This window comes from Spermophilus citellus (assembly GCF_964194105.1).
Source record: "Spermophilus citellus genome assembly, chromosome: 10".
Taxonomy (NCBI): Eukaryota; Metazoa; Chordata; class Mammalia; order Rodentia; family Sciuridae; genus Spermophilus; species Spermophilus citellus.
This window is the reverse complement of record NC_138197.1, coordinates 1731623-1802844: the sequence shown is the minus strand read 5'-3', so window position 1 is coordinate 1802844 and position 71222 is coordinate 1731623. Positions and strand designations below refer to the sequence as shown.

Genomic DNA, 71222 nt, shown 5'->3' with positions numbered 1-71222 from the left:
AACATGCCATCTGGTGTTCACATCCAACTTTTTAAAACAAGCAAAATGCTCTGAAGTATGCCTCACCACTTCTTGGTCTTCTCTCCATTTCAATAAATAGTCACATTATAAGTTTTTCACATTTGTTTTGTTTTGTTTTGTTTGCTTGGCTTTTTTTTTTGGTACCAGGGATTGAACCCAGGGGGTGCTTAATCACTAAGCCACATCCCCAACCCTTTTTAGTTTTTATTTTGAGAAAGGATCTTGCTAAGTTGCCTAGGGCCTCAACAAGTTGCTCAGGCTGGGTTTGAACTTGCAATCCTCCTGTCTCAGCCTCCAAAGTCACTGGGATTACAAGCATGAGCCACTACACCCAGCTTCCCACTGGTTTTACTTCCTGATCATCAAATTTGTTTTGGGGGATTTTATGCTCTTTAAAACTCAACTCTTTCAAAGCCTGTAGTGCTTTCTGAAGGAAACCATCTCCAGATTCTCACTAAGCAGGGTGCATGTTGAAGGAAATGTAGAACGTCGAAAAGCCATCAGACACATCCTCAAAAGACAGGTATTTAAGAAGGTTAAATGAAGCTGATCCCCTCCTGTTTCTCATGGGAGGGTTGTGAAGTAGTCATGATGTGTTTGTACAGTGGGATTCTCTTTCTCCTGCACCTTCTAGCAGCATGTCTGCTTCAAGCTCACTGAACACTGCATCTGTCTAGCTTGCAAAATGTGAAATCCATGCTTCAGAGCATCGATGGGCTCAGTAGTGGAGAAGAGAGTTATGGGGTGGAGGAGAGAGTGATGTGGCTTCCAGGTATGTATCCAAGTCCATTTCTTGGAAGAAAACAAAATTATTTCTATTTTAGTAAGTGTCACAAGTAGGCTTTTATTTTCAGAATGAGAGAGAGAGAGAGGGAGAGAGAGAGAGAGAGAGAGAGAGAGAGAACAGAACATTTATTTCCCAAACTGGGAAGTACACAGTATGTAGACTATTTTCTTACTTTAGAGTCCTTGGAATATTATTTCTAGAAAACCATATGCAAAGATTGTTTTCGATTAAAGAGTGGTTGATGGTTTCTTCTTCTACATATGCTATATTTCTCTTGCTGATTGATGGCAATGGAATAATTCCAGGGTGAATATGATATAAGGCTAAGAGATCAACATTATTTTCTTGGTGAATTGATTACTTTCTCTGAATTTATAGTTCCTACCAGCACTGCAAATTAATATGGTTGATGCACTTAGTTATTCTGATTGTGTTTTACATTTAAATTCAGGCAGCTTAGACATTAAAATATTGTATGTTTATAACTCATAATCAGATGGTAGGTCCTGTGAACAAGAGGAGGGATTTGTATCATGTCTCAATAGAAAGTGTTTTTTAAATAGTTGTGTATCATTATGTTGGATACTAGATTCTGTATCATAAAATATTTGTCTGGGCATCTATTGCTCATTAGATCAGAATGCATTTAATTTTAACATGTGACTTTAGGTTGACATCTAGCACAATGAATATATGCACAAATAGCATATTCTATATTAAACATAGTATATACATATATAAACAATAAATTTTATATGTATATATGTAAAATTACTATATGGGTTTAATGTGGTTTAAAAATTATGTTCATGTATGTGTAATAATTTAACATACGAGGAAAGCTTTCATTTTTTTTCAGATATACATCCTTCCTATTTTCAAGTTAACCAGGAGAGAGAAAATATATTGTAAATGTTGAATTTTTTTTTTTCTCCTTTGACAGAGGAACAAGAATTGTTACTTTGTGTTATGGTTTAGATATAAGGTATCCTCCCAAAGCAAATGTGTGGGGCAATGCAAAAAGTTTAGAGATGAAATGATTAGCCTTAACCGAACCAATGAATTAATCCTCTGATAGGGATTAAGTGGGACAATCGCATGGCTGGAGGAGGTGGTTCATTGGGGGTGTGACTTTGGGGTTTGTATATTGTCCCTGGTGAGCAGAGCTCTCTGCTTCCTGGTGAACATGTTCTGAGCTGCTTTCCTGCTCTAAACCCTCCCACCATGATGTTATACCTCATCTCTGACCAAGAGCAATGGAGCCAGCTGTCTATGGACTGAAACCTCTGAAACTGTGAGCACCAAATACATTTTTGCTTCTCTAAAATTGTTTGTGTCAGTTCTTTTGGTCACAGCAGCAATAAAAAGCTGAATAAAATACCTTGCAAGTCATAACTTCATATCCTATATGCCCAAATACAGATTTTTAGAACTAAGACTTTTGAAATGACCTACTTTAACCTCCCGAGATTCCAGGTGAATAAACAAAACCCCAAACCCCAGGGACACCCAGTGGGTCAGGACATACCCATTTGTATCACTGGCAGTCTGGTTGAGCTCTGTGCTGTTTCTACTTTGTTATGTTTTGTAAATGATATAACCACCTGCAAATCAGAATCACAATTCCTATAATTAGTGGCTACTTTTCCTATGGATATCTTCAAGATTTTCCTAAAGGCAACTAAAATCATCAGCAATTTATTAGGTCCTACATTTTTAAAGTTAATTTATTTATTTTAATTAGGTAGATATGACAGCAGAATGCATTTGGATTCATAGTACATAATTGAAGCACAACTTTCCATTTCTCTGGTTGTACATGATGTAGCATCTCACCATATGTACAGTCATACATGTCACTAGGGTAATGATGTCCAGCTCATTCCACCATCAGGGACAACATTCAGCCTTTGCTTTTTTGGGGATTAATTTACTTCACTTAGCATGATATTCTCCAACTCCATTCATTTACCTGCAAATGCCATAATTTTATTCTCTTTTAATGCTGTGTAATATTCCATTGTGTATATACACCAGAGTTTTTTTATTCATTCATCTACTGAAGGACATTTAGGTTGCTACCACAGTTTAACTATTGTAAATTGAGCTTCTATAAACATTGATGTGGCTCTGTTACTATAATATGCTGATTTTAAGTCCTTTGGGTATAGCCCAAGGAGTGGGATAACTGGGTCAAATGGCGGTTCCATCTCAAGTTTTCTAAGAATCTTCATACTGCTTTCCATATTGGTTGCACCAATTTGCAGTCTCATCAGCAATGTATGAGTGTGCTTTTTTTCCTCACATCCTCACCAACATTTATTGCTGTCTGTATTTTTGCTAGCTGCCATCCTGACTGGCATGAGATAAAAATCTTAGAGTAGTTTTGATTTGCATTTCTCTAATTGCTAGTGATGAGGAACATTTTTTTCATATATTTGTCGATTGATTGTACATCTTCTGAGAAGTGCCTCTTCAGGTCCTTGGCCCATTTATTGATTGGGTTATTTTTTTTTTAATTTTTATTTTTTCGTGCTTAGCTTTTTGAATTCTTTATATATCCTAGAGATTAGTGCTCTATCTGATGTGTGAATGGTAAAGATTTGCTCCCAAGATATAGGCTCTCTATTCACCTCACATATTGTTTCTTTTGATGAGAAGAAACTTTTTAGTTTGAGTAAGTCCCATTTATTGATTCTTGATTTTAATTCTTGTGCCAAAGGAGTTTTATTAAGAAAGTTGGGGCTTAATCCCACATGATGGAGATTAGGGCCTACTTTTTCTTCCATTAAATGCAGGGTTGTTGGTTCTTTTTTTAAATCCTATTTGTCACTCTATGTCTTTTAATTGATGAGTTTAAGTCATTCAGGGTTATTATTGAAATATGATTTGTATTCCTGGACATTTTGGTTTATTTTTGGTTTTTAACTCAACTTGTTTCTCCTTGATTTGCCTTTCCTTTAGTGTAGTTCTTCTGTTTGCTGATATTCATTGTTGTTTTTCATTTCCTTCTCCTGGAATATTTTGCTGAGGATGTTCTGTAGTGCAGGCTTTCTAGTTGTAAATTCTTTTAACTTTTGCTTATCATGAAAGGTTTTTATTTCATCATCAAACCTGAAGCTTAATTTTGCTGGATATAAGATTCTTGGTTGGCATCCATTTTCTTTCAGAGCTTGGTATATGTTGTTCTAGGTTTTCTGGCTTTGGGGGTCTGGGTTGAAAAATATGCTGAAATGTGAATTAATCTCCCCTTATATGTGACCTGATTTCTCTCTTTTGTAGGCTTTAAGATTCTATCCTTATTTTGTAAGCTAGGCATTTTCATTATAATGTGTGTTGGTGCAATTTTGTTGTAATTTTGTACATTTGGGGTCCCAGCCTCTTGTATTTGATTTTCCAATTCATTCTTTATATTTGGGAAATTTTCTGATGTTTCATTAAAGAGATTGTGCATTCCTTTGATTTGAATCTATGTGCCTTCCTTTATCCCAATAATTCTTAAATTTAGTCTTTTGATGTTAGCCCATAATTCTTGCATGTTCTGCTCATGGTTTCTTACCATCTTCACTGTGTGGTCAACTTCAATTTCAAGATTGTATATTTTGTGTTCATTATCTGAAATTTTGTTTTCTGAATGATCTAGTCTGTTGGTGATGCTTTCTGTTGCAGTTTTATTTGTTTTATTGTTTTCTTCATTTCAAGGATTTCTGATTTTTTTTTTCAGAGTCTCTGTCTCTTTCTTGAAGTAACCTTTTACCACCTGTATTTGCTCTCTTATCTCTTTGTTGGTGTGATCAATGGTTGCCTGTATTTTCTCTTATCTCCTTATTGGAGTGATCAATTTTTGCCTGTATTTGCTCATTTAAGTTTTTCTTTAATTAAAAGATCATTTTAATTATGTACATTCTTAACTCCTTCTCTGACATTTCATCAACTTTGCTGTCCATGGATTCTGTTAGTGTAGTATCCTGGGCACTTTATTCCCTTGTTTTTTCATATTGTCTATGTGTCTTCCTTTCTTGAAGGGTAGATGTGAGGTATTACAATTTCTACTCTAAAAATCTTATAGTGTCTGTGCAGATTATATGTACCTCACCTTGGTGTTGGGTTTCCAGACCCTGCTTTTGTCCTGTGATGAATGCTACTGCAACTAAAGGTGGTGGTGGCAATAATGGAGGTAACTGGAGATAGCACTGGGGGTGTCCCAAGATGGATGCAACCACTTTCAGAGATGGTGCTGAAAGGGTGGGCCTTACAATGGCTTTGGGCTGTCTGTTTCCAGATGTAGCCGTCTGTTGTCACAGATGTAGGCTACTGCTTGGGGAGGGCTATGGCAATTTGGGCTGCAGTATCTCAATATGGTGGTGGGATAGGCCAGGGCTCCCAGGTGGACCAGGGGTTGGTGTTGGACCTAACGTGGACCTGGGGTCCTGCATGATGGGGGCACAGTCCTAGGACTGGAACTGGGATCCAGAGTGGGTCCGCTGGTTGGCCGAGGTGGTCCTGGGCCCAGGTTCTACATTTTTCTTCCTATATTGAATCCTCATTCAAAAGCAAAGGAAGATATCATTATGACTATAGAGTATCATTATTTTGAAAAAATAGTGAAAATAATATGTTTGCCTTGGATCTATGAGTACAGTTTTGTACACATTTTGGATCAAACATATCTTTTCTTAATGTTGATCATCAAAATTGTGAGAAATAAAGTTCCACACTAACACTCACTATTGCATGGTAAAAACTCTTTTCCCAGGGCTGATGACAGGGCACATTAGTGCCCAGAAGCTGTCCTATTAGATGAAATCTGGATGTTATCCTGGGCATCTTGAATACATTCAGGGTTTATTAAAGATATAATTTATTCTGTTTTTTTTAATGGGTGTGAAGAAATGTCCTTTAACTTTAAGGTAATTGATGTCATCCGAGTAAATGTAACTGTATTAGAAATGAGAAACTGATTCATTGGCAACTTTATTAATATAGCAACTTCAGGCTGGAATTTATTGCTTTCATATGACCTTGTTTTATACCAAAAAACATAGGAACAGCTAGATACTATGTATGCATTTTTCTTAAATTGTTGATTAGCTGCTTTTAAAATGATTTGTGTCATCATTCTCCAAAGCTGAAAGGCTAATTGCATAGCACAAAACTGGCTCCTTGAACATCATCTTATGCATATGAGTAAGTGGAAATATCCACTGGTTTTCAAAATTGTAAGCAGCAGTTATAAATCTGTGTGGAGCTTGTCATCTGATATATTATTTTGTGTTTACCTTTCAGGATTTTATATTTCTCAGACTGTACAAAAGTTCAGTAGAAACTAGTTTTAACAAAATAAGTCACTTATGCTACTTGTTACCCATTGCTACTTGTAAGTAGTCATGTATTATTGCTTTAGTCATTTTTTTTCCAGAAGCACCAGACTCTCTTGTCATGCAAAGGAATAATTTTAATCCAACTTATGTCTTTTTCCCCCTAACATGCATCTCCAAAGAACAAGATATATTCTTAAAAATACAAGAACACTCATGTTCACTTTTTTGTCTCCCTTCTGATTTTTAACTTCTGTCTCCCTGTATTCCCTGTGCCCTGTGTAACTCAGAGATCATGCAGTTTGAATAAAGCTGAATGTTATATTTTTGTTCTCTGTCACTTTGTCACCCTCAGCAGTGCCAGTCCTGTGGATTGGTGGGTCTTCATTTCCTAAATTTCTGTCTCTTCTGTCATTGGCCTTTGGTAGATTTAGGGAAACAAAAGAGGAGGGGTGAAGGGTTTTCCTTGAAGAACTCTGAGAGCTAGTCTGGCTTTAGACTCAGAAAATGTCTCGCTGGGAGCATTGCTCTCTGGGTTCCAAGGTCATGGTTTGGTAAAAGGTGCTGCACTGGCTCTTTCTAGTGCTGGAAGCCATCAGGGGATCTGTCTCCTCACTCTGTTGGCCTGAAATAAGCAGAAGCTGTGCATAGGAGTGGCAGCAATGGAGAAGCTACCATTTACAGTTTTCTGTGTCCTCTGGTTAATCAGATTGTAGCTTTCAAAGATGGCACATTATTTTCACAACTGATTACAATCTCCAGGAAAATGTTCTATGTTATTCTGACATTCTCCAAGGAGAGAAAAATAGGCATGCAATGATAATTTTAATAATTACTACAGGAGCAAAGGGTTTAAAAGTGTATAGGGTACTTGAGTACACTATTGCAAGGCCCTCTGCAATAAACCTCTATGATTAAATGGTAGATTATGAAATGGATATTTTTATCTCCAAATTACCATAACCAGTAAGCAGGGGGTTCAGAACCTAAATTTTCAACTTGACGCCTGGGATGCTACTCTCTCCTTTGTAAAATGTGAATCACATTGGTTGCGAAGGATTTATGCAGTACAATTATTGGATTGTCTTTTTTTTGTATGATGTTGAAAGGTTATATTTAGTGAAAGGGTGTCTTAACAAGTTTCATTTATTTCTTTGTAGTTCTGCATTTTATTTCATTTGAATTTCTGTGTTTTGGATGTTAAAATGTTAACATCTTGTATAGCACAAGTTGTGCCAGGTTTTATAGGTCATCTCAGCTTTGGTTGGAGTTAATCTTACTGTTGCTATGCAAAAATCTATAATAAGATCCCATCTGCTTTTATAATTGCTGAAGAAAAGTACATTATTGGTATCATTTGGATAAAGTGGAATTCAAATAAAATTGTCTTGCTGAAATTATTACTTTCACATTTTGCTTTTTATATTCTATGAATACTCAATATATCTAGCATGCACTGTGCTTATGAATTTGTATTTAATATCTTTAACAGAAAACTAGATCAATTGTATCAAAACCTCTTTTTCTTTTTTCAGTAAAATTGAGACTTATCATGGATAGAAAGAGGAACAAAACCCTGTGATAGTACCGGTGGAGCATGCAAACTCTTTGGTCATTCCTCTGTAGCTTTGGGATACTAGGAGTAAAGATAAGCTGAAAAAACAGAACTCATGAGCTTTTTACCAAAGACAACAACACATATCTCTTGTTCATTTGCTTTTAGAATATAATACACTGATGGGAGAATTCTTCAATCACTGGAAAGCTGATTTTGACTGCTGTATGATATTCACGATCTCTCTCATGTAACTTAAACTTTAAAGTTGTTTTACATTGCTAACATGACCTCAGTTCAACAATTTGAAGAACCACATTATGTCCATTTGGAGCTGAATTGATATTGGATCATCTCCCTTTTCCTGACTGGGATCCTGTTGCTGGTTTGTAGTTGGCAATGGAAGAGAGAGGAAGATTTTCTCTTCGTCCAGGTAAGTTTTGAAGAAGCTTAAAGCATAAATCTCATACAATTAGCATGCAGGCATATGTTAAAAATCTGTGCAACTTAGGAAAACATCAGCAGGATGATCAAATTGTTTTAAGGGCACCTGAGGAAGAACAGGTGTGGTCACTCAGGAAAACAAAGCTGAATTAAGTTCCTAAGTGGCTGTTGACTGAGAACTGTAACCCTAAGGGTTACATTTTCTCCTGGACAGAAACCTGTAAGTTAGAAACTCCAGAGTTTGAGCCTCATCAGTAGAGAGAGTAAGTCCAGTAGTGATCCATCCTCCCTGGGGTAAACCTGTTAGACCATGTTCCAGTGTGACACTGGAATTCATCCTTTTCTCCTGTTATCTAAATTTTGATCTTTTTGTTGTTGTTGTTTTTCCCCTAGCATATATTTTCCAGGCTTTGTATTTATTCCTCTTCTTTTGCCCCTGAAGGCTGAGGAAAAAAGAGGAAGTGGGCAGGAAAGCTTTTACTTGATGAGTAATGTCAAAAGCTGGCCTTGTACTCTGTGGCTTGGTGCTTGTTCAAGGTGGACTTCTCTGAATGGTGCTTCAGTGGATTTCTAGGGGCCCCTGCTCTGTGGATATGGCTGGTCTTCCCCTGATATGAGGGCTGCGTTTTGCTCTTGTTTATTATCTTGGTGCTCCGGTGTTTCAGACGTCTCCTCTACCTGGTGACTATGTTGAGGAGTGAGTGCCTTATGACATGGCCGTCCCCAGGGTGGTCCTCTTCAGCAGTTTCTATGGCTCCGTGATGGCTTTCTCTTCTGTAGGGCCCACATCTGTTAACAGGAAACCCTCATGTGCTCTGTGCTTACAAACTCTGGGAGAACTGCCCAGTCCCAATAGAGAAGCAACATATTGTATCAGCCACCAAAGAGGCAGGATCCTCAGCCCCTCTCTCCTGCTCACTAAGCCTCCTAGGTGGGATGCAAACATGGGCCCACTGGGTGGCTTCAATGGAACATGTGGTCCCTCTGTACCTCTTCCTTCTTGAGTTGTTTTAAAAAGGGAAGAGTCTTCCAGTCCTTCTCATTGGAGAGAAGATTGTTCCTGGAGCATCCCTTTCACTGCAGAAATTTTTCTTATGAATTCTCTCACAAAATTCTCCCATGTCTCTTATTTTTCTCCATTTAGAGCTTTTTCTCCTTGCTTATCCCTTTCCTCCGTGTTGATATAAGTAAAACATGATTTAAAACGGATATTCTATTAAGTGCCTTTCAACATTTATTTTAAATGTATCATTTTTTGGTCTGACATCAATTCATCCTAATGTCTCAGATAAAACTTCCACTGTAACAGCCCGTGATTTCTGCTCAGGTGACATGAGGTGACTGAGAGGCACTACCCTGCAGGCACGCTATACTCCAGTTTTTCCCAGAATGACTTTATCTGCTTATTTTTGGAGAACTATCAGTAACATACCAAAAATGAGGGCAGCTGTCTTGGGCCTTAAGTGTGGAGACAGGTGGGTGATGGGCAGGAGGAATGCAGGAGTCAGAGAAAGCCCAGGGCGGTGAGTAGCTGTGGAACGTCCTGTTCCATTTCCTGATCTAAAAGACACGTGAAATCAACTTTGATGCCTGCTCTCTCTTCCTTCCACGCACACGCCCTTTGTGTCTCTTCTGATTATAGGCATTCTCGGTATTTGGACTTACTATCACAGAATAAAACATTCAGAGGGGAGAATTTAGGGTGCTGTACTTCAGCAGCCTGTGGATTTCTTTCCATAATACCTTAGTTGAAGAGAGGAACTGTATCTTGCTTATTATTTTCCCTGAGCCCCTAACAGCTTGCCTCATGTACAACCAGTAAGCCTTCAGTGAATGAATGATTGAGACAGAGAGGGAGGCATACAGACGGAGATTTCCCCAGCTCCTGCTTTCTAGAAAGGGTTTTGTCTCCTTGTTTATCCCTTTTAGAAGAGTTGGGGTGGAGAAAGAGAAAACTACACTTAACATTTGTTTGTAACAATCTTTCTTCTGTTAAAGTGGTTCCTCTTTCATCTGTGCCCTGTGAATGCATGTGTGGGAGGAAGTTATAAAATTATTTGTAAAAATATTGACAGATAATTCATTGTACGAATATATATATATATATATATATATATATATATATATATTCATAAATATATATTCTTTATTTAGAGCTATGCGTCATCATATCATGTGCCATATTCGTGCTTAGAATTCATTTATTCAATTGAAAAAGATGACGTCTAACTTTTATTATCCCAGACATGGGTGGCTTGCTTTTTTTGTTTGAGAGAATAATCCTTCCTTCTTGTCTTTGCTTTAGTATCCAAAATAAGCTTTCGAAGATGCCCCCTTCCCTTTTTTTCATTTTTCTATTTTCTGTAATAAATGCCAAAAAAATCCCCCAGGTTTTTAAACAGGGGTAGGCACTGTTATCCCTCTTCCTATTTTCTTCTCTTCCAGTGATTAGAGTTTACTGTTCTACAGCTCTTCAATAGGATTTTCCTGGAAATGGAGTTACATGTAAAAGTATTAACTTATGGCATTATGTACAGCATCAGGAAGGATAAAATATTATGAAGAGAGAGAAGCTGCATTATTTTGTTCAATAGGATTGGTGCAATAAATAGTCCTTAAAGAACATGCTTCAGTTATACTTGGTGCATTCTTTCTAAATTTGCCATGAAATGTATTTTACTGATAAGAGTCTGCGTTGTGATCCATTTTTCTAAAAGGCTGGTTAAGAGAGCCACACTATAAGACACTTCTACAGAGTCTCACGGTACTTCACTGAACGTAAGAATTTCCATTCTGATACTGGTGGGAACAAAATACATATCTTACCAGCTCATGTTTTATGGCTCTCCTTCTCACTTGGAACATGAAATACTGAGCCTTACACATCAACACTTTATGTACATTTATGTCTCAACAACATAGCTGCTTGTTTTCAGTAGGATACATAAACAAACGTAAAACTTTTCTAAGAAAATATTATGAAAAATTTTTGAAAAATATATCAATGAAAAAAAATCATTGCAGCCCTCAAAAAATGGGACTTTTGCTTTTCTTTTAGACAGGAGAGATCAAATGGAACTGTTTATTGTTAGATATATATCTCTTTCTGACTCTAGCACAGATTTTCCAAAGAGAAGTCAGGTATGAATTTTTACCAGACTAGGATTAAATTCTTGACTTCAAATGGAAGGTCTCTTCCCCACAGTGGCTCTCAAAGTACTCACCTGGAAAATGGGGTTCAATTAGGTTCCACCTGCTCTGATCTCTGCTTATAAGGCTGAGGACAATGTCAACAGGCCAGGAAGGGCTGTGCTGCCCTGATCTTCCCTCTTGGTGACTTTGTTATATCTATGAAGAGATCTAGCTATCCTTTGATGAAGTTGGCGATGGTCTCTCTTCATAAACATGCTCTTAGAATGGTGGCTGAGAAAGTCCTAGAGATCACAGTGAGAAACAGACCCAGAACTCAGCATCTATTGATTGGAGCTTTCTTTGGATTTCCATACATTCTGGAAAAAAGCAATGTTTTAACTGGTTTTACAGCCTTGGCCATCTGAGGAGTCCTAAATAAGGTCCTGTGGACCACGAGATTTTTTTTTTATTACCACATATAGAGATTTGAGGTGGTTTGACTTGTGCATCTCCATTTTGAGGGTTATTTATTGAAACTAACTCTCCCAAGTGATATTCACAACCAACCTCTCAGTGGTTTCTCTCACACTCTTAACAATACAAAAAACACTAGAGCAACTAAACTTGGTAGTGTTGCATTGAGAAATTTCCTGAAGAGTTTGTTTTGTTTCTGTACTGGAGATGGAACCCAGGGGTCTTATACAAGCTAGGGAAGTGCTTTACTAGTGATCCACACACCAAATCCCTGAGATTTTTATGCATATGAAATCAGGAATAGAGATCTTAAAATGAACAACCCAAAATGTAAATGCACTTTGAAGTAAGAAAAAATGTAGTATTTACTCTTTAGAAATTATAAGGAAAAAAATAGAAAAGTGTTATGGTATGTTTGGATGTGAGTACGTTTGTGGTATGGATATGGTATGTTTGGATGTATAGCATCCCTCAAAATATTCCATTAACACAGGAATATTCAAAGGGGAAAATGATTAGATTGTGAGAGCTGTAACTTCATCAGTCCATTCTAGTTTGATGGACTGATTGGGTGCCATAGCAGGCAGGTCAGGTGTGGCTGGAGGAGGTGGATAAAAGGAGGTGTGAACTGCAGGGGTGCATCAACCCTGTGGCCCCTCCCCTCACTATCTTGGCTTCTCTATCCCACCATGAGATGAGCAGCTTTCCTTTGCTGGGTCCCTCCTCCAAGATGTGCCACCTCACTTTGGGCCATACCAATGGAGTCAGCCATCTATGGACCGAGACTCAAATAAATTTTTTCTGTTTCAGTTGTTCTTTGGGGAGTTTTGGTCACAGTGATGCAGAAGCTGACTAAAACAAGAAGCATTCTAGGTCATGGTTTCATTGTGTTGAGGTTGATTTACATACTTGAAAAAAATGTTCACAAACCTTATATTTCTAACCTGTTCTCTCTATATTTGGACATTGATTTTGGAGTGTGTGTGTGTGTGTGTAAAGTAGATTTCTAATAGTGAACACCCCAATTCATAACATCACAAGTATAGAAGATAAGAATTTTATTTACACTGCTTTGAATGGTGCCTATTGCTCTCTGAAAAAATTACTCTCAAATACAAAATCAACATAAAGAAAATGGGACTGATAAGAAAATGGGATTCATCATATCTAAAATAGATTACAGGTCAACTATAAATAGATTCCACAAAAATTATAAATATGATAGAGATAATAAGGAATGATAGAAATGTTAATATAAAGAAATCATCATGGGGGCTGGGGATGTGGCTCAAGCGGTAGCGCGCTCGCCTGGCATGCGTGCGGCCCGGGTTTGATCCTCAGCACCACATACCAACAAAGATGTTGTGTCCGCCGAGAACTAAAAAATAAAAAAATAAAAAATAAATATTAAAAATTCTCTCTCTCTCTCTCTCTCTCTCTCTCTCTCTCTCTCTCTCTCTCTCTCTCTCTCTAAAAAAAAAAAAGAAATCATCATGGATCAAAGATAAAGTTACTAAGTATAATGCTGGCTCTGACTAGAAAGTGGTTCTGTTATGATTGCTTGGATCTGACCTGATTTGAGCTTCCCATTATTTTTCTGTTTGGCCAATTTCCAGCAGTCTTGGAGAAGCAACTCAAGAGAAGTAAATTCTATTATATCATGGTTGGAAAGGTGCCCAGTAAGTAACAAGCTTTTTGATACAGAGGCCCCACATCCTCATATATGCTAAAGAATCAGCTTCTCTCCGTTTTGTGTTTTGTCTTGGCCCTAATCCCAAACTTCATGAAAATATAAATTCTGCTATTAATTGAAATACAAAATTCAAAACCATATTTGCTTCCACAAATATCACCATAATTTTAAACTGCTAAGATATCAACTTATTATTTTTTACCTTTCACTCTTCTTTGTCTAATGCTATCTAGTTATTATCCTAAACAGTAAAATATGTATTTTTAAATTTTATTTGAATGATACCTGAGTTATATATAATTTATTCTACAAAACACAATCAAACTTCTTTGTAAGCTTCCATTTTTGTGAGAAATATATAGTTGATCCTATTAATGACAATTTTTTAACTTTTCACTGAATATTTTGGCAGAATTATTTTTATAGATATTGCTAATAGGAAAAAGTACTGATCTATGGAAATAAGTATTAAGGTTCCTCAAAAGACTAGAAATGGAAACAACTATATTATCCAGTATTTATAGTAAAGAATTAACATCATCATGCTACAGAAATACATGCCCACCCATGTTTATTGTAGCATGATTCACAGTAGCCAAACTATGGAACCAGCTTAGGTGTCTATCAAAAGATGAATGGATTAATAAAATGGAACACACATGCACATACACACATATATTTAGACATAAGGAAGAATGAAATTATGTCATTTGCTGGAAAGTGGATGGAAATTGAGAATATTACATTAAGAGAAATAAACCAAATTCAGAAAGTCAAGGAAACTAGAGAATAAAAAGGAAAAGAAAGGTGGGGGGATCTCATAAAAATCAAAGGGAGATCAGTAGATAAGAGAAAAGGGACGAGAAGGAGATAGGAGAGGAGGGAAAGAAGAAATACTGGGGAATGATAGTGGCCAAATTAAATTGTTTTCTTCTTTGCATGTATAGGTAATGAATCCCAACACAACTATAATGCACTGATAAAAAATATGAAGCAAAAGGAAAAGAATGCCTTTTAAATCACCAAATTATAAATCCTTAACACATGGAATTGTGGGAAATAATTTGAGTCTGTCATCTCATTTGATACTTGAGTGATAGGTCTAATGCTTTTAAAATAAATATGTGTGTACATCATATATAATATGTTTGATAAATTTTGTGTATACATAATACACATGCTAACAGTGTTTCTATGCTGTTATAAATGCTAAACTTCTGGCTTTACTTGCACATTTCAAGTAGAACATAATTTAGATACAATTTTGTATTAATTGTGTTGCATTTCTTTATAAAATGTTAGAAAGAGTATATTGGATATAGTCTTATGATGTGATAATATGCAGTCTGGAGTCCTAAAGGAAAAAAAAAACCAAAAACCTCCATGGAGAAACTGGGTAGTAACTCTATTTGAGGAAAGTATGGTTAAAATGGTTAAATACTTAAGAAAGGAAAACATTCAGAAGATCTCACAGTTTCACGTCAGTTCTGCTCTTTTTGCTCTAGTTTATCTACTTTCTAGTGGCAATTTCATAAATTATTTTTTTAAAGGCGTCACTTCTCAACTTTTTTATGTGTGTGATGAGTTTATTTTATTTTATTTATTTATTTTTTACATTTGAATTAGATGGAATATAATTTCTCATTTTTCTGAGTATACAGGTTGCAGAATCACATTGGTCATGCAGTCACATATATACACACAGTAATAATAATGTCTGTTTCATTCAACTTTTCTTACGCAACAACTATAGAAAATGATAATGCTGTCACTGTCATGTGGAGAAGAAGGTTCATGGACAGAGGTCCCTGTTTTACCTGGGCTGAGGACACCTGTGTTCCTCCACTGCTATAACCCATTCCTGGCATGCTGACTGGAAGCCCTGCTTTAGGGATTATTACCAGGACTGACTCCATTTAAGGTTTTTACAAGTGACCAAGAAGATGAAGTGCCCAGTAAAATCTTCAAGTTCACAGATGACATTGAGCTTCTCTAGGTAATTAAATGTCACACTGATAAGGACAAACTGCAGACAAAAATCTCTTGCTGGTATGTGAGGTCAGGACACAGAAGATGAACAGCACTATGTGAATGTAAGGAGGACTAACATGAATTTTATTTATATGGTAATGATTCTTGAGCACCATTGATGATACAGAGAAACATTTGAGAGTCATTATTATCTTTTTTTTTTTTTTTTTTTTTTTTTCAATATTTGTTTAAAGAGAGAGGAGAGAGAGAGAGAGAGAGAGAGAGAGAGAGAGAGAGAGAATTTTTAATATTTATTTTTTAGTTCTCGGCAGACACAACATCTCCGTTGGTATGTGGTGCTGAGGATCGAACCCGGGCCGCACGCATGCCAGGCGAGCGTGCTACCGCTTGAGCCACATCCCCAGCCCTCATTATTATCTTATTATCCAAATGAGCTCCACCTGAAGTCCATGTGACAAATAGCTATCAAAATGTCAATTTTATAGGTTATTTTGATTAATTCTCAAAAACATTTTTGTGGTATAATTTATAATGTCTATTACAAATGAAGAAACCGAGGTGAAGTGGATTATTTACTCTAGCATCAAGGAATAGGAGTCTGCAATTTGTTCTGATTTCTGGCCCCCAAAATAGAATTAAAAACTGTTGAGAAATGGATTATTGAATAACGACTTGAGAATTGGAATGAACTGAGAAGTAGAATAGATTTCTATAAGAACATATCCTCTAGACAGGAGAAATTTTTGATCTAGAAAATAATTTGAATATTACATATAATATGGCTTGAGTAAAATTCTAAAAGTCTAGATTTAGTTAGCATAGATTCGATTTTAAAATGACAATATTCATTTGCTAGGCTGCCATCACAAATTATCATGAGCTGAGTGGCTTATGACTTAAACAATAGAAATTGTATTGTCTCTTAGTTCTGAAAGTGGAAATTCATAATCATGGTGTCAGCAAGGTGGTTCCTTCTGAAGACTGTGGGTTGTAGATGGAATCTTCCATCTTTGGGTTGTAGATGGAATCTTCCCCTCTGTCTCTTTGTACAGTCTTCCCCCTATGCATTGCCTGTCTGTGTCTGAATTTCCCATTTTTATAAGAAGTCCAGTCATAATGGATTAGATCTCACTCTCATGACTTCACTTTAATTAATTACATCTGCAGTGACCCCATTTCTAAATAAGGTCGTGCAAAGATGATGGGGGTTAGGACTTCAACATATGGATTCTGAAGGAGCGAAATGGAATCCATAACAAATAGCCTAGAAGCACAGTACAGTAAGTGATACATTTACAATTGATATTGCTCTGAATCAGAGCAAGACCTGAAGAGTCTGTATGCTGGGGAACACAAAGCATTGAGAGAGCATTAAGGCAATTAAGAGCTGTGGGTGTTGGCAGGAGGAGACTGTGGCAGCACTGTAGCATCACCATGTTGCAGAGTTGTAGATAACCACAGAGGTCACGACCCAGCAGCATCTGCAGAACGATTTATTCTCCTTGCCCAGCAACTACACAACCAATTGATTTGATTATTAGCGCATTATTGTTATGATTTATTTATTTGCATTTACTACATTACAGAAAAAGATCAAATCCCAGATATTTAAAAATGTGGCTTATTCCAAAGCTCCAATAATCTCAAATTTTTAAAATATGCAATAGCTTGGCTTTCTCTTTGAGATTGAAAACGAAAGCAAAGAGACTTTAGACAAGTTTGTGTTTGATATGTTAACAGTGATACTGGATTTTAAAATGAATCTCAGCTATACTTCTCCATGAAATTGGAGAAACACTTCAATTAAATTTTATTTTGATTCAGGGTACATTCAGCCCCATATCACAATGACACATATACATGTCACAATGTCCTGAGAGATGTTTTAAGGTATATAACATAATAAGGAAATTGCAGTTAATCTTTCCTCTGTGTAAGTAAGACATGAAGTGATGTAGACAAATGAGAACACATTTTCATCTGTTTGTCATTGTGCCCATCCTCTAGAGGCAGTGTCTTCAGTCAGAATTGACTCTCAACTTAGTGACTCTCATGATTTCCTGTGTCTAGGACTGACTGCATCATTCCCACATGGTGAAGGTTATTGTTCATGGATCTATGGTTTTTAAAATGTCTCTGCAATTATTTTCAGTTTATACTGACTCTCTGAGTCCATAGAAGAATAGATTTTCTTCCCTCAGTCTCAAGTCTCTTAATATGTTTCTGGATTGCTCCCTGGCAGGAGGTTGATTGACAGCTTTGGCAATGCCAGTGTTCACCAGGCAAATATGACCAGCAGCAGAGAGCTGATATTATGTGTATACACAACTAGTACTTACTGTTGAGCTGTAAATGCCCTTGGGCTTCTTGTCAAGGACTGGCCTAAATTGACTTTGGTTTTTTTAGAGCAGGGAGAACATTGAAATTATGAATACCAGTTTGCAATGCCCTGTGAAACGAGACTGATGACTTGAGTCCACTCACTGAATGGGACTTGAATTGGCCTACAATCCCTGGATCCAGGTATGTGAGAAATAGAAGAATGCTGTGGTCAAGGAGTGATAGTGAAGACCATCACCAAGCATCATCTGCAAGTTAAGGAGGTGGGAGATTTTCCCTTTGAGAATTTGAAGAAGGAAACAAAAGGAGAATCGTTGAGTTATTTTTTAGAAAAACATGGCAATATTTGTATCTTTGTTATTTTTTAAAACATGATTAATTTTATAACATAATATTGGAAGATAGAAAGTATAAAACCGATGACCAATATACACAGTATCCAAACACAACTAGTTAAGAGTTTGATCCATTTCTTTCCAGGCTTTAAGCGTATATGTGTTTGTAATTCTACCTCTGGTAATCGGATCAAATCATCTAATTATTTTAAAATTGTGATTTTTTAAATTGCCTTTCTAGTATTTTCCTGTGTCAACTGTGTATACATAATCATCTCTGTCTATTCTCTGAATGCTGATGTTTCCTGATGTCCTATCTTTGACCATCTTCTTTTTTTCAATTTCCGTAACCACCTAGGTCTTTCTCAATTCTCCATCAGAACAGTTATGACCTGAACATGGACAGTTGATAAGTCTTTATCTCCAGACTTGCCTTTTATCTTGTGTTCCAGACTCATACACATGATTATTAACAATTCAATTTTTCATTTAATTAATCAACTAATTGACAGTGTATCAGTTAATTCATTAAATATTGGTACATATTAGGTAGTATAATGAGTACTGAGGGCTTAACCTGGAAAATAGTTTTAGATTTGAAGGAAAATAATGAGAAATGAAGCAGGAGTTGGAAAGGCATAAAAAGTCTACATTTTATTTAGGCTTTGTTTATTTATTCCAAGACTACATTATGTGCCTCTGTTACATACATTCCTCTAGCACTCATTGTAGTTGTGTTTAATTGTTATTGTAGTAATTATTCTATTGGTGGCTATGTGTGTCAGCTTTTTGTCACTATAATGAAATGCCTGAGGCAATTAGTTTGTAAAGAGAGAAAAGGTTATTTTGGCTTATAGCTTGAGAGCCTCCAGTCCATGATTAAGTGGCCCCATTTCTTTGGGCCTTTGGCAAGGCAGTATACATGGTGGGAATATGTGGGAGAGCAGACCACTCACCTCCTGAACCAGAAAGCAAAGGGAAAAGATGGAGACTAACAGGGTCCCAAAATTCCTCTAGAGGGTATTCTCTCAATGACCTAGGACCTCTCATAAGGCTTTATCTCCTAAAGATTCCAGCATCTTCCAATAGCACCATCCTGGGGATTAAGCCTTTAATATACACATTTTGGGGGGCACTCGACCAAACCAAGCACTGTCTGAATTGGTCTTCTTTTGCTTCTTTGACAAACTACCATACATTTAGTGACTCTGAGCAATGCAACATTATTATCTCCCAGTTCTGCAGATAAAAATTTCAACACAAATCCTCTACTGAGATCAAGGTGCCAGCTGAGAACATTCCTTCTAGCAGGAGTAGGAGCAAAGCCACTTACTGGTTTACAGCTTCTGGAGGCTTCTCACTCCTCCCCTTGGCTCATGGCCTCCCTCCTCTGTGTTCCAAGCCAGCAGCAACAGCTGCCATGTCTTATCTGTCTTTCTTCTGATTGCAGGGGGCCCATCCAGAAAACCTGGAATAATCTCCTTACTTTAAGGTCAAGTGATGGCAATCATGTTTACATCTGCTCCCTCAAGGCCCACTTGCCACATAAGGTTCTGGAGGAGTAGGATGTGGACAACTTTGAGAAGTCATTATTCCATTTACCTTTCCCAAAACTTTAGTTTCACTAAAGAGCACTATGTCCACTCTTCCCCTCTTTCCTAGATATAGAAGCTTAGTTTTATTCCATGTGACAACTGCCCAGCTAGTAAAATTCAAATTCCCTCTTACTGTAGTACAGAGGTATCATGTAGCACTGGCCTAGCCATGATTACAAGAGGAAGTCTGAGTATTTCTTGCAGATATTTTGTTTTCATGGTAAGAAGGGTCACCCCTCTCTTTCTGTGGCCCTACTTAAACCTAGGGTAAGAATATCTTGGGATGGAGGAAGGTGGGAGTGAATACACCAACACAGAAGTACAGAAGGGCCTTGGTCACTGATGGCATTGTTTGATTATCCCATTGAACCAGTGGAAGGCTTGCCTTTTCTGGTCTTCTTGGGAAAAAAAACATTCAGAACATGCTGAAGCCATTAGTGAAGGAATTTTAGATACTTGGAACCAAATGTCATCTTGCTTAAAAGCCAAGAGGAGAGTAGACACGTTTTTACCTAGTTTGTCCCTGTTCTTCTAACATCCTAAGCAGAGCAGACATACCTTGGGAACCCAATACGTATCTGTGAAACTTCTCTTGAGATTTCCCCTTTGGATCTGCATTTGCAGCATAAATTGATATTAACTGGTTTAAGAAAGGAGAGTGAGCGAGTTATCCAGAACATCGAGTGCTTGTCCGTGTCCTACAGTGGCCTTGAGCTTGTGGTAATTAGGGAACTAATGGAAATTGATGTGACTGAAATAACTAGGGCAGGGGAGAAGGTTGCTAGACACAGGCAGATCTGCTGGGAGTGAGGTTGTATCGGATCACCAAAGGGCAGGTTAAGATGTTTTACACCTAAACTCATTGATCAGCAACTGACAGACTTTATTGGGGTTATTCTATTTTTTTTGTTTTTGAAAGCTCTTCTCTTACAGGCTGCTATATGAATAGAGGAGGGAAAGTACTTTGAATAAGATTAAGAAGGTATGGAAATTATCAAAATCAGAGAGAATGAGAGCCAGAGGTGGTTTGGTGATCCTGGAAATGGAGATCAATGGATGAATAGAGAGACATTAGGTGGTAAGGTTGATAGGACCCACGTATGCCTGGGTGTAGGGTGGGGGACGATAAGGTTCTGGCAGTGTGTGTACTGGCATCTGTGACACCACAGTCTTGCATTGTCCTGCTCAAGGTGTCAGAATTATTTTTTGATAATTTACTATGTACCAAGTTATCAAATGTAAGACTGTGACATAAAACTATGAATGCTTCAGAGCCCAGGATGAGGGACAAGTGACTACAGAGAAAGCTTCCCAGATACAGGGTTTAACTGGGAACCAGGGTGGCAAAAGGCTTTGTAATTCACTTAATGGAATTTATTCTTTCTTATTTTCTGCTTATTGGGAACTAGCAGCTGCTGTAGAGTTGGACTTCACCTAATTCACGGTTTTGCACAAACAGCACTTGTTTGATCGTGTGCATAGGGAATTCATTTATTTTTGTTAATTTATCAAATGTTTATTGAGTACCTGCTGTTGCTAGACACTGTTCTGAGTGCTGGGGATTCAGTAGAAGTTAAGGCTCTCATGACGGTGATGTGTCTGTTGAAGAAGGATGATCACCAAATACCTGAAAAATAGACCGATTAACTTCCAATTTGTGCATGTATAGAATCACCCAACAGCTCAAGACAGCTTCTTGTCCTAAAGAGTCAATCAGCATATCATAGTGTGACACTCACAGATCTGTCTTCCTTCATTTCTTCCTTCTGTCTGTGCTTTGGATGGAACCCATGGCCTGGCGCATAATAGACAAGCACTCCACTGCAGAGCTACACACCCAACCCTAAGAACCTGTTTCTAAAAAGTGATGCCAGTCCTTGAGCCATGCCTTGAGTAGCTCTGGACTAAGCTAAGCTATGGAGAAAGTACAGTCCCACTTATCCATGGTTTTAATATGTATGTTTAGTTGTGGTCTGAAAATATCAAAATAGAAAATTCCAGAATAAACAACTTATAAGTTCTAAATTATATGCTGTTTTGATGATTGTGATGAAATCTGTCACACTTTGTTCAATGTACCCATCCTGTATATGTTACCTGCTCGGTAGTTACTTGGTATCCATCTTGGTTATCAGGTTAACTTTTTTTTTTTAATGGGGGGGCTCTCACTGTGTTGCCCAGGTTGGCATCTCATTCCTGGGCTGAAGCAATCCTCCTGCCTCAGCCTCCCAAGTATCTGGCTACAGGCGTGAGCCACTGCACCCAGTTGTCAGTGACTCTTGTATTTTACTTAATCATGGTCTCAAAGTACCAGAATGGTGATGCTGGCTGTTTAGATACGCCAAGGAAAGCTATGGGTGCGTCCTACAAGTGAAGAGGTGAGACTTCATCCAGGTATATGTGTACAGGAAAAAACAGTATAGGGTTTGGTACTGTGTTTGGTTTCAGGTGTCCACTGGGTGTCTTGAAATGGTCCACTGTGACTACTGTCAAGTGACAATGTGGTAGTTTTGGATGGATACAGATTGGGTGGTCAGGGAAGGCCACTCGTGAGAGGTGCCCTTTGGGAAGGGGCAGCTCTAAGGGACGAGCGAAGCCTTCAGACAGGATGCCATGTGGTGGGTGTAGGAGTGGAAGAGCAGCCAGGGGCTCTAGAGGGGCCACTGGGAGACGGGCCTGAGAAAGGATGGGCCGGGGTGGTGCTCTGCGGCCTTGTGGGTTGCAGTGGTGACCGCGGTCTCCTGGCCACGGTGGGGCTTTGTTGGTGACTTGCTAAAGCACTTTGCATCACGGGGCGTAAGCATGTTCTGTGTGTCTCATCTCCCTGGGTCTGGAATGACCCAGTTGGCTTTTTGTCTTGGTGACAGACCTGGCACCCACTCAGTGCTCAGCAGGTGGATGAAAAGCTGGACTGCAGTAGCCCTGAGCCCAGGCCACCTCGGGAACCCTGTGCTACACCTTAGGAAGACCTACCTCCTCGTGGGCCCAGGAGGGCACCCTCGTCGTCTTCCGAAAGTAACCAGTAGCTCTTTGGTTCCCAGGTGGCTCTGTGGTTGGCACAGCTCAGGTGGTGGCAGCCCCAGCCACATTCTTGAACTGGGTCCGCCTGCAGGTCAGGGCACCACTTCCTTTTCCTTGGTCAGGTTTTCATGGTGTTGGCTGGGAGGGTCTCCCACAGGCTTCGGATTCAGATGCTGAATCCCTGGGAACAAGTGGACGCCGAGCGGGTCAAGTTCATGATGTAGTGCCTCTGCCCTCTTCCTTCTACCCAGCAATTGGAGAAAGTGATAGTGAAACAATCTAATAGCAGTTTTTTATTTACTCTTCTAAGGAAAAGGACTTCGTATTTCTAAGTGGGGAAGGAGCCAACCTCCTGCAGTGTGGTGACGGCTGGTGGCTTCATTTGTCTGTTCTGCAGGAAGTTTCTGAACCCTTTACTGTGCCTGGCCTTGTCTGGGTGCTGATGTGCAGAGATGCCCTACAGGGGTCTGACTGGGGAGGGACATGTAACTAAAGTCACCATGGATATGGGGGTGGGGGACAGAGACGATGCAGCCCCTATTTCACTTTTTACTCTCTTGCTGTAGTCTGTGCTGATGCTGTAACAAAATACCTGAGACCAGATAATTTATAAAAAATAGAAGTTTAGGGCTGGGGGTGTATCAGTGGTAAAGCATATGCTTAGCATGCACAGGGCCTGGGTTCCAGCCCCAGTACCCAGAAAACACATTTGTTTGGCTTAGGATTCTGGGTCAGGATCAGGACATCTGGCCAGGACTGTGTGTCGTGTCATAACGTGGCGGAGGGCTTCACATGGCGAGAAGGCAAACTTGCTGGCTCCAGTCTCTTCTTGTAAAGCCACTGATGCCATCTTGGGAACTGTACCCTGGCGACCTCACATGTTCCTATTTACGTCCAAGACCCCTCCTACAGATAGCATATGGATTGGGGGTCAGGTTCCAACGCAGGCTCCTGAGGGGACCTCCCGGCCACAGTGGTTCCAGCTCCTTCCTCTGCCCTCGGCCGCCAGGCCCTGATGGTCTGCCGGCAGCGTCTCTGGGCCACCTTGACCCCGGCGAGGAGGCCGGAGCGGCTCCTGGTGCTCACTCGGTGAACGGGACCCGTGCCCTGGACGTCCCCTGGCTGGTGGGGCTTTGCTTTGTTCATAACTTGCTTGGCCGTCCGGGCTTCCGTGCCGCCGCTGCTGGACGTTTTACCCAGGGTCAACTCTGTTCCAGGTGAAGCCAGCGGCCAGAGTCAGTGAAGCCGAGAAGCTGGGTGACCCAGTGGCTCCTGAGGGACCTATGGTAGGTGTGGCCTGACCTGTTCCCTGCAGGGACTGTCCACCTGGTGGGGCAGGGACGGGAGGGGTGGGGCCCTGGGGCTGAGGCAGCCCTGGCCTGGGGGCTCCGCTTCCTGTTGAGCAAAGTGAGGCTGGGAACTCCCCCTTGTGGGTTTGGGGACCGTGACCTGCCCAGGCTGTCAGGTGCGAGACCGTGACCGGAGGAAGGCCGTCCGTGAGACTTTGTTTTGGGTGTTTTTAGTATTTCTTGGTTGTCAGTGGACCTTTATTTTACTTATTTATATGTGGTGCTGAGAATGGAACCCCAGCCTCACACGGGCTAGGGAAGTGCGAGGGGAAGTGAGCTACAACTCCAGCCCGAGACTTTGGTTTTGTACCGGGAATCTAACCTAGGGCCACTTTGCTCCTGAGCTGCGTTTCCAGTCTTGCTAAACTGCTGAGGCTGGCCTCCAACTTTCCATCCTCTTGTCCCAGCCTCCCAAGTTGCTGGGATCACACATGTGCACCTCGTGCCTGACAGAGACTGGGTTTCAGTCCTGCCCTGTGACTGAGGCGGGGGTACTGACGGCCTGGGTGTGATAGGGCTGGGGAGTGAGTCCCATAGTCAGAGGATTCGCCAGGGGTTCAGGGCTGTGGGGCAGACTTCAAATAGTGAAGTGTAGAATTTCCTCGGTCACTGGCATTGACATGTCCCTGAGGCGCAGGGACAGGCCACAGCTGGCAGGGATTTGGCTCTTATGGCGCTCTGCCGTCTTCAGCGCAGTGACTGCCTACACTCTTTGTGTATCATGACCAAACACCAGTGGTGGCCGTCCATAGGGCACCTTGCTCTGCAGAAAGCAGCAACTGGCCATCAGCATCACCTTGCCGGAGGCCACATGCGTGGAGGGCCACAGTGGGCCGTGTGAAGGGCAGGGTCGTCCTGGGTCTGAATCAGGCCCCCGCGGCTCCCTGGGTCTGGTTCCCCTGCAGGCTTCTAACCTCTGGCCTTCAGCCTCCTGTGCTGACCATCTAGAGGGGGTTTGTTTGTTTGCAGAGCTAAGGATTGGACCCAGGCCTGGAGCATGGTAGGCAAGCGTTCTACCACTGAGCCACGTCCCCAGCCATTTTTATTATTGTTTTGAGACAGGGGCTCGCTAAATCGCTGAGGCTGGCCTGGAACTTGTGAACCTTCTGCCTCGGCCTCCCAAATTGCTGGGATGATAGCCACTGTACCCAGCTGATATTGAGTATCTCTCGAGTGCCTTCCTCGTGCCAGGTATTGTTCTTGGTGCTTTTGTAGGTTCATTTATTCAGCTCTTGCTATAGCCTCAGGACGTGGGTAGATACTGTTCTTTTTTTTTAACTACATTCTTTTTTTTTTAAAGAGAGAGAGAGAGAGGAGAGAGAGAGAGAGAAAAAAAAAATTAATATTTATTTTTTAGTTCTCGACGGACACAACATCTTTGTTGGTATGTGGTGCTGAGGATCGAACCCGGGCCGCACGCATGCCAGGCGAGTGCGCTACCGCTTGACCCACATCCCCAGCCCCGATACTGTTCTTATCCATTTTACAAATGAGGAAATAAAAGTTCAGAGAGGTTAAGTCATATGCTCAGGGTCACACAGCCAGTGAGTGGTGGGGCTGGGCCTCACATCCCAGCTGCACAGTCCAGAATCCCACCACAGTGCCCCCTCCCTGACCCTACCATCCTGGCCAGAGGATGGGCAGCCATTGTGTCAGTGCCCATCTCTTCTGCCCCATCGTCACTTGGCCTGGAGTGGAGCAGGTGCTGCTCATGAAGCCTGGCGGCTCCTGGAGGCCTGACTTGCCTGCTCTGCACTAGTCCTCTTCACATGAAGCCCTATGTGCAGGTGCAGAGAGCAGGCTTCTCTGGGGAGCTGGTGGGAGCCTGGCACTCCGTGCAGCTCGAGCGCGTCAAGTCACTTTTTGAAGGAGGAAGCTGAGGCCTGGAGCCATCAGAGGCCTCGCTCAGCCGCACGGTGAAGCTGATGGCCAGTCAGTCTGTCTGAACTGAGTCCCTGTCGTGAGCCAGGCATGGAGCGGGCCCGAGCGGTGTTGAGGAGAGTCAGCTCCTGACCTGCAGGGGGCAGCAGTCGCAGAACAGATCTGCGGGGTGCTGGCGGGGAGGCTCTACAGAGGGAGTGACCCATCAGTGCTGGCAGATGAGTGGGAGGGGGCAGCTGGGCAGGGGGCAAGGGGACGAGAGAGTGGGCAGAGAAGACCAGTGTGGCAGCTGGGCACGGTAGCTGCAGCAACTCAGGAGGCGGAGGCAGGAATATTTGACTTAGCAAGATCCTGTTTCAAAATCAAAATGAAAAAGGGCTGGGGAACCAGGCACGGAGGTGCACCCCTGCAATCCCAGGGCTCAGGAGGCCGAGGCAGGAGGATCGTGAGTTCAGACAGCCTCAGCAAAAGTAAGGCCCTAAGCCACTCAGTGAGACCCTAACCACTCAGTGAGACCTTAAGCAGCTCAGTGAGACCCTTCTCTAAATAAAATATGAAACAGGCTGGGGACATGGCTCGGTGGTCCACTGTCCCTGAGTTCAATCCCCAGTCCCCCCCTCAATACAACAAGGAGAAAGGGCTGGGGACGTGGCTCAGTGGTAAAGCACTGGGTTCAGCCCCCAGTACTGCCTGCCCCCCCTTCCAAAACTGAAAACAAAACAAAAACCCTAAAAGCAAAGTCAAGAAATCAGCGTGACAAGGACAGGGAGGGGAAGGACAGTGGCCCAGATGTACCTGGAGGAGCAGGTAAGAGCCTGGGGTCTGTGTTTCAAGTACACTGGAGGCCACTGGTCATTTGCTCGGAGTGGGGTGGTCAGATACCCCGGAAGGTCACTGCGGTTGTTGAGGGTGACTGGAGGGGGCAGGGCCTTGGGGGGAGATTGGTACTGGGTGGGCGCCCTCCACTCCCCTCAGGAGTCAGCTCGCGGTGCCCTCCTGAGGCCAGTCTCCCCCGCCTGGGCAGGGCTGCCCTCCTCCTGCCCGCCAGCCCCTCGCGCCTCTGCTTTGGTTCTTGTTTGGGTGCCGTTGGTGATGGGGTCACCATTACCGCCCACCAGGCCAGGGCCCCGCCTCCTGTGCTGGCCTCAGGACTCAGGGCTTCTCGGACAGCATCCCTGCCGCTCACCTAGATGGCAGAAGTCCCCTTTCCCTGCTGTGACACCAGAATGTCCCCAGACATTGCCTGGGGCGGGATTGCCCTTGGCTAGAGACCACTGCGGGCAGAGGCACTGGGGTGGGGCAGGAGCTGCCTTGGGTGTTGGAGGAGCCTCTGCTCTGAAGGAGGTTGCTGGCCAAGGTTCAGAGCCCTGATGACTTGGTCTCTTCCAGGATTATGGCAGGAAAAGTGAAATGGGTCACTGATATCGAGAAGTCGGTGCTGATCAATAACTTCGAGAAGAGAGGATGGGTCCAAGTGACCGAGAATGAGGACTGGAACTTTTACTGGTGAGTACAGCCAGCTGGATTTGGGGTCTCTGGAGTCTGCCTCTGAGGTGACTCCCTCCTGCCCGGCAGAGAGTGGCCCTGGGAAGGACTGTGTTTCCAGAGCCTCGGCCCGAGCACAGGGCGGGGGCGGGGGGGGGGTTGGGAGTGGGGGCAGGTGTTCAGCATCTGGGCGGGGAGGAGGAGCCCAGCTCCCACCTCACCACACGGACTGGCCACAGTTGGTGCCCAGGACGGGGCGGGTGCCTTGGAGGAGGTTGGTCCCTCCTTGGCCTCCCTCTGGTGCCCTGCAGGGCTCGAGCTGGGTCATCAGCCCTGGCAGACCACAGTGGAGCAGGATTCCGCTAGGAGAAGAGAAGCCACGTGTGGGCGTTGGCTCCAGTGGCCAGGGTCCTGTAGATGTCCCTCCCTGCTTGTTGAATAGGTCCCATGTCCTCCTCCACCCTCCTTCCTCTTGTTCCTCCTGTGGTGGCCACGGTGGGGGCCTGGTCTGCTCCTCCCTCAGGGTTGACCATCATCTCTGAATGGGCCTCCTGACCAGGGGTCAGCCTCCACCCTCTGACAGCGTCACTCACCAGAATGCAAACCAGGTCACGCACTCTGCCCTCCCGGTCACCTGCAGCTGCCCAGAGCAGTGCAGTGATTCTCGGAGGAGTGGGCCCGGGTGGGCGAGCAGGGGTCTCACCCCACACCTGTCCCCGCCTCAGACTCGCTGGCCCAGTGCTGACGTGAGAGATGGTCCTCCCTCCCTCAGCCACTGTCCTTCTCCCCACTGCCCCAGCTCCTCACTGTCCCCCTGCCATGACCTTGCTCACCCGCGCTGTGCCCCCCCACCCCCGTGCACACGTGTGCGCACACACACCTGGCGAACCTCAGCCCATCGTTCACAGCTGCCCATCCAGACTCTGGAACCCGATTCTCCCTCTGTTCATACCTCACTCCGCCTCTCTGTGTGTGGCCACCCTCTGTGTATGGCCGGTGGCCAGAGCTTGGTGTCTCTTCAGATCCGGTTGTTGGAGGTTTCAGAGTCTCTGTAAAATAGGGGCTTGGGGTGGTCTGGCCTGAGGTGGGCGCTCATGAGCAAGTCCACGCGCTGCCCCTGAGCCCGCCTTTGCCTCTCCGAGGCTCACAGTTTGCCTAATCTGGTGGCAGGACCGCGGGTGTCCTGGGATTGGTGTCCCCACCTGTGCCCTCTTTACATGGTTCTGTTCTGAGACCCTTTAGAGAGCGAGGATCCTGCCTGGCTGTGCCAGAGTCCCCAGAGGCGGGCAGGGGCCTGGGCTCCGAGCGGGCCCGTGGTCAGCTTCCGTATCCAGAGTCAGTGAGTGATGACTGGGCATTGCCGGTTACCTGGTTACCTGCACGACCAGTCACAGCCAGATTTCGTCCAGGAATGTGGAGTGCCGACTGGGGAGCGCTCCTGGGGTGCTTCGGCACCTGGGTTCACTCTGCCAGGTAAAGTGCAGAACCGTCTGCCCCGTGGACCCTCAGGTTCCGCCTCTGCAGACTCAACTAACCCTGGGTCAAAATATTTGGAAAAGAAAATTGCAGCAGTACCAAACATTCACTTTTTCTTCTTGTAATTATTCCCTAAATGATAGAGTATAACTGTGTACACGGCGTTGCCTTCGCATGAGCATTGGAAGTGATCTAGAGGTGATTTAAAGTGGGGGGTGCAAAGGCCCTGTGCAAACATAGCACCCTTTTTTCTGAGGGACCTGAGCTCCCTCGTAAGTCTTGGAACAGCTCCCTGCAGATGCCGAGGGGCAGCTCTAATCCTCCAGAGCCTTGTTTAATAGGTGCTCCGAAAGGAAAGACTGAGTTGGACAGTGACTTGTAACTTTCCGTTCCAAGTGTGTTGCCCTGGGCCACCCAGCGCTCTCTGAATTCACCCGCGGCTCTCACCGGGTCATGGGTGCTCGAGTGCCTCCTTCTCCAGGTGGAATAGAAACATTCCGCTGGGGTCTCCCTACGCTGCCCAGGCTGGCCCCCAACTCCTGCGCTCACGTCAGCCTTCCGCATCAGCGCTGGGCTAGTAGACCACAGGTGTGATGCCACCTCGGGCTTCCAGCTGTTCCTAGCACGGGAGGCACAAGAGAGGCCCAGCCCGAGACGCAGGGGGGAGCTGCAGCCATTGGTTTAACTTTATCTTTTATAAAATTTTTTAGTTGTAGATGAGCACACAGTGTCTTTATCTATTTTTGTGTGGTGCCTCACACATGCGAGGCAAGCGCTCTGCCCCTGAGTCCCAGCCCAGCCCTCACTTGACCTTTACTCCTGGGTGCTAACAGCAGGTTCGGAGTCGGTCAGGGTCACAGTGGAACCACTCCGTTCAACAGCGTGGGAAAGGTCCAGTACTTCAGCTGAGTGGTTATGGCTCAGGTGCTAAACCAACAGTTATAATGCGGTTTGGAAGCTTCTGTAACGATCAGTAAGACGAGCGTAGTAAGGACTGTCACTGGGGCTGGGAGGACAGCCCGTGTGCCTGCGGAAAGCTGCTGGGTGACCTCAGTCCGAGTGCTCAGCCGGGCCCTGTCCTGGTTCCTAACTAAGAGGCCAGTGGAATGGCCCTTGGCCTAAGTCACTTTGGGTGAAAGGCACCGCGGTGGCTGGGCCCCAGGGAGCTGCTGGCCGCACACTTGGAGGGGTGCGGGGCCCAGCTGTGATCTTGAAGACTGGCCAGTGAAGGGAACAGGTCGCGCAGGATTTCCTCTGCTGAATGAGCTGCTCTTAGAGTACCTGCTGTGGATGAGGGGATCTTGCAGAACTGTTGCTGCTGGTAACGACGGAGCAGGGGGAGGTAGAGGACGGCCACGGGAAGAGAACACGGGAAGAGAACTGTGGTTTCTCATCGTAGTCTTTATGTTCAGCTGATAATATTTTCGACATATTGGATTAAATAAGATGTATGAGGACAGTTTTTTCTCACCTGTTTTATCTGGGGAGGTAGTGGGGATTGAACTCAGGGGCACTCAACCACTGAGCCATGTCCCAGCCCCCTTTTTTTTAAAACATTTTTTTTTAAAGAGAGAGAATTTTTAATATTTATTTTTTAGTTCTCGGCGGACACAACATCTTTGTTGGTATGTGGTGCTGAGGATCAAACCCGGGCCGCAAGCATGCCAGGCGAGCATGCTACCGCTTGAGCCACATCCCCAGCCCTGTCCCAGCCCTTTTTGTATTTTATTTAGAGACAGGGTCTTGCTGAGTTGCTTAGCGCCTCACTAAGTTGCTGAGGCTGGCTTTGAACTTGTGGTCCTCCTGCCTCAGCCTCCTGAGCCGCGGGGATCACAGGCATGGCCACTGTGCCCAGCTCTTGTAACATTTTTTAAAACTTGCCTGTTAGTTTAGATGTGCAGGAGACAGAGCCAGGGCCTTGTGCATGCAGACGACCCCTGAGCTACACCCCCAGCCCCCACCTTACCAGAGGATTCGTGGTTCCACACGTGGCTCATTCCATGTCTGCTGGACAGTGGGGACAGTGCTGGCCGGTGGGGCTTGCCCATCACTGACATCCCAGAAGGAGACCCCAAGCCGCACGTTTCTGCTGACCGTGTACATGCCACGTGGGAGGCAGCCCGGCCAAAAGATCTGCTCATCAGCCCTCGAGGCTGGCTGGCAGTTCCTAGGAGGTCAGGAGCAGGGGACATGTGAATGAGGAGCCTGGGTGAATCCCGCAGGACAAGGACCGATGTCCTCGACAAAGGAGTTGCATGGAAGAGAAAGAGAAAGAAGGAGGAGAGAGGACAAGGACTAGAAGAGAAGTAAGAGCCCAGGCTGGTGGCCAGGCCGTGTCCCAGTCACTTGGGAGGCTGAGGCAGGAGGACCACAAGTTCAAGGCCAGCATGGGCAACTTAGTGAGGCTCTGTGTCAAAAAAAAAAAAAGGCAGGGGGTGGGTTGTTGCTCTATGGTGGAGCCTGGCACGTGCAAGGCCTTGGGTTCATCCCCAGCACCATAGGGATGGTGATAAAATGTGAAGCATCTCTTTCTACCATCGCCCCTTCCTCTGTGAGCCTTCCAAGAGTATGATGTGCTAACTCAGGGCCCTCAGATAACCCTGTGATTTCATTTTTTAATTTTTGGTAGTGGGGATTAAACTGGTGGTGCTTAGAGATAGGGTCTCCCTGAGCTGCTTAGGGCTTCACTAAGTTGCTGAGGCTGGTTTTGAACTTGTGATCCTCCTGCCTCAGCCTCCTGAGCTGCGGGGATTACAGGTGTGTGTCACTGTGCCTGACCAACCCCTGTGATTTCGCCTGTAAAGGTCAATGATCTTTCTGAATTGGGGTGCAGATCTGTGTGAGTGAGGTTCCCAAGAGTCTGAAAGGGTTCAAACTGCACTTGTTGGCAATGTTGTCACTGTTCAGTGAACATTTATTAGGCTCCTACCTCGGCAGAATCAAAGCAGCTCCTGCCTCACAGTCAGGTCCCGTCCAGTGCCGACACTGGGGCACAAGGGGTGGCGGCCAGGGCTCCGCAGGGCTGTGGGGGACTGGCGGCCTTAGCCCTCTGAGCTCTGTTTCAGGATGAACGTGCAGACCATCCGGAATGTGTTCAGCGTGGAGACCGGGTACCGGCTCTCGGACGACCAGATCGTCAACCACTTCCCCAACCACTATGAGCTCACCCGCAAGGATCTGATGGTGAAGAACATCAAGAGATACCGGAAGGATTTGGAGAAGGACGGGAGCCCCCTGGGCTGAGAAGGACGAGAACGGGAAATACCTCTACCTGGGTGGGCACCTTCCGCTGGCTGCTGGTTGTCAGTAGCTGAGTTTCTCATCGGGAGGGACCCTGAGTTGGGGGTGCTGGCTCAACTGGGAGAAGGTGTAGGTGCAGGTCTGTGGCTCCTCTGTCCCCTCGGTGTCTGGTGGGTGGGTTGGGCCACGGATGGCTGGAGGGTGTGCTCGGTGCCCATGCACAGGAGACACCTGCCTACCTGCTAGGGTGGGCCCCCGCTCCTCCAGCCACAGGAGGACGCTGTGTCCCTGCCCCACCTGGTGATGGAGGCGGCTGCGGGATGGTCAACTGTCCCTTTGCATCCCGGGCCGCGGTTTCCTCATCTGCCGAGTGGGGGTGCGAGCTGTAAAGTCGGGACACTCGGGGCCCAGTGAGGGGAACTGGGCCTGCACAGGACTCCAGTGGCCGAGTCCTCGTCGTGTGAGGCCCCGGTGGTGGGGACCAGGTGGGGACGGGGGATGACAAGTGCTAGAGGCAATGGCTTCCCGTTTCGGGCCCGTGGGCTGCCACTCACGGCACTGGGCTTCCCCTTCCAGACTTTGTGCCAGTCACCTTCATGCTGCCCGCGGACTACAAGCTGTTCGTGGAGGAGTTCCGGAAGAGCCCGTCCAGCACCTGGATCATGAAGCCTTGCGGCAAAGCCCAGGGCAAGGGCATCTTCCTCATCAACAAGCTCTCGCAGATCAAGAAGTGGTCCCGGGACAGCAAGACATCCACGTGCGTGCACGGCGCCCCATCGCGGGCTGGGTTCTAGTTAGCACTGGCATCCTCAGTCCCTGGGCCGCGAGCGGGCTGACCCTTGCCTGCTTTCCAGCTGGGTGTCACTTGTGGTGTGGTGACTTAGCAGGGCCTGTGGCTGTGATAGTGTCAACCAGACTCTCCCTGGGGTGACTGGTCCCAGGCTGGTGGGAGGCCTGCCGGGGCACAGGAGCCAGGCGTCGAGGCTGGCGCCTCAGACCTTGGGTTTGAATCCCACTCTCGCTAGCTGAATGTTTTTTGCTATTTTCTCGTTTGGTTTGGTTTGGTGCTTAGAGTCGAACTCAGGGTGCACCACCGCGGAGCCACATCCCCAGCCCTTTTTATTTTTTATTTTGAGACAAGATCTCCCTAAATTGCTGAGACTTGCCTCAAACTTGGGGTCCTCCCACCTCTGCCTCCTGGGGCATGGGATTGCAGGTGTGCCACTGTGCCCAGCAGTGCCTGCTTCTGTACCTAGTTTAAACTCGGGGCTCTAATGACACCACTGCCTTGGGAGTGGGATGAGTCACCGGTGGAGCCTGGGGCAGTGCAGCAAGTGCGTGGAGCCAGAGGCTGGCAGGGTTCTCATGTGCTGGTTGTAGGTCAAGTCCAGATTCTTCCTGGGTTGCTGGCTCCTCTCTGCCCTTGGGGTGTCCTCAGTGGCTCTCAAGTGCCCGGGGCCCCTGGAGCAAGGCCTGGTGTGATCCTTTCCCAGTGGGGTGGTATCTGACGTATCAAGAGATCCCAGGGAAGTTGGGGGGGACTCGTGTGTAGTGCACTTAAATCTGAGGGCACCTTTCTGTTCCCCAGGCCGGCTCCTCAGGGGCTCCCAGGGGCTGTGCTGCAGTCCTCCCACTGTCTCCCTGAGTCCTGTCACCCTAGTGTCTCCTGATGAACCAGGGTCTCTCTTTGGGAGGCAGGGGCTTGTGACCAACTGAATGTACCTTTGCTCTTTGCTGACAAGATTTCAGCCGGGGGCTGGGGATGTGGCTCAAGCGGTAGCACGCTCGCCTGGCATGCGTGCGGCCCGGGTTCGATCCTCAGCACCACATACCAACAAAGATGTTGTGTCCGCCGAGAACTAAAAATAAATATTAAAAAAAAAAAAAAAAAGATTTCAGCCGGGCGCAGTGGCACACCCGTGTTATCCCAGAGGCTCAGAAGGCCAAGGCAGGAGGATCTCAAATTCAAAGCCAGCCTCAGCCATGGCGAGGCTCTAAGCAACTCAGTGAGACCCTGTCTCTAAATACATACAAAATAGGGCTGGGATGTGGCTCAGTGGTCGAGTGCCCCTGAGTTCAATCCCTGGTACCAGGAAAAACAAAAAACAAAGAATTTAGTACTTTCAAAGCAGTTTTGGACTCACTGCTAAGCTGAGCAGAAGACGGGGCTGGGTGGTGGCTCAGGGGTAAAGCACTTGCCTCGCACCTGTGGGGCCCTGGGTTCGGTCCTCAGCACCACATAAATAAATAAAATAAAGGTATTGTGTCAACTACAATGAGACAATTTAAAAAAACAGCTGAACAGAAGATTCAGCTTTCCATCCCCCCCTCCCCCAGCCCTGGGTGCTCAGCCGCTCCTGCCCCTTCCCCCAGCCTCTGGCAGCCTCTGGTCTTTGTGCTGTCCCCTTGCCTTTTCCCTAGTGCCACCTAGGAGGAATCCCGCCACATCTAGCTTTTCACCTCGGCTTCAGTTGTGAGCAACGTGCATTAAGCTTTCTCATAAGTGCATAATAGGCATCTACGTCTTCTCCTGGCTTGATTCTTTCTTTGTCCCACTGATTAATATCCCGTTATCTGCATGGACCACAGATTATTTATCCCTCACTTGCTGAAGGACATCTTGGTTGCTTCCTGGTCTGGGGAAGTTATGAACAAGCTGCCGTAAAGGTCCAGGGTCCAAACACATGTTTGCAAGGACATGTATTCTCAGCTCCTCTGGGGAGACGCCCAGGGGTCTGATTGGTAGACCTGTGGCAGAGTGTGTTTAGTTTCTTTATTTTTTTTAAGAGAGAGTGAGAGAGGGGAGAGAGAGAGAGAGAGAGAGAGAGAGAATTTTTAATATTTATTTTTTAGTTCTTGGTGGACACAACATCTTTGTTGGTATGTGGTGCTGAGGATCGAACCCGGGCCGCACGCGTGCCAGGCGAGCGCGCTACCGCTTGAGCCACATCCCCAGCCCTGTTTAGTTTCTTTAGAAAGTTCCTGATGAGCTGAATATGGTGGCACACCTAGCAATTGCAATCCTAGCAATTCAGGAGGCTGATGGAGGAGGATCACAAAGTCAAGGCCAGCCTCAGCAACTCAGCAAGACTCTATCAAAATAAAAAAAAGCGCCGGAGATGGAGCTCAGTGCTAGAGCACCCTGGGTTCAATCCCCAGTGCCAAAGCACAGCCTCCAAACCGTCTTCCAAAGCGGCTGCCCCACTTTGCACTGCCAGCCGTGAGTCCTGACCTGTTGTTCCGTGTCCTGGTGGGCACTTGGTGTGACCCTTCACAGGTGGTTTAACATGCCCTCCTGAGGTGGAGCGTCTCTTCCTGTGCGTAGTCGCCACTATGTGCCTATCTTTGCTGAGAGACCTTTAAGGTCTTGATCCATCTCTAAATGTTGGTATTATTGTTGGTTTTTAGCATTCTTTGTATTTGGAGATAACTGTCCTTTGTCAGATATGTCTTTTGAGCATATTTCCTCCCAGTTTGTGCTTGTCTTTATATTTTCTTTTTTAAATTATTTATTTTTTAGCTGTAGTTGAACACAGTATCTTTAGTTTATGCATTTATTTTTATGTGGTGCTGAGGATCGAACCCAGGGCCTCACACGTGCTAGGCGAGTGCTCTACTGCTGAGCCACAACCCCAGCCCATCTTTATATTTTCTTGATGGTGTGTTTTACAGAAATTTTGTTTTCCAGGACTGGGGATTAAACTCGGGGCTTTAGCTAAACAAATGCTTTACCACTGAGCTGTTTCTAGCCCAGAAATTTCTAAGTCTAATGAGGCTGGGTCCATCAGTTCACTCTTTGATGGGTCGTGCCAATACCGTCTTTTACCTTCTCGGTGTGCAGGTTCGTGTCTCAGTCCACCAAGGAGGCCTATGTGATCTCGCTGTACATCAGCAACCCCTTGCTCATCGGCGGGAGGAAGTTTGACCTGTGCCTGTACGTTCTGGTGTCCACCTACCGCCCGCTGCGCTGTTACATGTAAGAGCTGGGCCTTTCCTCTTGCTGGTGTGCATCTTAGCCTGACTCGGCCTCCTGCTTAGCACCACGGTGAGGCGAGGGATTTAGTAAAACAGTGGGTGCTCAGGTGGGTGCTGGGAAAATAAGAGCCACTGGCCTCGATGCCACTGTGAGTCCCACAAACAAGAGGGCAGCTCCTTTAAACGTTAAAGCAAAAGACATTCCTTTTAGTCCTCAGAGTCTGAGTCAGTTGAACTCCCCCCAGGTATAAGCTGGGGTTTTGCCGGTTTTGCACTGTGAAGTACACCCCGAGCACCAGCGAGCTGGACAACATGTTCGTCCACCTCACCAACGTGGCCATCCAGAAGCACGGGGTGAGTGTCCTTCTGCTCCTGCTGTGTAGGCTGCTTTCCTGTGTCCGCAGGAGAGGACAGGTGGCCCAGGGGTGGTGTGGAGGGTGCATCCTGGCCCGAGGCCCTGGCGCCAGGGGATGGGGGCCAAGTGGTTGCTTGGGGGAAGACAAGAGGGGGAGGCTCTGGGAGAGAGGAGGCCACAGGTGCAGGTCCCCCTTTCTAGTTCTGTGACCTTGGACAAGCACGTTCAACCTTAAGCCTTACTTAGTTTGTCCAACAATAAAAGGAAATAATAGTATTAAGGGGCTCCTTCTGCTACGATGAGGTCGGCGCGTCTCGTATATCTGTCTGACGTTGGAATATAGGTTAGAAAATGCATCAAAATAAGGAGAGGAAGTCGGACGCGGTGACACTCGCCTGTCATCCCAGCAGATCAGGAGGCTGAGGCAGGAGGATCGCAAGTTCAAAGCCAGCCTCAGCAATGGCGAGGCACTAAGCAACTCAGTGAGACTCTAAATAAAATACAAAATAGAGATGGGGATGTGGCTCAGTGGTCGAGTGCCCCTGGGTTCAGTCCCTGATACAAAAAATAAAAAGTAAAATAAGGGGAGGAGGGGTTGGGGTGGTGACTCAGTAGTAGAGCACTCGCCTAGAGGCACTGGGTTCAATCCTTAGCACCACATAAAAATAAAATAAAGGTATTGTGTCCACCTACAACTTAAAAAAAATTTTACATATTTCTTAAAAATAAGGGAGGAGTGGGGAGTGAAATCAAACTCCATGCCTGCATGATCTTGTCAAAATGCATCCAGCTACTGTGTATAATGTTGCTCTAATAAAAATCCAGTCCCCAGGGCTGGGGATGTGGCTCAAGCGGTAGCGCGCTCGCCTGGCATGCGTGCGGCCTGGGTTCAATCCTCAGCACCACATACCAACAAAGATGTTGTGTCCGCTGAGAACTAAAAAATAAATATTAAAAAAAATTTTTCTCTCTCTCTCCTCTCTCACTCTCTCTTAAAAAAAAAAAAAAAAAGCTAGTCCCCGTCGTCCCAGTGACTCAGAAGGCTGAAGGAGGAGGCTTTCGAGTTTGAGGCCAGTTTTAGCAATACAGAAAGATCCCCAGCAACTTAGCGAAATCCCATCTCAAAATTAAAATAATAATAGAAAGGGCTGTAGCTGTAGCTCAGGGGTAAGGCACCCCTGGGTTCAATCCCCAGTGCCACACACAAAAAAAGCCACACTCCACCTCGCCCGCTGAGCATCATGGCTCTGCGCCCTCCTGTGAGGCTGGTGGGGTTGGTTTCACAGTTCTCAACCTCTTGCTTTGAAAATGAAATCCCAGGCTCATTACCTCCTGATGCCTTTGTGTCACCAGTGTAAGAGGGAAGCCTCTGGCTGTGGGACGAGGATCAGCCACTGGTCCCCAAAGCCAGTCCTAGGGAGGAGCCGTGGTGAGGTCAGGGAGGGAGCTTTGTTGTGGGTGTGGCTACACCAGGAAGAACAGAGAGGTCTTGTGCCTGGGCTCTGTCTCCAGGGGCTGGTCGAGGGCAAGGGGAGCTAGGCTTGGGGTCTGCAGAGCTGGCACAGCAGGCCGTCCTGCTCCATCGGCTCAGGATCCACCGTAAGAGCTTCGTGGGCACCGACAAGGTCACTGGTGCTTGGGGGTGGGGCTTCTAGTCCTCCTCGTGAGGTGTTTATGGGTCAGACCTGCGTCCCTGGAATCCAGGTGACCACAGAAGAGATGACTCAGGGGGCCAGGTGGAGCCGGGGGCACAGTGGGGTCAGCTAGTCAGTGACGGAACCCCTTCAAATGCCAGTGGTATGGAGAGAACGGATTGGCAGGGATGCGGGGACAGGAGGAGTGCTGAGCCGGCTTCAGGAACCCTGGGGCCTGCTCCACCCCAGCCCAGGATGAAAGCTTGGGCACATGGCAGCCGCTCTGAGTCCATCACCCTGCTCATGAATCGAGGCCGCATTGGTGACATCGAAGGCTTGTTAGAGAATTACATGTGCGGAGTTTTTTTCTTTTTTTAGTTGTAGATAGACACAATGCCTTTATTTTTATTTATTTTTATGTGGTGCTAAGGATGGAACCCAGGGCCTTATGCGTGTGAGGCAGGTGCTCTGCCACTGAGCTACACCCCCAGCCCTGCTAACTTGTTTGTTTTTTTATTTTGAGACAGGGCCTTGCTAAGTGATGTTGGCCCCGAATTTGCAGTCCTCCTGCCTCGGCCTCCCACGTCACTAGGATCACAGGCATGTGCCGTGCGCCCGGCCACGCATGGTGTTTTTGAGTGTAGGGCCTAGCACACATGTGTCTTGGCCTGGCTTTTCCAGGTGAAAGACTGAGGCAGAGATCTGCGGGCAGAAGGTGTGGGGCTCATCCTCAGGAGCAGCACGTGAAGCAGGGAGGTGGGCAAGGCCAGGACACGGCGAGGGGAGCCGACCCAGCTGCAGCAGAGGCGCCAGCTGGCACCAGGTGGCACTGTGGAGCTGGGTGCCCACCTAACTGTGCAGGAGCAGGGAGAGGGCCCACGCTGGCATCCACCAGGCCCTGCCAGGCATGACCTTGGATGAAGCAGCTTCCTGGAGGGTCTCTGCTGCAGCAGGAGTGCCCTGGTCTTGAAGGGGGCCTGGGTGGCCCTCCACAACATGGGCTGTGAGGTCAGTTATGAGAATACTGTAGCGCTGGGCTTTAGGAGGCTCGGAGCTCTGCCAGGCAGGGAACCCATCTGCCCACACCCAGAAGGCACTGAAATGACCTTGGAGGGACAAGAGAGAAGGTGGCTGGGTTCCTCAGGTGCATTGCTGGAAGGTGCCCTGTCCCCGTTTTCTGTCACTAGGAGGACTACAACCATATCCACGGGGGCAAGTGGACCGTGAGCAACCTGCGGCTGTACCTGGAGAGCACCCGTGGCAAAGAGGTGACCAGCAAGCTGTTTGACGAGATCCACTGGATCATCGTGCAGTCCCTGAAGGCTGTGGCGGTGAGTGCCAGGTTCAGGGGCCAGGTGGGCACCGGGATGAAGGCTCTCAGGAGCTGGCAGTGCTCACCACCGGGCTGCTCTTGTTGTTTTGCTAAAAATACCCCCGTGTTCACGTCCTCACTGTCTGCCAGTCAGCCAGAGGCAGAGGTGGCTTCAGGAAGGCAAAGGCCCCCTCAGGGCGTCGCTGCTCAGTGAGCTGGGTCCAGCTTCCCACGTGTGGCCACAGGCCCTGCATCCTCTGCGGCAGCCCAGGTGCCCCGACACCATCATCGGCTCTCCCTGTGCCCACTGGCTCCAGGTGAATGTTTCTGTGGGAAGCGAGTGATGGAGGTGGACCCTCCTGTCTGGCTCCAGTCTCCGCTGCTCCATGAACATTTAGAGCTGACCTGCTCCTCCTCCGCTCCTCTGTTTGCTGCTTGTGTTGCTCTGAAGCCGGCGTGCACCTGCCCTGAGGGGGGAGAGGAAGAGTGCTTAGAGCCCCTCGTGCTGGCCCTCACGTTCGGGGCTTCACAGATGGTATCTCTGAGGTGTCTGATCACCCCGACTTGACACACGAGAAAATGGGGGCTCAAGCCCTAGAGCTAGGAAGCGGAGGGCCTGGCATTGGCTCAAGGCCCAGCAGTCCTCTACCTCACCAGTGAGGGTCGGGAGGCACCAGCCCACGTCCGAGGCCCTCACCGGAGACGGGGTCCCTCCACCTGGTCTCATGGTCTTGCTGCTGAGCTGGCCTCTGACGGGCCCTCCCCTACTCAGGTGTGGGACCAAGGACATGTAGCCATGGAATGTTGTTGGAGGGTGCCAGCCACATCCTAGTCTTTTTTTTTCTTTTTTTAGAGAGAGAGAGAGAATTTTAATATTTATTTTTTAGTTTTCGGTGGACACAACATCTTTGTTGGTATGTGGTGCTGAGGATCGAACCCAGGCTGCACGCATGCCAGGCGAGCGCGCTACTGCTTGAACCACATCCCCAGCCCCTCACATCCTAGTCTTTTAAGAAAGGTACTTTATAAATCTTCAGAAGTGGGGCTGGGGTTGTGGCTCGCGTATTCTGTCCACTTACAACTAAAAAACATATTAAAGAAAAATCTTCAGAAGCTTAAGAAATGAAGTTGAAGAGCCAAAGAACCACAGCCAGACTGCAGCACCGGGCCCCCAGACCGAGGGCCTGGAGGAGCCCTGCGCCAGCGCCGGTGTGTGAAGTCGCTGCGCTCAGTGGCTTGGGCTGAGCATGCGACGCATCTGCAACCCTCCAGTGGAGACCCCGGTGGAGACCTTGGTGGAGACCTCCATGGAGACCCCCAGGGAGACCTCCTGGAGTGTGGGCCGCCCCCCCTCCTGCCTGTGCGGCTGGAAAGGCACGTCACAGAAGTCACCTGAAGAAGGCCTGAGACAGGAAAATGTGACCCGAGGCCTTTCCAGGTCTAGAGTGATGTACTTCCTGCTCTCCAAGGAGCTCTGAGCGCTGTGCGGTTGATCGCGGGCTTCATCATTGGTTTGTGTTGACAATTCGGAGGAGAAAGACCCAGGAGCTGGGTCATTGCTGGCACTCGTCTTGGGGACCCAGTTCCACACCTTCCTGCTGCATTGACAGAAGCCTGTCCCTCTGGCTCGGTGGCAGGTCGTGAGGGGGTGCCAGCTCAGCTGTGCTTTAAGCCTCATACCTGCCTATTCTGAGTCTGAGACTTACATAGTGAGCTGAGCCAGACACCAGTGTCACAGGGCTTGTGAACAGTGCCCCGAGGTCAGCTTACTGACCCAGAGGAGTTAGGTGCTATTATTTATTTTTAATATGTATTTTTCAATTGTAGTTGGATACAGTACCTTTATTTTATTTATTTGTTTTTATGTGGTGCTGAGGATCGAACCCAGGACCTCGCACATGCTAGGTGAGTGCTCTACCGTTGAGCCACAACCCCAGCCAAGGTGCCATTATTTGTCTATTTATTTTCCCCTGGTGCCAGCAACTGAACTCAGGGTGGTTCTACCACTGAGCCACACCCCGGCCTTTTTTTGTTTTTGGTTTGGGGACATGGTCTTGTTGAGTTGCTGAGGCTGGCCTTGGCTTTAGGGTCCTCCCGCCTTAGCTCTGAGTGGCTGGGATTACAGGAATAATCCGGGGTGTGTCCTGGGCAAGCCGCCCTCTCAGTTGCTTCCAGCCACTGCAGACCCCCCTGGAGTGGTGGGGCTTTGGGGAAAGCTGGCTCGTTGACCAAGAAAGACTGCTGATGTCAGGCTTTCAGTGGTGACGTGATTCCACCAGGATCCACCCACTGCCGCTCAGCTTCCCTCCCTCAGTGAATGAGGAGGGGTCCCAGGCTGGGTCCCCTGAGACTTTCCACTGAAATCAAGGGTTTTGTTTAAGCAGAGCCACTTGCCACCAAGGGATGAAAAGGCCTCACCAGCTTGTCTCTGGGGTTCACTGGTGGGGTGCACAAGAATCCCCGAAGGGCGTGTGAAACTACTGACCCTGGGCCACTCCTGGTGGGTGGTGTCCAGGGGGAGGACCCAGGAATTTGCACAGTGAGCAAGGAGCTGGGTTGGTTTGTTTTGTTTGTACTTTAATCACTGAGCACCCCCCCCCTTTTAAAGTGTCTTAAGGCCTTGCTAAGTTGCTGCTTCTGGTCTTGAATTTGTGATCCTCCTGTCTCAGCCTCCCAATTTGCTGGGATTCCAGGCGTGCGCCACGCCCAGCTGGGTTGTTTCTAACATTCTTGGAGTAGTTTAGGTGAGGGATGTGGAAGTGGAATGGGACTGATTGTCACAAGGACCCTGAGAAACTGTAAGCGAGTGGACTGACTCATCACTGGAAGCAGAGCTTCGTAGTGGGACACTCAGGTGGCACAGGGCTGGGAGGAAGTGGAAGTCTCTGGTGGCCAGCGTGTGTCTGTGCAGGCTGCGTGGGCCTTCTCCCCAGTGCCCAGGCGGACTTGTGTGGCTCAGGACAGTCTCACACTGGCGGACATTCAGGGCTGACCGTGGGGAGCCTCTGGCCAGCAGGATGTGGAGACAGTTATTGCTTCCCTGATCCCTGTTGGGTGGAGGCAGGTTCTATCTCTAAGCCCTGGGGAACAAAGGGAGGAACCTGGTCACAGGAAGCCAGGACTGTGGGAGGCCTGAGGTGTGACACCAGCTGGGTAACTGCTGTCTCTTCCCCGCAGCCGGTGATGAACAATGACAAGCACTGCTTCGAGTGCTACGGCTACGACATCATCATCGATGACAAGCTGAAGCCCTGGCTGATCGAGGTAACTGCGGGGGATTGGGACGCCTGCACTGGGCTCGCCTCTGCAGCCCGCCCTCAGGCTGCCCAGCATGCACCCAGCGGCCCGGCCAGCGTTCTCCAGGCTGGGCAGGAGGACTGGGACAGAGGCTCGGGTTGGGCAGCCAGGAGTGCACCCCGGGAACCTTCTCTCCCCTGAGCCCCATCTGGGAGTGCGGTGGGGCTGGGGTCCCTCTCCAGATGAGCACGGAGCTTTTTGACCAGGACCCTCAAGCCTCGGGAGCTTCAAGGCTGTTGGTGCTCCAGCAGCCCTGCACCCTTGAGTCCTCATGGGGGCCGCTCCTCTCCAGGGAGGGGGCTGCTCCTCTCCAGGGAGGGGGCTCCAAACCTCAAAGTGCTCTGTCAGCAGGAGTCTGCTGTCCAGAAGTCAGGGAAGCTCTGGCTCTTCCTGGGCCTGTAGGAAGGCAGTTTGGAAGTGGGTTGATCTGTCTATTCCCAGGAGTAGGGAGGACTCTTGGTGGCTGTGCCAGGGGCGCAGGGGTACGTGTGCCCTGCTGTGCAGAGGGCCCTTTCCTGGTGATAGGCCACGCTGCACAGCAGGCCTGAGCTTCCTGCTCACCTTGCCCAGGTGCTGCAGGTGAGCCAAAGCCGGCTCTGAGCGCGCTGTGGGAGCGAAAGCGTCCCGCTCTGCGGGTTCTTGTCTCCTCACTAGGCTCCTGTGGAGGTGGAGCTCAGGCCGAGGCCCAGTGGCCCTTCAGGCCAGGAAGCCCTGGGTCCTCCTGAGTTGTAGGGCGGGGCTGAGGGTTAGGAAAGTCAGAGAGCCCCCCAGCGGCTGCTGGAAGAGCCCAGATTCCTGCGCACAGGCTGGCTGTGTTCCAGGGTTTTCCAGGGACCTCACTTGCTCTGCTGCCAAAGCGCTATGTGTGTTGGGGGGGGGGGTAGGTGTATAACGTGTGCTTTTTTCCTGCATCTTAAACGGAGTATCTTGAATGGGAGCCAAGCTTTCCTTGATGAGCTAGGATCCTAAATGTAGCCATTTTTTCCTGTTTCATATGTATGTGTGGCACTGGGATTTGAACCCAGGGGTGCTCTACCATTGAGCCACACCCCCAGCCCTTTTTAATTTCTTTTTCTTTTTTCTTTTTTCTTTGAGACAGAGAGTTTCCCAGGCTGGCCTCAAGCTTACGACTCTCCTGCCTCAGACTCCCTTGTTGCTGGAATTATAGGCATGTACCACCATATCCAGCTGGACCATTATTTATTTCTTTTCTTTTAAAAATTATTGATTGATTGATTAATTGATTTTTTTAATATTTTTTTTTTTTTAGTTCTTGGCAGACACAATATCTTTGTTTGTATGTGGTGCTGAGGATTGAACCCGGGCCGCACGCATGCCAGGCGAGCGCGCTACTGCTTGAGCCATATCCCCAGCCCATGATTTTTATTATTTATTTGTACTAGGAATTGAAGCCAGGGGCACTCAACCACTGAGCCACATCTCCAGCCCTTTTTTAATTATATTTTATTTAGAGTCAGGGTCTTGCTAGGTTGCTTAGGGCCTTGCTTTTCCTGAGGCTGACTTTGGACTCGAGATCCTCCTGCCTCAGCCTCAAGAGCTGCTGGGATTACAGGCGTGTGCCACCGCGCCCAGCTTATTTTTAATTTTTTTTTAATTGGGGACTGAACCCAGGGGCACTTAAAACACTGTGCCACATCCTCAGTCCTATTTATTTTTGGAGACAGTGTCTTACTGGGACTGTGGTTGTGGCTCAGAGGTAGAGCACTTAGCTGGTATGTGAGACAGGGTCTTACTAAGTTGCTCAGGGCCTCACTAAGTTGCTGAGGCTGCTTTGAACTTTTGATCCTCCTGCCTCAGCCTCCTGAGCCACTGGGATTACAGGCATGCACCTCTGTCCCCTGCGTTCAGTGGTAATTTTAAAGGCAGCTAAGATCCTAGGATTCCTGATAGTGTCTACAGTAGACCCCCTGCCAGCCGCACAGGTCCTGTGCCCCTCCAGCCTGTGACCTCTCTGACTGGGAGAAACCTGACTCATCACAGGTCTGCTGCCTCTGTCCCCCAGGGCCTGGGGGCTAACCATTTCACCTGTGGGGTTTGGGGCTTGCCTCAGTGCTCAGAGGCTTTGGGGGACCCACTCCTGTGTGTCAGCAGGTCCCCACTTGAGTCAGAGTGCTGCTTCCTGGTGAGGAGTGGCTCTTTTATAAAAAAGGAAGGCCTTTCCTTTACCTCAAACCCCATGCTGCTGTGTGTCAGGGTCCTCTGGGCCACTGACCTGGTTCTGGGTGGCTTTTGGTACTTAGGACATAGCAGAGTGTGATTTGAGGTGACATAAAGTTATATTTATGCTGACCCCAGGGTTTTAAGGGTGTGATAGCTGATTTGAGGATTCTAATCCTAATCGTGTTTTTCAATATCAGTTCTGTTTTATCTAACAGCTAATAAAATTAGATCACAAAATGTTCCCCGTACAAGACGGGAACATTAAATAATGTTAGTAAAGCGTCATAAAGTCATATTCAGTCATGACGGCCACCTAAACCGGGTGGCAGCCATGTCCTCTCCCGCGGGCCTGGAGGAGCGAGGGCACGGTGCAGACTGTGGTTTTCCTCTCTTAGGTAAACGCGTCCCCGTCCCTCACCTCCAGCACTGCCAACGATCGGATCCTCAAGTACAACCTCATTAACGGCACCCTCAACATCACCGTCCCCAACGGCGAAATCCCAGACTGCAAATGGAACAAGTCCCCTCCAAAGGAAGTTCTTGGGAATTACGAAATTCTGTAAGTCGCATGTGGCCCTGCAGTTGCCCCGTGAGGCGTGCCAAGGCCCCGCATGGGTGTTGGGGGCAGAGTGTCTCATCCATGATGCTGCGGCAGGGCTCACAGCAGAGCAGGAAAGCGAGGCCGTTCGTTCCGCTCAGGCACTGGGGGGGTCTGGGACAGCTGGGAGCCCAGTGGACCTGGCACTGGGCGCCCCCTCAGGGCTGTGTGACGCCGAGGAGCTCCTGTCCGTGGGCACCTCGTAAACTGGAGCAAGAGCCTGTCCTGCGGCTGGAGGGAGCTGCCTCTCGTGGCCGACCTCCGAGGGCTCACCGCGTGCTCCACACGCTCCTTCCCGCACACTTCCAGCCCCTGAGGAGAGGAGTCCCACTGAAGTGTGGTCCCCTCATGCTGTGACATGAAAAGATGGACCCGACACTGCATGGAGGTGGCTGAGGATGGATGGAGAGTCTAGAAGCACAGCAGAAGTTTGGGGAGGGGTCAGACTGGGCCCTGGCCAGGGCCGCTTTGGATTGGCAGCGTGGGAACCAAGGGTGGTGTGAGGTGACAGATGTCAGCTGCAGGGCCCCCCCACGGGCTCAGATCTGTGGCTCTGCAGTGGGGCTGTAGGGTAGGGACAATGTGAGGGAGGTCTGCCAGGAGCACCAGGGCCTAGGGGTCCCCCTTCAGTCCTGCTCAGTGTGGCAGGGAGGCTGGTGGGTTGGGAACACATGGGTGGGCTCTGTGCCCTTCCAGCCTGTGACCTCCTCGAGGGGATGGGCCAGCTGTTCCATGTCCAGGCCGAGGAGCAGAGGTAAGGCCCCTGCTTTTAGTTGTAGAGAAGAAGATGGTCACCCGTCTGTTGAGCCACCCTCTTCCCCCGGCTATGAGGTGGCACAGGCTCCCGTGGAGGCAGTCCTAGCTCCTGCCCCGGACCTGCAGGTGTCCATTATGGCCCGGCTGCTGAGCAGGGCCGTGCAGAGTGGAAAGAAGGGCTCTGTGGCAAGAGGGGCTTCTATCCTCAAAGCCCGCCCTTCCCCGCGCCAGGCCCTGTGCTGCGTGTTGCCAGTGCTCACGGCCACCTTCAGTGTGAAGAGCGGAGGCTGGCAGCATAGGTTCACATGCCAGGGTCACACTGGGCCTGCCCAGAAACAGGTGTTCTTGCTGCCCCCAGATTGTCCCCTGGCCTGGCACCACAACGCCAGCCTTTTGCATCTGCCCCCCAGAGTCTGTCTGAGCCGCCAGCTCTGGTTCCACAGCCTTTAAAAACACCCCTCGCACCACACACACACACACACACAAATACTATTTAGAACCCAGACAGTAGCCAGGTGCGGCAGCGCACACCTGAAATCCCCATGACTTGTGACAGGGAAGGCTGAGGTAGGGAGATCGCAAGTTCAAGGCCAGCCTCAGCAATCGAGCAGACCCTGCCTCAACCAAAACATAAAAAGTAGCTCAGGGGCAGGGTGCAGGATCCTGGACTCCATCCTGTACCGCAGAACAGACAAACAAACAACAATGGTAACTGTTCTGTCAAAACCCAGAAGAGAGGCTTTTGAATAGGAAGGGCCATAGACACCGCCTGGCTCTGTCTGGGTTCCGTTTGCTCCCCAGGTGCCACAGCACTGGGAGGACAGCGCCTGGTCCCAGCCGCTCGCCAGCCAGGTCCTCAGTTGCTGTGGTTTTCCGGCTGCGTGGCACAGGCTTCCGTCCTCATGGGCTGAGTGTGGCCATGTCCCCTCCCTCAGCAGTTCTGCCCACCCCCCTTGCCAGGTGCTAGGGGGGCCAGGAGACACAGGAAGCATCACTGCAGCCCTCAGTCAGTGATGCAGACGCCCAGCAAGCCATAGGGTGGTAGCCTGTGGATGGGGTGTCTGGGGCCGTAGCAATCTCCAGGGACAGGGGCGCTGGCCCTGTGCAGAGCGGCTCCCTTACCAGGCTGGGAGGAGAGGAGCACCGGGTGGGGTGTCCTGCTGTCCCTCCCCAGGGCAGAGTGGGCCCTGTGGAGTCTGCCATGTGGGGAGCAGGGGTGCCCGGGCCTCTCCCTCCCTGCACATCCGCCCTGTCTGCCACCAGGAGCACGGTGCAGGTGTCCTTCCACCCAAGGGTTTCTGAGATGGACCCCTGCACCCGCGGATTCTGGTTCTGGGAATGACCCTGAGGCAGAAGCACACCCTTGGCCAGGAGCCCGCAGAACGCAGCCTGCAGCAGGCCGGCCCCCTTGGCCCTTTTTGGGTGGTGCAGAGTCCGCAGATGACCGAGGGTCTGTGGGCAGGATGCACTTAACCACGAGTGGAGGCAGGAGGAAGCTCTGCGTTAGGGATACGGAGTCCTGGGTGTCACCCCAGCTCTGCCACGGCCTGGGTCTGAGCTAGAGGGTGGTGGGCAGTCATGGGAGGGGTGGGCAGCATCTCTCCACCTGAGGGACCTTGGAGGACCCCACTGCAGCAGAAGGGCAGGGACTTGCTCTGATGCCGTTTGGCTGGCACAGGGCACCCAGGCTCCGTCCAGCTCCTACAGATGCCAGACACTTTCCCGCCCACTCAGCCGCTCGCCCTGGCACCGCCCGTGCTGGTTAGCATTGGAGACCAGGTGGCAAGGACCTGGAGGGGCATCATAGGTCCTGCGGGAGGTGTGCGTCTGATCTGGTCCCCTCCTGTCAGCCTCTGCCCTACCAGGGGTGCTGGGCAGAGGGTTTGGAGACGCGGGGCCTCCCATCACTGCACGGGGCTAACCTTGGTGTCTCATTTGTGTTCATGGCCAGCATCTGTCTGGGAACCTGTTAAAATGTCCACTGCAGGGTGGGACAGGGCCCTGTCCTCAGTAGCAGTTGAACCGTGTGGTCCTCGAGGCTGTGGGCCGCTAAAGCTGCCTGTGGGCAGAGGGGCTGGAGCTGGGCGAGGTGAGACTGGGGCCAGGGGTCAGGCCTGCTGCTTCCCGGTGACATGTGTAGAGCCCCCTGTGATCCTGGAGATGGTCTGTTTCCAGGTACGACGAGGAGCTGGCCCAGGGCGACGGGGCCGACCGGGAGCTCAGAAGTCGACCGGGGCAGCCCCTGGGGCCCAGGGCAGGCCGCACAAGAGACTCAGGACGATCCGTACTCTCCACCTGGAAGTGACCACCAGCAAGAAGGAAGCCCCGCTGGGCCTTGTCAAGACGACCCCCTTCCCAGACCCCACTGAAGGCCTAAGACCTATTTTGGAATTTCCTCTTTTCTAGATCCTCTTTCCTGAGCCCTGTAAATAAAAAAGCACTTATTTGGAAGGTCAAGGTGTCTGTTTCATGAGGGCAAAAGAACTGGCATGAATGTGTGGAACCAGCCCTTTTGACAAACAGTAAGAGCGCAGCCGGGACTCAGCTGGTTATGACAGTTATGAGGCGGGTGATGTTGTAGCCCTATCCAGAGACTCCAGAGGCTGAGGCAGGAGGACTGCAGGCTCGGCTAGGCCTGCCTCAGCAACTCAGGTAGCAATACCTGTCTCATAAAACAGAAAGGCCTGGGGGTGTCGCTCAGGGTAGAGTGCACCTGGCTCAATCCTCAGTACAGAACCCCACTACAGACGAGTTGGAAGGCCACCCTTATCACCTCCCCGAGTGGCGCTGCGCCCAGGGAGCCCTGGGTCCCGCCACACAGCAGCTTCAGCTTCGTTCCTTTCACCTTTGGAGGCGACAGTCATTTGTAGAGGCCTTGGTTAGGGTGCTCTCAGGAGAGACCTGTTTCTGTCACCCCAGGTTTGGAGGCAAGCACAGACCGTTCCTGCTAATGGCTTCTGTGGCGCCAGCATCTGGGTCCCTGAGCACTGTTGGTTGCCATCAGCCGGGCCAGGCCACGTGACATCCATGGAGCCTCCCCGGACTCCAGGGTCTGAAGGAGAAACAGGGAAGGACCTGAGCCCACCTGGGAGACTGACGGACGGGGTGGGAGGGGTTCTTGGTAAGAGCCCTTTTCTGAGGGTCCCATCGGACCCTTGCACTAACTGAGTCACCATCTTGAAGGCTCCGCCTCCCTCTGTTCCAGGTCAGGGGCGGGGCTTGGGGTTTGTTCTCAGGGCATTGTGCTAAGTCCTGGGTCCCTGGGTCAGGCTGACTGAGAGCCCCCAGGCCACCCCGGACAGCATAGACATCCTTCCACGTGTGAGTGCGACCTCACGGGCTTGTGGTTCTAATGACGTTTCCCTGCCAACTGAGGGGAAGGTCCTTGTGAGCCCAGAGGGTGCGCTGCGGGGAGCACCAAGTCACCCGATGGCATTCAGCCACAATCAGGCTGTCGCCGCTCGGGACCTGTCTGCCCCCTTGGCCTCCCTTTCGCACGTGCGTTATACAGCCAGCACCGCAGTGGTACGCTCCTTGCTGCTGTCGCAGCTGAGGGTTGATCCTCTGGTCAGGCTTGGGCTTGAGGCCTGGTTCTGTGTGTTTTTTTTTTTTTGTAATATTTATTTATTTATTTATTTTTAGTTTTCGGCAGACAACATCTTTGTATGTGGTGCTGAGGATGGAACCCGGGCCGCACGCATGCCAGGCAAGCGCGCTACCGCTTGAGCCACATCCCCAGCCCATGGTTCTGTGTTTATTACCATGTCTTACACTGTCCCAGCGACTCTTGGGACCTTTATTTCCTGGTTTGTGAAAGGGGGTTGAGCTGGGAGTGGTGGCGCAGGCCTGTAATCCCAGAGGCTGGGGAGGCTGAGCCAGGAGGATTGCAAGTTTGAGGCCAGTTTGAGCAACTGAGTGAGTCCCTGTCTTGACAAAATAAAAATGGCTGGGGACGTGACCCAGTGGTGGAAGCACCCGTGGATTCGATCCCTGGCACCAAAAGAGGGGAGTTCATTGTTTTGCCCAGAAATGCAGTGTGGGCTGCGCCGCGGTTAACCTTCTGACCTCAGTCTCCTCTCTGATGACGAGGGTGGCACTGGGCAGGAAGAGAGTGCTAGTTGCTGATGGCTATTGCTGGGTGAGAGGTGCGGCTGGGGTTTGCGTCAGACATTGGCTGTCCCTTGAGTGACCAGGGTCTGGGGCAGATGTTTCCTCTGCACAGTGCCGAGCACTCAGCTAGGGAGCATGCGGTGTCCTCGGCCTCGGAAGCATGTGAGCTGGGGTCAGTGCTGCTTGTCACCCGGCCCAGCTCCGGCAGTGACTCTCTTGGCCCAGGATGACAGCCTGTTTTCTGGCCACCACCCTCCATTTCCCTTCCTGATGGGCTGGGCCCGGGCCCAGGGCGGCACCAGCTGGTCATTTTCTCCATTTCTGACGGGTCGGACCTCTCCCAGGCTAAGCTCATCGTGCGCCTCTCCCAGCATTGCATGGGATGCAGCCCGAGCCCCGGGCAGCCTTCTCACCGCGTCCCCGCTCCCCCCCACGACGCCTGGGCCACTGCTGGAGGTCCCCATCCCATCTTAGGGCTCCACCCTGAGTCCACGGGGCTTTTTCTGTCCTGTGGCCTTTTGTCCCAGGCCCGTGGTCCTTTAGCTCTACCAGCTCCTGTGCTGGGGAGGGTGGAGGCCGCCTGGCCCTGGGCTCCTGCCCTTTGCTTGCCAAAACTTCCTCTCTGTGCACTGTCCTCCAGCCCCACTCTCTCCGGACCCTTCTCTAGAAGGTGGTGAGCTCCCTCTAGGTGCCACTTCCACTCTGTGGCCTCCTGCCTGCCCGGCATCAGCTCATTCCGGGGTCAGGCGGGATCTGCTGCAGGGACTGCCCAGCCCTCTCTTCGCTGCTCTCAGCTGTAGCCGTGAATTCAGGGGAGAAACTGGATGAGGGGCGATGGGGATAAAGAAAAGACAGACACACAGAAAAAGCTGGGCCAGGTGGACAGCCAAGCTCTGATGGAGCTCCACTGACCCAAAGCTAGCTCAGCACGTTCATTATGGGGGTTTCATTAAAAGGTTCTTTGTGGGAAAGTTTCAGCAAAACAGACAACATGAAGGACGTGGGCCTGGCGAGACATTAGGGTCATCTTGTTATGCTCAGAATTCTCCATTCCCGGGAGTTGGTGACTGAGCCCAAGGTTCCGACTGATACAGCTTCATGCCTTCACACCTAGCCTCCTCTGGCTAGACATCACCATAGCAATGGGGCCACCTTGACCTGCACCTTTGCACAGGCAGTTCCCAGCGCAAAAGCAGCCATGAGGGAGTCAGACCATGATTTAAATCACCACTCTCCACCGGGACCCTGGGCAGCTCCCCGCCAGGGCTGGAGCCGAGGCCTGGCACCCTGGACCCTGGGCACCCATACCCAGGCACCCACAGGTGTTCACTGTGTCATTTAACATGAGCTGTGCCCAAATGGAGCACCCTGGGGGTTTTCAGGACTCTCTGTGAGCCAGCAAGAGCGCATTGGCTTTGTTTGCTGTTTCTCAGAGGATGGGCCCGGAGCTGCAGGCCCTGCTCTAGGAGACCATGTTTGTACAGGAAGATACGCTCAGTCTTCTCTGGTTTCGTTCCAGCTACAAATGCTTTAAAGTCAAACTTGGCCTTCTTCTCTATTTGTGGGATGAAGTGTTGCCCAGCTTTAGATTAGAAAATGAAGCCCATTATGCAATTATCATTTGTTCTGTTTTTATTTGGTCCTGGGGATTGAACCCAAAGGCCATTAACCACTGAGCCACATCTCCATCCCCTTTTTGATTTTTTAAATAAGTTGTTTAGGGCCTTGCTTAGTGGCTGAGGCTGGCCTCAAACTTGCAGTCCCCCTGTCTTTGCCAAGCCTCTGGGATGGCAGGCGTGTGCCACCACACCTGGCCCCATTAAGATCTTTGTAAACAGGACAGTGTCATTCTCCCTGTTTGTTCCCCAGGAGCAAGTTCAAGTTCTAGCTCACGCTTGCTCCTGGTGCGGGTCCTGGTGTAGCTGCTGGGCTGTTTGCAGGACCCAGCTGGGGACTGCAGTGTCCCCTACAGGCAGCCACTGGCTTCCCCTGCCTGCCATATGTGCCCCACAACACGTGTTTACTACCTTGATTTTCTTATATAAAATGCCATCAGGTTGTCCCAGCCAAAGTCTGAGTGCTCTTCCTGGGACTTCGAGTAGATCTTTTCAGACGGTGAATTTTTGAGGAGCATGGGGTGTGAAGCTGCACTCGGAAGGGCTTTGCAGGTGGCCTGGCTGCTGTGCAGCCCTGTCATCAGCAGCCCCTTCTTAGGCACAGGGACAAGGATTCAGTCCCCTAGACACCACATCGACAGCCCTGCTGCGTGGGGCAGGGTGGAGGGACACTACACATAAGAACGGCAGGAGGGTGGCCCGGCCTGCACGGCTGTGGAGCCCCATCACAGGCTGGGAAGCCGGCCCATGGGACCTGATTCTGCAGGGGCGTCACCTTTAGGCCCTCGGCGACGTCAGGCTGCCGTGTAGGTGTGTGGTTCAAGAGGTTCCCCCTCCACCAAGACTTCTGTTCACTCAGACCCCAGAATGTGACCTTGAGAGAGGGTCTTTGACATTAGTTAGTTCACCCGTCATTTGCTCTAGCCCACAGGAAACCCCCAGGGTCAGCAGAGAGGATCCAGGGGGTCCTCCTTCCCCAGCTGGCCCTGGATGACAGCTCGGAGCCTGTCATCCTGCCTGCAGGGCCCCCCAGCCTGGCCCACAACACTGTGGTCACCTGCATTGTGCTGTCCACCTCTCCCAGCGCCAGGCTTCCACTTCCTCCCAGCCCCACTGTGTGGGCCGGCTTCGAGTGTCCCCAGATTGCTACTATTCTGTCCCTGCACCTGGTACAAGTCCACCAGCCGGGCGGGTCCCTTGGAGCCTTGGTGTCTGATTTCAGGGCCTTCTCAGTACTTCCCTCTCCCTCACTCTTAATCCATTGTTGGTTTCAGCCACCTGAATGCTGTCCCCTCTGTCACCCTGCCCCCATTCCTCCAAGTTCCTCTCCCAGAGCTGCAGCCTTCCTCCTGGCCCTGGAGCTGCTTCTCTGAAGGGATCACCTGATGGCTGGTCCTGTGCTTCCGGACTCCTCCTGGCTCTCAGGGTTCTCCAGGGGGTGGAGGCAGCTGGGGCTGGTGGTACCCAGGGAGCTCTCCAGGGCAGGGCTGGGGAGGAGACACCTGGGCTCCCTCCTGCTGGACATCCCTCCTCCTGTGGCCACAGACTCTGCAGGCCTGAGCCCCTGTAGCCTGCACTTCTGGGCTGATTTTCACTCTGGCTGGACCGGCTCTCTGGTGGGCCTCGTGGCTGCAGGGCCTCTCAGGGAGGAGGGCCAGGCCTGCTGGGTTCACCCCTGTCTCAGTTGCCCTGATGCATCCACAGACAGTGTCGGGTGGTGAGGGGTGAGGAAGGGACACTACAGGCCCCAAACGACAGAAAGCAGCGCTAAGGACCATGAACAGGCCTGACCCTCATGTCATGGTATCCTCCTGCTGAACATAAAAAAAAAGGCACAAAACATTAACAGACAAGAGCAAGACCCCCCATGGCCCTGCATGACACTGTCCAAGCCGCAGGGTGCCCCCCCCAGCTGGGGCCTGGCCCTGGGCTGTCCTGGGACAAGGCTTATCCTAGGCTGCCAGAGAACTCTCCCCTCCCACAGGACTCTGCACAGAGCACCGCCCTGGCATCAGTGTCCCCAAACTCCCCAAAGAAACACCACCTAGCAGAAGAGCCACAGGACCTTGCCCTGGGGGTGTTTTTTGGCCCCCACTGGTTCAGACCTTCATTGGGCAGAGGCCTGGAAAAGGGCTGTGACTCCCCAGGGTCACACAGCTAGGGAAGGGCAGTGTGACTGCCATGTGCTACCTCTGTATGAGAAGGTCAAAGACAGACTGAGGCTGAGCTCCAGTGACCACGGAGCAATACCCAGGGGTGAAGATGGACAGATAGTGGTGCTCACTGGCCATATAGGATCTGGGAAAGCAACACCCAGGGAGTAATGACACAGACAGAATCAGGCAGCAGAAGACCAGGACCCTCTCTCTGCCCTGCAGCTTGCTGGCTGTGTGACTATCAGCAAGTTACTGAGCCTCTCTGAGCTGTGCTTTCTCATCTGCCTGGTGGAGATTATAACCTGAGCCCCACCTGCCTTACATGGTCATCCTGAGGAAGGGAAGATAAAGGCTGCAGAAAGGCCAAACCAGCGTTAGTTAACTTCTTTGGGGGGAGGGGGGAGTACCAGGAATGGAACCCAGGGGCACTTTGTTACTGAGCTACATCCCTAGCCTTTTTATTTCGTTTATTTTGAGATAGGATCTCACTATTGATCCTGCTTCCCCGAAGGTTGAAGTATAATCCCAGAGAAGCTTTATTGAAAGGCTAGAAGAGACTTCAACCTGGAGGAAGAAGGGGACCCAAAACACCGAATCCGTGGGATGAGGAAGTCCCATCTCTTCATACATCTAAAGTTTTCTTTGTTCTTTTACCTTCTTCCCCTCATCTCCTTCATTTCCCCTCATCCTCTGTGTGTGACTGGGTAAGCCACAAGGTGGGCGGAGTGATCCGGCAGGAAGGGGACCTGGTGAGTTAATGAGCAGTTCTCTGACAGGTCAGCAGTGGGAGGAGCTGCTTCTCTAACAATTCTTCAGGAAGGGCACCGTTGGCTGGGCTTTGGGGGACATTGACATTTCCATCTCCCACCAGGCAGTCTCCAACCTCTGGGACCCAAACTAGTTGGTGGATTTTCCTCCATCTGGCCCGATTTATCTATCTCCCCTGACTACCTATTTTTTTTAAGGACACATTCATTCAGCGTCATGATCAGACTATTGCATTTAGCAATCAACCGCACGAGTGCCAAAAAGAGTCTACATTAAACCCTTTGTTGGAATGTTTACACTTTCCACAGAACAGAACTAAAATAACCTGTTACACAATTAGTCACAAATACAGAGTTTTGGGGCTGGGGATGTGGCTCAAGCAGTGGCGCGCTCGCCTGGCATGCGTGAGGCCCGGGTTCGATCCTCAGCACCACATACAAACAAAGATGTTGTGTCCGCCGGAAACTAAAAAATAAATATTAAAATTCTCTCTTAAAAAAAAAAAAACAGAGTTTTGGGCCCACACACATGAGCACTGTCTGAACCGTGTCTTTGCAGCAGCAAGGCCCGGCCACCACGGTGCTTGGCTGAGTTCACAAATCTGTGACCTGTGGCTTCCCTGTCACTTCCTGGTTCTCCTCTCCTGAGAAGCTCTGTTTCCTGGCAGTATCAAAAGCTCTGCCCCCTCCAGAGCTCCTGCTGCCGCTGCTGGAGCCCCCAGAGCCACCTGGGTCTCGTGGTGTGGCAAGATGTTGGCCTCCTCCACCGTAAGGTCCAGAGCTTCTGCCTCCAGAGTCCCCCGCTTCAAGGATCCTTGTAACTGCCCAAATCACTGCAGCTTCCACCACCTCCAAAATCGCTCCCGTCATTACCAGATCCATTGTAGCCATCCCCGCTGCCACCATAGCCACCAACACCACTGAAGTTCCCTCCACGGCCAGAATTGTCATTTCCACCAACACCACCTCCACCTCCACCTCCACCAAGGTTTGCAGAGCCACCTCGACCTCTTTGGCTAGAGGAGGCACCAGCCTTCTCTTGCTTGGACCTGGCTTTCCTCACGTCACAGGTGTGGCCCTTCACAGCAGGGTCTTTCTGAATGACAGTCTTATCCACAGAGTCACGGTCATCAAAAGTTACAAAAGCAAAGCCCCTTTTCTTTCCACTGCCGCCGTCAGTCATGATTTCAATCACTTCAATTTCCCCTACTGTTCAAAATTATCTCGTAGGTGATGTTCCTCGGTGTCTTCTTTAATGCCACCAACAACCATCTTTATCACAGTTCAGTGGGCCCCTGGTGAAAGGGTAAAGTTTCTAAACTGGAAAGTTTGAATTAAAATGTAAAAGATTAGGTATTATTAAGTTCCTCTGTTACACCCAGAATCCTGAGATAGTTAAGACAACGCCCTACTGGCCATTCAGCCTAGGGCCCTTGCAGTTTGTCACAGGGCCCGAACCAATCAGTTTGAATGTGTACCCAGTTTAGAAGTGACCAATCACCCCTGCCCAGCCTGTTCCCGCCAATGAATGGACTAATCATGTATCAGAGTTGTTGTTCAATTTTCCCGCGCCTCATGATGATTTGTTCTGATGTATGCAAAGCCCCCCACCCTCTCCAAAAAGTGTACTTAAGCTCTGCTTGACCTCTGCTCTGAGCTCTGGGCTGCTCTCTCTTCTTGAGTGAGCACAGAGCCCTAGCGTGCTAGAACGGATCCCTAATAAATCCCCCTTGCCATTGCATGGAGCTAGTCTCGTGTGGTCTCTTTCTCCGACGCTTCGCCGGACCCTTACACTGGTCTTTGAAAGTCTTCTCTGGAGACAGCCCTCTGAGGTTCCACACCTTCCATCCACCTGTGTACGAGGTCTTGCATTCATGGCTGAAGCTGTTATGCTTGAATTCAGGACCCCCCAAAAAACACAAGAGACCAAGATCGATGTAAGCAGCAAAGAGGTGTTTATTGGGAGCTAGCTGGGTCCTCCGTGCACACAGCAACTGGTGACACTGAGAGGCCCCGAGCCCAGGGTTTGCAGCAATTTTATACACTCTTTGGAGAAGGCAGGGACCCCCACATACATCATAGCATCTCTCAGCAAATCATCACACACCGCAGGAAAATCAAATAACAACTCTAAAACATGATTAGCACATTCACTGGCAGGAACAGTTGGGTAGGGGTGATTGGTTAGTACAAGAGTGGGATTCATTTGAACTGACTGGTTTAAGCCAAGAGGGGTATTCATGCTGAACTACATGGTTTCCCAACACCATAAACTCCTGGGAGGGTCATCTGGCATCCCAGGTATTTCCCTGTCTCATGCTGATTGGTGGCTGCTAGGGGGCTGCTATGGATCCCCACCTAGCCTAACTGAGTCAGGGACACCTGGCACAGCAGATCTCTCCTGTTATTTGTAGATAAACATCTTAGCAGGGTGGGTATGTGCCTAGGAATGCTCTGTGGGTCTTTCCAAGGACAAAGGTCATGTCCCTTCCTTGGACAGGCTTTGCTCTGAGGTAGAGGCTGTTTTTTCACAGCCACTTCCTCCACAGTGGCATAGATGACAAACCCAAAGCCCCCAGAGTGTTTTGTGTTTGGCTCTCTCATGACCACAAAGTCCATGAGTGTCCCCATTGCTCAAAATGACTTCTCAGTCTCTCATCAGTTGTTTTAAAGCTCAGTCCTCCGATGAATAGCTTCCGCAGCTGTTCGGGCTCTTTAGGGGACTCTGATTTAGACATGAGGCAGCAGGAAGAGAGATTTTAATGATGCTTTCTCAGCGGCATCCATGGGCAGAAAGGACCTGACTACCTATTTTTAATTCTGGATTCACTAATTTGCTGAGGCTGGCTTCAACTTGCAATCCTCCTGCCTCAGCCTCCCCAGCCGCTGGGATTACAGGCGTGTGCCACCGCGCCCAGCAGTTAATATTTTTGTTATGACTTTTGTTTAAGATATGGTGCCTGTCCTCAAAGAGTTACAAGGCATATTCAACAATGACAAAGACAGTGCAGGCTCAGTGCCAGAGAAGTGGCATGGATGAGACCCCCCCCCACAGCTGTAAGTTGGGCTGGCTGGGCGATGGGGGGCTACCTGCTTGTCACTGCTCCTTGCAGCTCAAGAGCTTCAGAATGGGTGGAAAGATTATGAAGGATTTGGGATGCCTGTCTAAGAATTTGCACCAATTCCTTAGGGACTAGGGAGCCACTGAATGTTTTTGAGGAGCAGAGTGATAAGATTGGTGTTCCTAGAGATGTGACTCTGGGGGCAATTGAGGGGGTGGTGGAGGCCAGGAGACTGGCAGGAGCCCGACAGTGGAGGCAGATGGGGAGCTGAGGATGAGAACCAGGGCAGACTCGGAAGACCCAGTGGGGAGCTGAGCACTAGGAGACTGCTCACAGGCAGAGGGCGTTGTCCAGAGCAGTTCTCAGCTGCCCAGCAGGGGGCGGACGTGTCCAGGGGCTGGAGCCTTGAGAGAAGGATTGCCAAATAACACCCCCTGCAGGAATCCACCCCAAGGCCAAGAAGGCTCCGATTGGCCCAGTTCCTGCGTCTTGGATAAGTTATAACAAAAATCAGAATTTGGGGAATGGGAATTAATTGTAATGGGAAGCTGGACCTGAAGGCGACCCTCCCACACAGCTGTCCCAGGCACCCAGCATCAAGGGCAGGGGTGAGAAGGGAAGAGCAGGAGAGGAGGCCAGAAATCAGGTGCCGGCTGGCAGCTGCTGAGGGTTTGGGAGCGGCCAGGCCTCCCAGGTGGTTTTGAAGAGCTGCTGGGCTCAGGCCATTCCTATCTGAAGAGGGCCCTGGGCTCAGAGGGGGCCCCATAGATGCACCTGTGCAAATTGGGGCAGGGCTGGAGCTACTCTCCAGGATCCAAGGGGCTAAGTTCATAAGGTGCCGTGTCCTTGGAGATCCGCCCAGAAGGCCCCTGAGCTGGCGGCCTGGCCCAGGCCTGCCCAGTGCCTCCCTTTCCTCTCCCGATGGCCCAGTGCTTCCCAGCAGTGGAATGCCCCCAGTGTCCTTCTGGATCACCGCAGCCCACAGACGTAGCCTGGGCTGCAGGGCCGGCGCCTGTTGCATGGAACCCAGAGAAACTTTTCCTTTTTATGTTGCTGGTGATGACCCCAGGCCCTGGGCATGCGAGGCAAGCGCCCTACATGGACCCCCACCAGGCGCTTTCGCTCCTCCTCTCCTTCCTGGAGACCCGGTCTCACTGAGTCGCCAGGCTGCCCTCGGCCTCTGAGTCACTGGGATCAGGGCTGTGACCACCACACGAGGCCCTCTGAGGGTCTAACCCTATAAAAAGTCGCCAGGTCACAGGGAGGTGAGCAGATGGAGAGCAAGGGGGGTGGTGGCCAGGAGTGGGCCTGGGAGCTGAGGTCCGCCAAGGTGGAGGTGGGAGGGGTCGCCTGGTAAGAGGGAGGGCTGAGAGCCCAAGGGAGCCACAGGGTGGTGCCCGGGTCACGTGGCTGAGATTCCAGGGTGCCTTTGGATTCACAACTGGAGGTTCTGTAGGCAAGGGCAATGTCACCGAGTGGCATCAATGTCCCCAAGGAAAGGGATCATCCGCATAGGCAAGCCTTTCAAGGAGGGTGGCCAAGGGGGGAAGACAGGGGCTGTGCTCCCAGTGGGTCCATTAGGGTTCCTGAGCTACTTCTGTTCCCTGTCCCAACATTCACGGGTGCCCTCTGTGTGCCGTGAACTGTCCTAGGTGCTGGGGACACTTGGTTAAATGGGACGAGAAGGTCTCTGCCAATGGAAATGGGAGGAGAGAGCGTTCTGTGACCAGCTTTATGGAGGCCTAATTGACATGCCATAAACTCATTCGCTTTCAGTGTGCAATTCAATGATTTTTAGAAAATTCAGAGTTGTGCAATCATGAGCACAGTCCAGTTCTGGAACATTTCCACCGCCCCAACAAGGTTCTTCATGCTCGTCTGCAGTCACTCCTTGTTCCTACCCCAGCCCCACAGCGCAATCCCAAAGCCACTGACTGTTTCTATCTTTGTCTTTTCCGGAAATTTCCTGTGGCATTCTGGTTTTGATGTTGATGCCTGCTCTAACATGAATTGGCATTTTGTTCCTGCTTTGGGCTGAATGGGATTCCATCATCAATGGATAGGTCACATTTTCTTTCCCTCCCCCCACTGCCCATGACTGCCGCAATCCGCCTGCAGCAAAATAAGGGGGGGGGGGGGCGGGTGACGAGCAACTTAAGGGCTGAAATGGTGTCCACTATTTGGCTATGGTGAACAGATCTGCTATGAGCATTTGCACAAGTCTTTGTGTGGACGAGTGTTTTCACTTCTCTTGAGCAGACACCTTGGAGCGGTCTTGCTAGGGAAGGAGACATTGCAGGGTATAAACGGAGCAGTGCGTAGGCTCCCTGAGCCCTGGCCAGCAGGGTGAGGATGGGCCACCTCCACAGCTTCTGCTCACTTGCTGATCTGCTGCGTATCCCTGTCTCCCAGAGGAAGTCTGCCCCACGAGGGCAGCCCCCTGTCTCATTCATCACTCCTCCCCAGGGCTTAGAACAGTGTCTGGTGTTCAATAAACCTCTGACTTCAAATCCTAGGCTCTGGATCAGGAGTCCCTGGGGAATACCTGTCCACCTCCTGGCCATGTGATCTGATCTGGGCTCTCCCATCTCTGTTCCTTGGCAATGGTGACATGAGAATGACAGGTATCCCTACCTGCCAGATGGGCAGCAGTGGTGACTGACCACACACCCCTGGGCCTGAGCCAGGCCCCGGTTCCCTCCCTGCTATTCTTAGCAGCCATGATGACAAGCCTGTTTTTGAGAGCGGCCCCTCCCCATCACCCCTGGACAGGCAGTTTCCAGACCCTGCCCACTGCCCTCTGACTTCAGAGAAGGGCAGCCCAGCTGGTGGAGCCAGGATGTGGGTGTGTGCCAAACGGGAGAGGCTCAGGGCTGGGTGAGGGCTCAGTCACAGCCATAAAGCTGGGGGTGTGTCCTGGTGACACCAGACACCCACTTCCGGCCCTGAGGGACTGTGTCTCAGGCCTCCCAGGCCTCTCACAGAAAGCCTTTGAGAAATACAGGAAACAGGACCAATGGAAATGTTTGCATAATAGCTGCTCAGCCTGGGAGCTCCCTTCTGCTCTGGAGGTCTTTGACCTGTACCTGGTCTCACCTGTCACTCGGCCTGGGCCTGGAGTGGCTTTCCCAGTCACAGATGCAGCAGAGACTTCAGAGTCCCCTACCCGGCCCTCCATGCCCAGAAACCCCTGCCCCCCCCAGGGCTACCGCCATGAGGTTCCTGTTCCTGGCAGGCTTCCTACCCCCGCCCCCGCCCCCAGCACTTGGTGGAGACCTTTCCCTGAGGCCCGAGGCCTTCTACCACCTTCAGACCCAGCACCTGTCACTGTCCTCTGCCTGTCCTTGACACTCAGGCCTTGGACACCCCTGGCGTGTCAGTGGGTGCTCCAGGCTCACCCCTCTGTCTCCAGCCACTAAATAAATTGTCCACGCCCCGCCCTCCACCCGTGTGAACAGTCATCTGATGACCTCAAACAGTTCCACTGACCTCCACTCACAGTTGCCCAATCTCTCATAGGGACTTTTTCGTGTCCTTATGACAAAGCAGCCTGCCGCGGGCCAATAGCACTGTCCTTGGTGTTTACCAAGGATTTGGGAACTTAAGTTCACACATACAAAAACCTGTGCCCAGGGCTGGGGCTGCGGCTCAGCGGTAGAGCACTTGCCTAGCATGTGGGTGGCACTGGGTTCAAGTCTCAGACAACCTATAAATAAATAAAAAATAAATAAAGGTCTATCAACTAAAAAATATTAATAAAACAACAACAAAAAAGCTGTTCCCAGATGATTGTAGCAGCGCCTTCGATAAGTACATTTTTAAAGAAACCAACTGGGCACTGTGGAACACGCCTGTAATCCCAGAAGCTCAGGAGGCCAAGGCAGGAAGATTGCAAGTTTGAGGTCAGCCTCAGCAATTTAGCGAGGCCCTAAGCACCTTAGCAAGATCCTGTCTCAAAATAAAAAAATAAAAAGGGCTGAGGAATGTGGTTCAGTGGCTACGCACCCTGGGTTCAATGCCTGGTGCAAAAAAAAAAAAAAAAAGACGTGGCCCTGTTTTTCGCTATAGTGCTGAGAAGGCTCCTGGCCGCGCCTGTCCTTCCTCTGAGCTGCTAACAGAACTCACCACCCCTTTCTTCTCTCCCCTGAGGCCTCAGCCCTCACTGGAGGCATTTGTTGGCTGACTTGTTTTCCTTCCTCTCCTTCCTGCCGCCTTTTCTTTCTTTTGATTGAACCCTGGGCTGCTCTACCCGGGGCCATAGCCCCAGCCATTTTTATTTATTATTTTGGAATAAGATCTTGCTAAGTTGCCTGGCCTTGAATTTGGATCCTCCTGCCTCAGCCTCCCCAGTCACTGGATTATAGGTGACGAGTCTGTTTTTGTGACAAACCCCCTCCTGTGGTAAGGACATTACTCCACTCACAAGGGGGGAGCTTCCATGACGTTCCAACCCTGTCACACTGGGAATCCAATTCTCAACATGTGAATTTTGGGGGGTCACATTCAAAGGATAACACCCAGACTCTTATGCATGGCCTCGGGTCGTCGTCATCTGGATGAGGAGAGGATGCAAGTATTAAAAAAAAAAATGCAGACGTTACACAACTGTAGTCTGACAAAGAGAGCAGGAGAAGAGGGAGGGGAGGTGACTTCTGCTCACTCAGAAATTGTGGCTGCAATGTCAGAGGTGGTCTGGGGTCTTCTGGAAGGTTCTTCCTCACCTTTGTCTGGGTGGGGCTGAGGGGTCCGAGCCAGGAGGTGGGAGAGGGCTCTGCTTAACCAAAGCTGTGCTCCCAGAGGCCCTGGGTGTGAGAGCCTGCGGGAGTCCGGGCTTCTCTCTGTTGGAGACTCACCATGGCGAGGGGCGGTGTTACAGGTGTGGCCTTGGCACCCTCTGAGAGCTGCATGACCTTTACCTCTCTAAGCCTCCGTGTCCTGAGTGCAGAGTGGGTTGTGGCTAGGTAGAAAGCACTGAGCTCCGAGGGGGCCAGCTGTGTGGCAGCCAGTTCAGCTCTGCAGCTCTTCCTGGGCTCATCCCATCCTGCAGGGTCTGTCCCAGAGGTGGCTGACCCACGGGCTGCATGCATGAGTGAGTGGGGAGCTGTACCCCAGGAAGGGGCCGGCACTGGTGTCCGGGTCTGGGCACAAGCAGGAATGCCCAGAGCTGTAACTCACCCAGGCCTGGCTTGGACGGCCAACAGGCGCTGCCCGGTGCCCAGGCCTACTCCCATCAGCCCTCATGAGTGCACATGCTGCAATCTGAAACCCTGCCCCCCCCCCCGCTGAAACCAGTTGCACAGAGAATAGAGTTGTCACAACAGGAAGGGTGCGTCCAGAGCTGCAGAGGGACATGGGGGTGCAGCTTACTGCACTCCAGGCCCCTGGAGCAGCTGGGACCCAGATGCCTGGAAGAAGGCTACTGATAGGTGCCTTTGGCAGGGCACTGGGTGAAGGCCCTTCTGGCCACCCTGACTGTGGTCTGGAGCTGTAGGGGAGACTGTGCACTTGTGCTCTGGCACTTTACCCTCTCTGTCCCTTTACCTGTCCCTCAGACACCCTCCCAGTCCTTCTTTTTTCTGAGGAGCTGCTGAAAGTCCTCTTCCCAGAAGCCTCGCAGGACCCCCATGCCCTGCTCAGCCCACCTCTGGAGCACAACCCCTCTCCGGGTCTCCACCCGCCAGGAGTCACTTGGAAGTGGGGGTGCTTCTTAATTCGGGCCTAGTGTATGTTTCTGGTGAATTAAACCAGACAGAAGAGGGAGAGAGTTTGGTTCATTGAGGGAAGAACTAGAGAAGGAGCCTGGGGGCCCAAGTTTGAGGGGGGCCTCTGCTCTCTGGGAGCCCCCTGGCAGTCTCCTGAGTTCCCTGGGCCTCGGCTTCCTCACCTGGAGGCAGGGTAGACCTCCCTCCCTCCTCTTTGGGGTCCTCTGGCTTTGCTGTTCTGTGGCCCCAGATGCTCATCAAGGCCTTGTCCTGCCACTCTCTCTGACCAGCCCACTGCTGCCCAACAGGACACTTGGATGGGAAATTGTCACCCTGTTCTAACTTTCTGACCACACGTTATGTCTACTCTCTATCATTCATGCTCCTGAAGAGGAGGGGAACCGTCCTTCATCAGTGTGGGGGCACACCCCTAGGTCAGGTGACTCAAATAGATGGTAGGCTTGGGCCTACCATCGCCTAGACCCAGAGGCAGGTGGAAGCGGGTGTCATGGGCAGTCGTCTGGGCAGGAGAGTTGCTTAAAAGGGACATGGAGTTGGCCTCCCCACCTGCTGCCCCCAGGGGCTACTTGGGGTGGAATGTGGGTCTCAGACTAGGTCTGGAGGCTCTTGCAGAGGAGGGCAGGAGATGAGGCTGGGCAGGAATGGAGCCTGGGAGGAGCAGCTGGCTGTGGGTGTGGGATGCAGGGTCTGGGGCAGAAGCCTGGAGGGGGGGAGGGGGCTGCCTTCCTCTGCCCCCGATAACAGCTGGGAGAGGGTGCAGACCTGAGCCCCAAGCCCAACTCCACTGCCACTCGTCCACTCTTGAGTGGCAGGAGGCCTCAGCCAGACTCCTCCTGGGGCAGGCGGTATGGGGGGCGGGCAGGAGCCACAGGTCTGAGCTGCAAGCAGGGCACTTCATCTACTTGAGGTGGCGTGGTCACAGCACTGGTGGAGAGAGCACTGACTGTGTGCTAGCATGGCCTACTGGAGGAGAGGGACTCAAATGCATCTTTGTTTTTGTCCCAGAATGGCAGGAAGATATGTCATCTAAACTCTAGGCTCAGGTTTATGGAACAATTTTCTCTTTTCCTCCCTTCCTCTCTCTCTCTCTCTCTCTCTCTCTATCTCTATCTCTATCTCTATCTCTATCTCTCTTGTTCCCTTTCCCCCAGTATGAAAGGTGTCTGTGCTTATGACAGTCTATGGAGGCCATTTTAGAAAGCAGACAGGAGAGGGGAACCTCAGCCATGGCTTTCTCCTGCCCAACACTGGCACAGGAGTTCATTTCCTGTGGCTGTGGTGACAAAGTACCACCAACTGGATGACTTACAGAAATTTACCTTTATAGTTCTGGAGGCCAGAGGTTCAATATCAAGGGCAGACAGGGACCTTGGTAAGGAGCTATTCAGGGGACGAGGGGGTCCTGGGAGCCAACAGGGATCCCACTCTGAATCCTAAGTGTCATTTCTCCTTTTTCAGGGTTCTGGATTGAAAGGCACCCTGCGGTCGTTATGCAGGAGCAGAAGGTGCTGGGAGAAAGAGTTCCTGAGGGAATTGATATTTTTATCAGGTATCCAGTAAATCTCGACTTTGTCAGGTCTTCATTCAAAGTTGCAAAAGGTCAGTTTGGAATTCTTGACACTTGGCTCAGGTTGGTACAAACGGTAACATTGTAACCTTAACCCCAGCAAAAGAGATTTTTCACTTAGTAAAAGTTAGACAGTAACCATCCAGATTTGGCCCTCACACAGCAGGAGGCAGAAGAAGCCACTGAGGAACTTCTGAGAAGTCGGGTGATCCTGATTCTGGGCACCCTGGCGATGCCCCCTGGGGAAGCCCTGTCCACTTGAAGTGTCAAATCCCACTGCCTTTGGGTGGTGCAGGCTCCAGTCGATGGATGGCATGTGTGTGAGCGAAGTGTTGTACTGGCTGGTACAATTTTATGTGAGCAGAGCACATAGGCCAGGAAACAAACCAAAACAAAGCAAGAAAGGCTGCAGCAATTGCCTCCTAATCAATGACACATTCCTGAGGAATTCAGATCTTTACACACATGGCAGGGAAGCTTCATTCCTAGGTACATCCAGAAATGTATCGCTCCAGCTGCAACAGTTAACGCTTTGGTGTCTGCAAGATATTAACATGCGAAGGATATGTTCTGTTCTTCCTTCCTTCCTTTCTTTCTTTCTTTCTTTCTTTCTTTCTTTCTTTCTTTCTTTCTTTCTTTTAATCTTATTTATTTATTGGTGCTGGGGATTGAACCCAGGGCCTGGTGCATGCTGCACATGCTCTTTACTACTGCACTATATCCCCAGTCCTCAACCACAAGTCTTTTTTTTTAATATTTATTTTTTAGTTTTAGGTGGACACAATATATTTTTATGTGGTGCTGAGGATGGAACCCAGTGCCTCATGCATGCTAGGCGAACACTCTACCACTGGACCACAACCCCGGCCCATCAACTACAATTCTTAAAAAAGTCAGAGCACTTTTACAAAAGGTGTAGGGGTCTTGGAACACACAGAACAAGTGGAGACTGTGTCAGGCCCCATTCCAAGACCACTGCAAGTTTAAATTCAGGCAGCTGCACTGACTTGCCCAAGGGCCCTAGCTGGAGAAGGGCAGAGGCTGCAGGGGGCTGTAGGCTGCCTGAATAGGGTTGAAGGAGGTGGCTGGGCTGAGATACTGTGAAATGTTCCCAGCCTGCAAAGAAAGGGGAGTTGCATATGAAAACTACCTGGATAAGCTGCTGGGATAAAAGGTGCCCCAACCCAAAGAATTTAGCAAACAGTATCAAACTGCTGGGCTCCAGAAAACAAGAGGAATTTTGTTTCTTTTGAGGAGATGGGGAGATAAGAAGAGATAATAAGAGTGTGAAAGGAGCCAGATGCTTGCAGAGCAACTGTATTTCTGCATGGGTCACATGACCAGTCAGTGACCCCTCACCCCTGGGGCCAGGAGGCCAAAAGGGCTTGATGCCTTTCTGTGGCTTCCAGTTTCCAGGACCCCTGATGGGATGTGTAACAGCAGAAGGGTGATGGTGAGGCCAGTGAGCACTGGGTACAGGAAGAGCAAGGGGCCACAAGAAAGACTGGTGCTCAGAAACCTGGGTGGCACCTCTGGATTGCTCAGGGCATGGCTCTGCAGCACCAGCTGACCTTAGGCAGGTCTTTAGGGCAGGGAACCCAGCTGATGCCTGGGTCCACTCAGGTGGTCTAGAAGTCCCTGTGGACAGAGTCCCGGAGAACACATGGGACTTCTTGGCAGTGGTTTGTCTTATCATCAGGTTCTTTACTTTCTTTTACAATTTGTGTATGTGTGTATGTGTGTGTGTGTGTGTGTGTGTGTGTGTGTGTGTGTGTTTGTTGCTGGTTGGGGATCCAACCGAGGGCCTCACACATACTAGGCAAACTTTCTTGGTTCTTTTCTTTTTGGTACCAGGGATTGAACCCAGGGATGCTTAAGCACTGAGCCTCATCCCCAGACTCCTTAATATTTTATTTAGAGAAAGGGTCTCCCTGAGTTGCTTAGGGCCTGGCTAAGTTGCTGGGGCTGGCTTTGAACTCTCAATCCTCCTGCCTTAGCCTCCTGAGTCCCTGGGATTACAGGGGTGTTACACTGTGCCCAGCTACTTTCTCAGTTCTTATAAGGACAATGCAACAGAACAGTCTAGAAGGTGAACAACCACTATTTCTTTGTGACTCTTCTAGTTCCTACCCATATGCAGTAATAATTAGAGAGTTTCCACCATTTTTAAATCTATCCTGCTTTTATTTTTTTAAAAGACACTTATTTATTTATTTTTATGTGGTGTCGAGGATTGAACCCAGTGCCTCACACATGTTAGGCAAGCACTCTGCCACTGAGCCACAATCCTAGCCCCTGCTTTTACTTTTAACATTTTAATTCCAGCATTTTCCATATTGCTACAACAGTCCTCATTACCATTCTCACTCGGTGATGTGGGACCAGCACAGGCCCCGGGTTTGGTCCAGAGGATCCGGGCTTCTAGTCCTGGCTCTGCCATTTGCTCTTAACATGATAACTTCATGTTATCCCCAGCAAGTTACCTGGCTTCAGTTTCCCAACCCTCACTTGGGCATACCCTTACCATCCTCTCTCACCAGAATGATGTTCAGGAAATGTTAGCCCATTTGACTCACTATTTCCCTCTGTACACAGAATGGGGTTAATATCCTACCCTATCAAGCAATGTTTTGTGTGTGTGTGTGTGTGTGTGTGTGTGTGTGTGTGCTGGAGATTGAATCCAGGGCCTTATGCACGCTAGACAAGCCCTCTACCAACTGAGCTATACCCCCAGCCCCACTATCAAGCAAGTTTAGTGTGAGAATGAAAAAATGTGGGTATCTTGCCATCGAGATGCACTCTTGGCCCTGTTTAAATTAAGCTGGCTCAAGTGGATACATTCAGAGTTTTCTACGGGAAGAAACTTTCTGAAAGTCTACCTTCCCGAGCTCCCAGTCAGGCACGGTGCTGCCCTGCTGCAACCCCCACCTCTAGGAGCTGGTTCAAGCCGCAAAACGCGCGGACCAAGATCTTCCTGAGGCTGAAGATCTTGACCCCCTCAGCCCTCTCAGTTCTTTAGGAAGGTACTCCCGCTTTGATTGATAGAGGAAACCGCCAATGCACGCTCAGGGGAGGCCCCTAGAGCTCGCTAGGGGGCGTGCCACCTCCTTGCTCCCCTGGCCCAATCCGAAGCTTCAAAGGGGCTGTAGGGTGGAGCTCGGCGTCTTGCAGCCAATGGGGCGAACACAGCGGGCGCGGCGGGGGCGGTGCTGTGGCAGCTGGCGGCAGAAGCGGCGGCTGCGGGTCTGGGCAGGGTTGGGCAGCGCGGCCGGAGCAAGCGGGGAGCTGGGGCCAGAGCCCGAGCCGTGGCTGGAGACGCCGTCACGGTAGGAGCTGGGTGCGCGGCGCGTCCGGAGGCGAGCGGAGGCCGAGGTGAGCTGCGCTCCGCGACGGTTGGGCGCCTGGGCGGGACGCGGGGACACGGGTCGGCGGCCGGGCCCCTGCCTGACTGGCCGCCGCGCAGGGGCCTAGCCGAGCTCCGCGCCCCGGGAGCAGCTGTGGAGCCACGTCGCGCGGAACTTCCCTTCGCCGTGGGAGGGGGCGTGTGCGGAGGAGCCGGGGCCGCCGGGAGAGGACGCCGCGGCCAGTGGGGTGCGCTTGCGGGAGGAGTGGGAGTTGGTGAGTTCTGGGGCGCGGGGCGCGCTGGAGAGGAGTCCGGAGCAGCGCCGTCCAGGCCCACGGGCCGCTCGCGGGGGGCTCTAGGCAGCCGCAGAAGTGGGAGGTGGGCGTCTTCAGGAGTCTGAGCGGAGCAGGGGCGCGATTGGAGAGAAGGCGGAGAGTCCCAGGGGCCCGCGGGTGGGCGAGGGGTGCCGGGCAGCGGAGCTGGAGGAGAGGTGTGGCCGGGGAGCGCCAGTGAGCGGGCAGGAGCCGCGGATGCGCCCATTCTGGGCTCTCTGATGACCGCCCTCCATTTCCTTCCTTTCCACCCTCCCTGTCCTGGCTCTGTGTGCGTGTGTCTGGGGAGGGTGGGAGAGCAAAGCCCTTCCATGTCAGCAGGACCTAGGATTGGGGGACCAGCAGGAGAGGCTTGAGTGTTTGCTCATTTGACTCTCCAAGTTTCTCCAGACTCATTGAATCCCAGATGGGGACTCTTGCTCTTTCTCTGGGGCTTGTAAGCTAGTTTATCCTGAGAGGTATGGTAGCTGCTGAATTTCAGCGATTCATTCAGTTTCGCTCACTCAGAGTCGGATTTTCTTTCCAGAAGGAGAGCAAGCTGTGCTGTCTCCTTGGGATCAGTACAGTCCATCTTTGGTGCCCCAGGGAGGCCACGCTCTGATAGGGTGCCTGAGGGAAGGTGGCCTTTGGGTGGGGTGTACACATCATTCCTGGGTCTTGCCTCTTCACCTTTACCCCAACTGTCCTGAGTTTTTGTGGTCAAGGAGAGTTGGCAGCTCACAGTCTCCAAGGCTACTCATTATACTGTTTACCAAACACTCCCTGGCTGTCCTGATGAAAATCAAGAGACCAGCTCAAAGAATTTAAACCTGAGCTGCAGATGTGAGCTCACACTTTCCTTCCCTCCTCTTGGGTTCCTCTCTTTGCAGTTATTTCAGAATGCTGAAGTTCTGTTTTAACCCTCCTAGGATTGCCAGCTTGGATCCCAGGGAGAGGGGACCAGGTGGGTCTTATTGAGTGCTAGCCCTCCTGTTCCATCTTGAAACATTCTTATTCCCCCGGCTTTGCAAGCCTGCCCAGAGCTGCCTCATAAAGGTTTGAATGGGCGCCAGTGCAACTTGGATTTCTCTTGATTCACCTGGAAAGCATTGATCTGTGTTCGTTTAAACTTAACTGGAGTTGTTTGGCAGCCTCCTTTGTGAGGTTGTGCTGGTTGAGATAGAGGCCACTACATCAAAAACTTTCCTGAGGGGCTGGGGATATGGCTCAAGTAGTAGCGCGCTCGCCTGGCATGCGTGAGGCACTGGGTTCGATTCTCAGCACCACATAAAAATAAAATATTGTGTCCACCAAAATCCAAAAAAAAAAAAAAAAAAAACAAAACCCAAAAAACAATAACAAAAAACTTTCCTGAAGTATGTTTTTCTTTTGACAATTGTCTTAAAGTTATAAAGAAATTGGCCATTAGGCCAATGATATTTATTACTTGGGAAAGTAATATAACACAGGAGTAGATGAACAACTCATTTGAATGGAAATGGTAGTTTTTTTAAATAATATATTTTTTTCATTTTATTTGTTCTTTTTAGATACACATGACATTGGTGTGTATTTTGACATATATAGGGAGTATAACTTTTTCTAATTAGCATTCCATTCTTGTGTTGTACATGACGTGGAGTTACACTGGTCTTGTGTTCATATATGAGCATAAAAAAGATATGACTGATTTATTCTACTGTCCGGAAATGGTATTCTTACGCTGTTTTGGGAACTGGAACTTCATTACTTTTAGCCCAGATGTTAAGAGGTCATAATATTTAAATAATTTAAAATTATGCATATGTAAAAAACAATATCTAGGTTTTCAACAGGGCCTGCTGCTGTGAAGTAGGATTGCCTTTACTTGGTCCTGGGTATCCAGTCCAGATTTCGGATAACTAGGTATTTCTGGGGTAGGAGCAGAGGGGTTCTTGTCCTTAGCCCTTTCATTACTCCTCTGTCACTTGAAAGTCTGTGCTGAGTTAAGATATAATGCCAGGCTTCCTGCTTCTGAAGGGATCATCAGTTGATTATTCCAGGATGTGTGGAATATCAAACAAATTAAAGTAATATTTATAATAGCAATGGCACCCTGTGTTTAGATGTTGCTGTAGCATTTACCAGTGCTCCCAGCCCCCCTCACCTGAACTGACTGACTCCAGCCTGCCTTATCTGCCATCTGATTGTATTTCAGCTTCATGGAGACCGCCCTGTAGATTATGTGGGTAATGGCCAATGTTCACATGAGTGATAGTGTCAGTTCATTTTTTTTTCCCCAGTTGTTTGGAACTGCCACTGCATACCTGAATGCAGCAGAA

The 71222-nt window shown here is 49.5% G+C and overlaps 1 protein-coding gene across 1 annotated transcript; it reads left to right on the top strand.

The window, feature by feature from the left end:
• The first annotated feature begins 23005 nt into the window (after positions 1–23005).
• On the top strand, positions 23006–48697 carry LOC308658386 (polyglutamylase complex subunit TTLL1-like). The gene is given in 11 exon segments (XM_081310976.1): positions 23006–23993; positions 27327–27443; positions 31964–32135; positions 32137–32173; positions 32715–32895; positions 35980–36114; positions 36359–36467; positions 39290–39433; positions 42592–42678; positions 45288–45451; positions 48422–48697. Coding segments are annotated over 10 exon segments (1272 nt in total). The 5' UTR covers positions 23006–23993; positions 27327–27330; the 3' UTR covers positions 48552–48697.
• The last annotated feature ends 22525 nt before the right edge of the window (positions 48698–71222 follow it).